We start from the raw sequence: 70,913 nt of genomic DNA, 5'->3' as shown, positions 1-70,913 counted from the left end.
CCAACTGAAGGAGCCGGTTCTTTAGTCTCCTCTAAATTGCTGACAGCACAGCTAAAGGAACAGAAGCTTCACACTAGTATTCCTGAGAATAACAGCAGGAAATCTATTGAACAACACTGGCTCGGCATTTGGTAAGCTACATGTTACAGTTCCCTTTTTATTGCTGCAAGCAAGATCCTTTGTATGGCCATATGTTGGTTTTGGATGATGAACATAGCCTTTAGTACACTAGTAGAAAACATGACTTTCGTTCGGGCCAAATAAGCCCATTAGTCCCGGTTCAGTCACGAACCGGGACTAATGTGAGCATTGGTCCCGGTTCGCGCGGCTAAGGGCATTAGTCCTGGTTCAAATGAGCCCTTTAGTCCCGATTTGAGACACGAACCGGGTTCGTATCTCAAACCAGGACTAAAGATTAATGCCCTTTAGTCCCAGTTCGTGATAAAAACTTCAAAAAATAAAATCCTTCGATATGTAGTTATATTACTACATCTACTAGTTAGGAAAACTAAAAAACTTAAATTTGGACATGTTTTGCAAAAAAGTGTCATAAAAAGTAAAACAGCTATAACTTTTGCATACGATGTTGAAGAAAACCGTATAATATATCAAAATGTTGAGTACGAAAATCCGCATCCGAATTTGACGGCCTATGGCCTATTTGCAAATTTTTAGAATCCTCAAATTCTAAAAGGAAAAAAGTTATGCTCAAATTTCAGTTTTTTTTTAATTTTGGTTAAATCTGGTCAAACTATGGTTCAAGAAGTATTAGTGTTACTAAATAATCTTTCAAGAATATTAGTGTTACTAAATAATAATTACAGTTTTTAGAATTTTGGTCAAATCTGGTCAAACTATTTATTCAAGAAATATTAGTGTTACTACATAATTATTCAAGAATATTAGTGTTACTAAATAATTATTTCAATTTTTTGAATTTTGGTCAAATCTGGTCAAACCATGGTCAAACAATGGTCAAACTACTTATTTAAGAAATATTAGTGTTACTAAATAATTATTATTTTTGGATAATAGTTTCAAACTCAAACAGTGGAACGTGTGACTTCATGCTCAAGCTAAACTCCCGGGGGTTAATAGGATTGACATCTTACAATTGTTAGGAAAACAACAAATGCAGACTTGGAAACAAGGAGGAATAGAACCTGGAAGTTAAGCGTGCTCAGGCTGGAGTAGTGAGAGGATGGGTGACCGGCTGGGAAGTTAGATGATTTGGAATGATGAGGGGAGATTAGAGGTTAAATTGAGCAGTGATGAGGGGTGATTAGAGATTAAATTGGAAAATAATTTAGAAATTTGAAAATTGAATTTAAAAAAAAAATTGATGACAGATTTTTTGTAAATTTAACTTTAGTCCCGGTTGGTGTTACCAACCAGGACTAAAGGTGGAGCTCCAGACAGCGGCCACGTGGACGGCCATTAGTCCCGGTTCGTGTAAGAACCGGGACTAAAGGAGGGAGGCTTTAGTAACGACCCTTGGAACCGGGACTAAAGGCCCTCTAGAACCAGGACAAATGGCCCTTTTTCTACTAGTGGTAATAGCATTTGATACTTTCTGTAAACTTGGCACCAAAAAAGTTAGTGACCCAAACTGGATCTCACTTTTAGTACTACTTATATCAGGCTGCCCCTGGAACAACTTAGTCTGATCCTCTGTGAAGAACCCAAACAACTGACTAGCTGAATTACAGAAGAAATTACGATGAGAACAAATGACTAGCGGCAAAAAGAGCTGCAAGAGGACAATTCTAGCATGCATACCCTACCAGTACTTGAAACTTGTTGGGGAATTGACATTCATGGCAGAGATGTGTACACTCACATCATTTTTGTTTCTTTCCAAAGTGAGGTGGTTGCTGCTAGGGATCGTCGTCATGTAAAAACTATTAAGCAGGTTGGCGATGTCCAAACCATGAGCATTGCTAACCTTAGCGGCAGGATAAGAGTAGTCTGCTACAACACTAGTACGAAGGCTGCACAATGTACTTGCCGAATGTTTGAATCATTGGGCATCATGTGCTCTCACATCATTGTTGTTTTAAAAAATGATCGGTGTAATGAAATTCTTAGCCAATATGTGTTGCATAGGTGGTCTAAAATGGCTGCATGACATCTTTCTTGTGATGCTAATGGACATGAGCTAGAGGGGTCATCTACATCTCTTTCACCTACCATCAAGAAACTGTACTCAGAAACATGCTCGATGTTCAGCTCGGCATTGCATACAGCTAAACATTGTGAGGACAAGATGTAATACTTTCACAAAATTATTTCTGATACTCTTGCGCACTTGAGGCAGACGGTGCCACTTCACGAGCAGAATAAAGTTCAAGAGTTTGAATCCTTCATTGGAACGACATTGCCGAGCATCATCAAAATTCATCCACCGGAGGATGCAAACACAAAGGGCAGTGGTAAGAGATTGAAGAGGGGTTTGGAGGAGGTCATGAACAAAATTAAAGGAAAAGGTAAATTAGATTGTAAGTAATATATATTTTATTAGGTTTTCGTAGATTGCATCCATTGTTGAGGAAATCGTTAACTGGTAGCTGCTCGGTTGGCTGGCAAGTAGGGGATTAATAGGCTAATCGACAAGTTAATCAGCCATTTAATCAACTAATCGGACAATTTATCGGTTTATTGGCTACTCGGTGACCCTATGAGTAGGGATTAATCGGCAAGTAAACTGGTTAATCGGATGAATTCTTGAACAGGGATTGCAGCTAAGGGTTTTTCCTTCTTTGCAGAGGAAGCAGTGTCCAGAAAGGTCCAAGATCTGTAGATTGTTCTATTAATCAGGTTGGCCATGGCAGCTAAATGGTTTTTTATATCTTGCTCCCTTTTGAATAAAGCATGTTGATTGTTTTTGCAAATATTTGATTAGAATTTGTTTCATATTTTGCAGCACACCCAGCCCATGGGAGCGGATATTAACATTTGGCGCTAAATCATGAATGAGAAATGCCTTTCGTTCATGTGCTATCCAATGCTGGAGACTTCTGCTACAACTTAAACACAGAGTTGAATATGTTGGTGCAATATGTATACCTGCTACCTTGGGCTATAAATTACATCTGAGTTGCAACTCTAGTTATGCCCTTCATAGTAGATTTTATGTGTATTGTCATGAGTGCTGTTGAGAAAGCATTCATGATATTTTGTATAAAAAGGTGTGTAAGAGCATAATATTGTTGTACTGTTAGCTTTTAAATGCCAAGATAGATTTGAAAGTGGTGGAATGCATTGCCAATGGATAGTGGTTTATGTGTTCCCTTCTGATTTGAGAAAGGTGTCTACTACACTTGACGTTGGCTTCACAATTCTAGTGCAAAATTCACCAGTTCAAATTATTGTTCATGAACTTGTTTATTCTTCATTTCTTTTAAAGTAGCTTTACCTTGTTAAATCACGTTACTAAATGTTCATGTTCTGGACCTCTAAGGGAATATTTGTTCATTCTTCTAGCTATATTATATCTTGGAAAATCCATGATACTGCTACCTGTAGCATATATTAGCTCATATCGAATTTATATAATACTGATGAAGCTGAAAGCGTCAGCATGAAACAATCATGTACGGGGGTACAAGATGTGTGTGTTCTTTCTGTTCCAAATCTGGGCCAGCACATCTTTTTGAAGCTAGGTGATGAAAACTTTAAATTAATACTATCATTACATGGGGTGTTCTTTGCAAAATTGGAAGGATGAGGCATCCTACTTTAATCATGTACCTACAAACTTCATCCAACGGATGTGCTCTGCAAGGTGCAGCAGGAGTACTCCATCCATTGGAGTACCTGATACGCTCTCTCCACCGCACAAGGCACTTGCCGCCAGGGGCATTAGACTTCTTTGCCCGAAGGAATCACCTGTCGAATTTTATCAACCTTCTTGGAAAATCAGACGGGGAAGGGACCACCATTAATTGTAACAAGATCATAGCTGAGAAGACGGACCACACCAATTCGATGCGCCCCGCAGGGCGATATCCTTGGTCTATCAGACTACCCACAATGGGAGTAACATAGATAGTAACATCACACATATCTAGATAAAGTAGATGATGTGGCAAGCAATAAATAAAGAAAAAGAGGACAATAGTAACATAGCTAGTTACTAGTAGTATGAGTAACATCACACATATCAAGGCAAGATGTGTCTATAGCCTAATGAATGAACTGTTACATGTTACCACACATATGTTACTCCTGACTATAGAGGTAGTAACATGCTTCTCCAGCTTGTCAAAAGCATGCTGGTATTCATTGCGGCAGAGTCTATGTCGGATAAAGGCATGCCAAGGTAACTGACTGGAAATTGCCTAATGGGGCATGTCATGTCAGCGTTGCTTGCAGCAAGATATTCGGCGGTATAGCCAATTAGAGTGGTGGCACTCTTCGTCCAGGTGACGTGCAAGCCCACAACCTTCTCAAAAACCTTCAGAAGCAGCATTATGTTGTAGAGCTCAGAGAAGCTAGAGCTGATGAAGATGATGACATCGATAGCGAAAAGTGATACCTGGAAAGGCATACAAAGGTTTCCAATGGGCAAGAACACCCCCTCGCCTACAGCCCCGTAAATGATGGTTGCCAGAGTGTGCATAGCGATGCCAAGCAGGAGGGGCGACAGAGGGTCGCCATGCCTCAGGGCCCTGCAATGTGTGATGGTGTCGGAGAGGTCGTCATTCACCAAGATCCTGGTGGTAGCTAAGCCGAGGAGGCCAGGCACCCAGTTCATCTAGTGGCGGCCAAAGCCACGCCAGCGTAGCAATTGCAGTAAGAATTCCAACAACAAGTCATCGAAAGCTTTCGCAATATCCATCTTCATCAGGGTTGCAGGGCACTTGCGGGATTTGGGAGTTTTCATCCATGCTTGCGCATAAGCAAAGTCGTCTAGGATGGATCTTTTCTTAATGAAGGCATTTTGACACGGCGAGACCAGCTTCTCCATCTTGGGTTGCAATCTCTTGGCCATGATCTTGGCAATCAGCTTCGCGAAGGCATGAATTAGGCTTATATGTCAAAAAGCATCAGTTCAGAGGCCCCTTCCCTCTTCGGGGTGAGCACTAAGGTTGCAGTGTTTAAGGCATGGATGTTAGAAAAATATTCGAGCTTCAAACTTCTTGATTGCCACCATAACCTCAAGCTTGATTATGTTCCAACAGCACCAAAAAAATAGCACCTTAAATCCATGAAGCCTGGTGCCTTATCATCATCCATCTCATTAAGTGCAGCGAGAACCTCCACTTTGCTAATTGGCCTCTCAAGGCCAGTCAGGAAGTCAGATAGATTATTGTATCCAAGGCCATCAAAGTTGAGACTAGACGTCTGCTAGGTCATTTCGCCAAGGAGTTTATGGTAGAAATCCAAAACTAGCTCCAGTTTGTTTTCTTGTCCTCTGAAGAGCTAGCCCTCGTGATCAATTGCTTGAATATAAGAAAATCATATGCGCGAAGCGGCCTTGGTATGGAAGAATCTCATGCTGGAGGCGCCGTCTTTAATCCTCACCCTTTTTAATCCATTGCACTCGCGCTGGATAGTGCCAAATTGCACAACCCAGTGCCCCAATACGCAAGCTTCTAACTTTCGGGAAATTGCGGAAGCAATGCTCGTCATTAGATAACTGCCTGGAGTCCCATGCCAGATCAATTATGTACTATTAGCATAGTGATGACACCCATTGCAGATTTGATACTGCTACATGTGATGGAGTGCTAGGCCCTCAGTGCTTTCCTGGTCATGGTCAGACGCACCAGGCAGAATTACAAAGGGATCTGTCGAAGTGATATGCGTTTTTCCAGGCCGAGCTCAATATATCATGAAAACCATCCACCTTCATCTAGTGATTCTCAAATCTAAATCCACTTGATGGCAGCACAACAACAATGGGCAGTGATCGCTGACAACCATAGAGATACCTTGAAGCATACACACGGTGATCGCCAACAATAGCGATGCCTCATTGAAAGGGTTTTAAGGGTTTCGGCTCGCCTGTGAGTCTGTGATCTATCTCTCCTCCCTCCCATTTCTAGGGTTTTAAGGGTTTAAGCAATGAGGATGATGGGTAATCAGGCTAGGTCGTTTCCGTCCTACATTTAGATGGAGCGCAGTAGTGATTCGGGTGGCGGCGGAGGGGTGGCCGTGTCTGCTGCCGGGGGTCGATTCTCATCGTGCTTCCATCTTCATTGCTGCCATGGACTTTGGTTGTGCTGGTGGTGGCCACTGCCGTGGGCACGAGGTACTGCCCCCTGATACGAGCTTCCCTCGTGCTTCATTTGTCGGCCAATTGGTGCTTGAGGTGCCCAGATTGGGGCCCGGGTTTGTGGGTGTTGCACGCGGTTCAACTTATTTGTGCGGCTTGGGTCGTGATTCCGCATTTGGGGGGTTAGTTTCATGGTTGTCTTATTAATTTGTCTTCCTTAGGGGTTGCTTAATTTAAACTCTACTCCATGTGGCTTTGGAATCTCTATTTCAGAATGTAGCAGATTGCTTCCATATCGTACAATTGGACTTAATCACGCAAGTTTTTGTAACTGTTTTTGGTGAACACGCCAGGTCGTTTTCGTCCCACACCGGTATGCAGGGGTGGTGGGTGGTTGTGTAAATTAGAAGGAATTTTTAAACATATTGGTCAAATGACATGGACACGTGCATATGTATGCATGGAGTGCCATGGCATTTAAATTCCGAAAAATTAAAAAATAATCAGAAAACATGAAATCTTGCTTGATGTAATGTTATACCACCAAAATGATGTGGTAAAAAAATTGGCATGTTTGATGAAAGTTTGGACACACACCTCTCACAAATCGGAGCAACTCACTAGAAGGCTCGTGGTTCCGAGAGGAAACAATGCATGTTTGATGATGAATAGGAGATAGCTTCCTCCGACGGCCTTCAAATTTTTTCTACGATTAACGTGCACTACTACAACTGTAATGTGAAAATTAGAAAATGCTAGGGGTCATTTGACCTTTTAAATACATTTAAGTGATTTTCTAGCCATTTAATGACCGCAATTCAAATTCGAACTATATCTACATGCAACGGGTCACCATAACGGTTTGAAAAATCATATTTTTGTATAATTGTGTGTGAGTTAAAAATTCATTAGATGATGTAAATATCTGGTGTTCAAAATAGAAAATTTAAAGATCTGGCAAGACAACCGGCCCCCACACGATTGACACTCTATCTCACGGCTCGAGGTTTGGTAGGTGAGTGGCGGGGATCAATAATCAGACACGGTTCTGTATTGAAAATCGTCAGCTATTATGTTCACACACAGATTTTGCTACAGGAATTGTGTGTAATTCAAACTACTGTACTCGTAAATTCCGCGACCGGCGCGTGTACTGTTCCCATCGATCTAGATTCCGGCGCCAATAAATATTACCTTGCTCACGCCGTCCCACCTGCATTCTCATCTACATCCCCCCCTCGCTTGCCCTCCCTCTCTCTCTCAAATTTCTGGCATGGCGCCGCCGGTCTGCCCACGCGCTAACGAGGAGTCGCCGCCCCCCAAGGATGCTCACTCGAGTAGCAGTGGCGAGGACCCCTACGCGCCGCCGGACTAGATTGCGCCGGACCCCCCAACTTTGGATTGGTTTTGGGGCCAGTATAATCTTTGTCTGTGGAAGTCGCTGCCGCCGGCTGAGAAAGTCAGGCAAGTGGCGTTCAAGAAGGAGATGGCGGAGGAGGAAGCCAGGTATTAAGCGGCCTATGAAGCCCATGATGCCGCCTGGAAAAAGGAGGCTGCGGAGCTTTGGGGGCGGGCGCGTCATCGTGCGGAGGAGGTGTACAAAGATGGGTACTTCGCGAGGAAGGTCAAAGGCGCTGGGCACCTCATCGATGCGTGGGGGTGGGCCGATAAGCTCTAGCGTGCCACCAACGAGAAGCACCGGTGGGCGTGCCAACTACTATCGGAGCTGCTGGCGAGGGGCTGCCGGAATACTTGCCACAAGAGGGATTAATAGTTTTAATATTATTCTTTTTCAATTTTATGCATTGTACATAGTAGTTAAGTATCATCACGTATATGTGATGATATTATATATATATTCTATGATGAACTAATGAACTAATGAACACTTAATATTTATATATATATATTATGAATTCCATTTTTATCTGTTTTTTATACTAATTTGAATCTAACTGTTATCATCCACCTATACATAATGGAACGCGTATATACACACATTGAAACAGAACATATAAGAACGGAAAATAAAGTACACACATTGAAACAGAGCAATAAACAGAGCAATACTATGATTGCTGTGAATACACAGCTATCCACGTCGAAACGACTCAACAAAATAAAACGCGTCCATGAGACCATGACCAGTAGCCCTTGCCTACGGTAGCTCTTGGCTCTGCCTGAACTCGTGCAGGCGTTCGTCCAAGCGGTCGACATGCTCGCGGTACATCTGGAGCACGATCTCGAGCTCCAAGTTGGCTATTTCATCGGAGATCACCAGCTTGAGGATGCGACGGCCATGTTCCTCTACTGCGCCCAGGTGGACACTTGGGCCAAGGAGGCGGTCGAGCCTACCGACCAGCGCGCTGGCATCGAGCAGGAAGCGGACAAGGCGAACGGCGCGACCCATGTGAACGACGCGGCGGGCGTCCGGTGCAAGTACGGCGCGGCCGGCCTCTGGTGCAAGTACGGTGCAGAGGGCCTCTGCCCACTCCTGGCAAGGTATGGGGGTACTGACGGGACATGTACCCAGCTGCAACGCCGTGTCAACAGCAGGTAAGCATCGATGGATCCACTCTTGCTGTGTGGCGCACCGCGTCTCTCGCTCTGCGGCGCTGCAACGGTCTCGTCGTGCGGCGAGCCGCAGCCTATCGGCGCGGACGCGCCTAGCTTGCTCTGCGGCGCGCCATCGATCATATTGTGCGGCGAGCTGCAGACTGTCGGCGCTAACATGCCTATCTTGATCCGCGGCGCTCAAGCGCCATGCGCCAAAGGTCTACTCAACCCTGGCGATGACGCGCATCACGGCATCGTCCATCGTGTTGCCGGGGAGCACCTCGGCCTCGATGATCCGTGGCGCCTGCTCGTTTTCTTCGTCGACGAGGTTGATGGCAGAGGCGGCGCTTTGGTAGGTTGGCATGCTTGGAAAAGGTGGATGTGCTACAGGCTGCGCTTGTCGCCTCCGTGCGTCGCGCGCCGCCTAGGTTTATGCGCAATATCGCTGGGTGGTGGGAAATAGGTGAGGAAATGGCGGGAAATGGTGGCGTATTCATAAAACGCCATCAATTAATGGAAACTTAGCATAGAAGGAACATTGAGCTAGCACAAGAAGTAGATGATGATCACATGAACACGGACCACACTAGAGAACCCGTCGTTGATGAATTCATCAATCACAAACGGTGGGATACTAGCAAGCGTGTGCCCACAACACACACGGCTTATTTCATCACAAACAGGTCGGATGGATCAACTGTATGACACGTATCGCACATTGTCAAAAAGTAATGCAGTAGACCTTCTTTAACTGTAACACCCACGATGCGGCTATATCTCCCACGTGTCAGAGCACGACTTAGAGGCATAACCGCATAGTAGGCATGTCGCAAGAAGGGTAATCTTTACACATCCCATGTACTGAATAAAAAAGGAATAAAGAGTTGGCTTACAATCGCCACTTCACACAATATATAAATATAGCATACATCAACCAGAATACAATCAAGGTCCGACTAGGGAACCAAAATAAATAAAGACAACCCCAAATGCTAGATCCCTAATCGCCCCAACTGGGCTCCTCTACTGATCGTCCGAAAAGGAAACATAGTAACATCCCGAATCCTCGTCAAACTCCCACTTGAGTTCTGTAGCGTCCCCTGCACTGGCATCATCGGCACCTGCATCTGTTTTTGGAAGTAATCTGTGAGTCACAGAGACTCAGCAATCTCACACCCTCGCGATCAAGACTATTTAAGCTTATGGATAGGAAAAGGTAGTGAGGTGAAGCTGCAGCAAGCACTAGCATATATGGTGGCTACTTACGCAAATGAGAGCGAGAAGAGAAGCAAAGCACGGTTGAGAAGCTGTAAGATCAAGAAGTGATCCTGAAGCTACTTATGTTCAAGCATAACACGAGATCGTGTTCTCTTCCCGGACTCCGCCGAAAAGAGACCATCACGGTTACACACGCGGTTGATTCATTTTAACTAAGTTAAGTGTCAAGTTTTCTACAACCAGATATTAACAAATTCCCATCTGCCCAAAACCGCGGGCACGGTTTTTAAAAGTTCAAAACCCTGCAGGGGTGTCCCAACTTAGCCCATCACAAGCTCTCACGGTCAATGAAGGATATTCCTTCTCCCAGGACGACCCGATCAGACTCGGAATCCCGATTACAAGATATTTTGACAATGGAAAAACAAGACCAGCAAAGCCGCCCGAATGTGCCGACAAATCCCGATAGGAGCTGCACATATCTCGTTCTCAGGGCACACCGGATGAGCCAGACGTCGGGTTGGCATAGACCCTGGTTGCCCACGGGGCGCCGGACATCGCTCAGGTTGGACCAACACTTAGACAAGCACTGGCCGGGGGTTTAAAATAAAGATGACCCTTGAGCCCGCGAAACCTAAGGGAAAAAGGCTTAGGTGGCAAATGGTAAAACCAAGGTTGGGCCTTGCTGGAGGAGTTTTATTCAAGGTGAACTGTCAAGGGGTTCCCATAACACCCAACCGCGTAAGGAACGCAAAATCAAGGAACATAACACCGGTATGACGAAAACTAGGGCGGCAAGAATGGAACAAAACACCAGGCATAAGGCCGAGCCTTTCACCCTTTACCAAGTATATAGGTGCATTAAAGTAAACAAGATATAATAATGATATCCCAACAATAATCATGTTCCAACAAGGAACAAACTCCATCTTCACCTGCAACTAGCAACTCTATAAGAGGGCTGAGCAAAGCGGTAACATAGCCAAACAAAGGTTTGCTAGGAAAAGGTGGGTTAGAGGCTTGTCATGGAAATATGGGAGGCATGTTAAAGCAAGTGGTAGGTATCGCGGCATAGCAAAAGAGTGAACAACTAGCAAGCAAAGATTGAAGTGATTTCGAGGGTATGGTCATCTTGCCTGCAAAGTTCTTCGAGTTGACGAAAGCTTGAACCTCGTAAGCGTGCTCAACGGGTTCCTCGATCACGTAATCGTCTCCTAGCTCTACCCAAAGAAAGAATACAAGCAAAGGAAACAACAATCAACCATGGTGCAATGTGCAAGCAACATGATGCAAAACATGTCATGATATGCGGGATGTGATATGCAATGCATATGCGAGCTCTGGAAGGAAAATATTTAACCAGGCCTCAACTTGGCAAACCAAGTGTGCCGCTGTAAAGATGAGTTGATTTCGGTCGAAATCGATATAAAGATCACCGGAATCGGATGCACGGTTTGCAAATGGCAAGCAAAACAATAATGGCACAATTCTGCGATTAACAGCTAAATGCCATCTAGAATGCAACAAGGAACTAAGCTATTGCACTCCAACATAACAACAAAGCACATGGCAGTGATCTACTCAAGATGCTTGACAAAAGATGAACACTGAGATACAGGTAAATCACACAAGAGCAGGTTCAAACAAGCATGGCAAAAGTGCAAAAGATATCAGCATGGCAAAAGTGCAAAAGATATCAGTGAAAATAATAACATGTCAGGAATTAACATCAGGAAGCAATGTTTAGAGCAAGATAACAACATGCTACAGGATCAGATCATAGCAATACAAGGCATGGCATGAATCTACTCAAAGCATAGAACAAAAGTCCCTTACTGACCATAAGCAAAAAAGGATCAGAAGATATGATGGCACCCATGTAAACGACCGAGACATCTCTCCGGCCAATAACCAACAGCAGGCTCTGGATACTCATGTTGGTTCTCACATGTTCCACGACGATCTCATCGGATGAACCACGATGTCGGGGATTCAATCAATCCCGTATACAATTCCCTTTGTCCATCGGTATGTTACTTGGCCGAGATTCGATCGTCGGTATCCCCATACCTCGTTCAATCTCGTTACCGGCAAGTCTTTTTACTCGTTCCATAACGCATGATCCCGTGACCAACTCCTTAGTCACATTGAGCTCGTTATGATGATGCATTACCGAGTGGGCCCAGAGATACCTCTCTGCCATACGGAGTGACAAATCCCAGTCTCGATTCGTGCCAACCCAACAGATACTTTCGGAGATACCTGTAGTGCACCTTTATACCCACCCAGTTACGTTGTGACGTTTGGTACACCTAAAGCATTCCTACGTTATCCGGGAGTTGCACAATCTCATGGTCTAAGAAAATGATACTTGACATTAGAAAAGCTTTTAGCAAACGAACTACACGATCTTGTGCTATGCTTAGGATTGGGTCTTGTCCATCACATCATTCTCCTAATGATGTGATCCCGTTATCAACAACATCCAATGTCCATGGTCAGGAAACCATGACCATCTATGGATCAACGAGCTAGTCAACTAGAGGCTTACTAGGGACATATTACGATCTATGTATTCACACATGTATTACGGTTTCCGATCAATACAATTATAGCGTGAACAATAGACAGTTACCATGAACAAGGAAATATAATAATAACCACTTTATTATTGCTTCTAGGGCATATTTCCAACAAATCCGACACGGTTCACGGAGAGAAAATATGTGCAAGCATGCACACAGTTACCGTTTGCAAAGCGTGTGTGATGTCAAACAATATTACAAACGTGCGGGCAAACTAAATGTTTGTGATAGTTGCCTTATCGTACAAGATTCGCAACCATGAACTGTTTCTGATGAAGTATGCATCGTAAACATTGCACCACGGAATAGCGTGTGCGATAGTTATCGTGTACAATGATGTTACGACGGTCCGATGTTTCGTAATCCTGTCCGACACTCGTACGACGATTAGCTAATCTTCTTAATTAGTTATCGCATACGCTCTGGAAAAAGCGAATGTGTGTGATTATCTGCTTATCATACACGTTCTATAATAGTGAACCATTTGTGATGGGCTGCGCATCGTAAACATAGCACCACAGATTACCGACTGTGATGGCAATGCAAGCACAAACGAGTAGGAGTACTGTATATGCATATTGGATCCCTATCCCGACGGTTTCTAGGTCGTGTTAAAAGGACCCCCCTATCGCCCACACTCACTTGGTGATGGTTCCAAATGCCGTCGCGGAAAGGGGTTAAAAATCGTTTGTATAGTACCTCATTGTACCAGTGATGCATTGTTCCCTCTCGGAACCACGAGCCTTCTAGTGAGTTGCTCTGGTTTGTGCGGGGTGTGTGTCCAAACTTTTGTCAAGCATGCCAATTTTTTTACCACATCATCTTGGTGGCATGACATTACATCAAGCAAGGTTTCATGTGTTTCTGATCTTTTTTTTGGAATTTAAATGCCATGGCACTCCATGCATGTGTCCATGCCATGAGACCAATATGTTTGAAATTTCATTCTAATTTGCTGCACATGGAATTGACTTGCACACAAGTACACAAATATGATTTTTCAAACCATTATGGTTAGCCGTTGCATGTAGATGTAGTTCAAATTTGGATTATGGTCAAATGACCCTTGAAATTTTCCAAATTTTGACATGACAATTGTATTATTGCACGTTAAATGTAGAAAAAAAATTAAGGCCGTAAGAGGAAGCTATCACCCGTTCGTCATCGAACATGCATTATTCCCTATCGAAACCATGAGCCTTCTAGTGAGTTGCTTCGGTTTGTGAGGGGTGTGTATCCAAACTTTCGTCAAACATGCCAAATTTTTTACCACATCATCTTGGTGGCATGACATTACATCAAGCAAGGTTTCATGTGTTTCTGATCTTTTTTAATTTTTTTGGAATTTAAATGCCATGGCACTCCATGCATGTGTCCAGGGCGTGAGACCAATATGTTTAAAATTTCCTTCCAATTTACTGCACATGAAATTAACTCGTACACAAGTAAACAAATATGATTTTTCCAAACCGTTATGGTTAGTTGTTGCATGTAGATGTAGCCCAAGTTTGGATTACAGTCATTAAATGGCTAGAAAATCACTTAAATGTCTTAAAAAGGTCAAATGACCCCTGAAATTTTCCAAATTTTGACACAACGGTTGTATTAGTACACATTAACTGTAGAAATTTTTTGAAGCCCGTAAGAGGAAGTTATCGCCCATTTGTCATCAAACATGCATTGTTCTCTCTCGGAACCACGAGCTTTCTAGTGAGTTGCTTCAGTTTGTGAGGGGTGTATATCCAAACTTTCGTTAAACATACCAAAAAATTTACCACATCGTCTTGGTGGCATGACATTACATCAAGCAAGGTTTCATGTGTTTCTGATCTTTTTTATTATTTTTTTGGAATTTAAATGCCATGGCACTCCATGCTTAATTATGTCATAGCCGTGAGACCAATATGTTTGAATATTCCTTCCAATTTACTGCATATGGAATTAGCACACACACAAGTACACAAAATATGACTTTTCAAACCGTTATGGTTAGCTGTTGCATGTACATGAAGTTCAAATTTGAATTACAGTCATTAAATGGCTAGAAAATCACTTAAATGTCTTAAAAGGTCAAATGACCCATGAAATTTTCTAAAATTTGACATGACAGTTGTATTAGTACTACAAATTTTCTCGTACATTTAAAACACCATCTGTTGCCACTTTACTCCAAATTCGTCTTTCACAGCTAATAAAAAATATCAACAATATCACACACAGTTTTTTGTAGGAACCGTTTGCGATGAAAATTCCTAGGTCTATTTAGGTCTTCCTCCTTAAGCTTCCCCGACTCATCTGCTCCAGTGCCGGCAACCCCCGAATCCAGGAATCCTGATCCCCATTCCCGCAACCCCCTTGATACGGCTCCAATGTATCTATAATTTTTTTTATTGTTCCATGCTATTATATTATTGGCTTTGATGTTTTATATGCATTAATATGCTATTTTATATTATTTTTGGGACTAACCTATTAACCTAGAGCCCAGTGCCAGTTCCTGTTTTTTCCTTGTTTTAGAGTTTCGCGGAAAAGAAATACCAAACGGAATAAGACTTTCGCGATGATTTTTCTTGGACCAGAAGACATCCAGAGGACTTGGAGTGCAAGTCAGAGAAACCACGAGGCGGCCGCAAGGAGGCCACAAGGACGGAGGGCGTACCATCAACCCTTGTGGGCCCCTCATGACTCCACCGACCTAGTTTCTTCGCCTATATATTCTCATATATCCCAAAACCACAAAGAGAGCCACGAAAATATTTTGCACCGCCGCAACTTCTGTACCCGTGAGATCCCATCTAGGGGCTTTTTCGGCGTCCTGCCAGAGGGGGATTCGATCACAGAGGTCTTCTACATCAACACCATTGCCCTTCTGATGAAGCGTGAGTAGTTTACCACTGACCTACGGGTCCATAGCTAATAGCTAGATGGCTTCTTCTCTCTCTTTGATTCTCAATACCATATTCTCCTCGATGTTCTTCGAGATCTATTCGATGTAATACTTTTTTTGCGGTGTGTTTGTTGAGATCCGATGAATTGTTGGATTTATGATCAGCTTATCTATGAGTATTATTTGAATCTTCTCTGAATTCTTATATACATTATTTTATCTTTGCAAGTCTCTTCGAACCATCGATTTGGTTTAGCCAACTAGATTGGTTTTTCTTACAATGGGAGAAATGCTTAGCTTTGGGTTCAATCTTGTGGTGTCCTTTCCCAGTGACAGTAGGGGCAGCAAGGCACGTATTGTATTGTTGGCATCGAGGATAAAAAGATGGGGTTTTCATCATATTGCTTGAGTTAATTCCTCTACATCATGTCATCTTGTTTAATGAGTTACTCTATTCTATATGAACTTAATACTCTAGATGCATGCTAGATAGCGGTCGATGTGTAGAGTAACAGTAGTAGTATATGCAGAATCGTTTCGGTCTACTTGACACAGACGTGATGCCTATATTCATAACTTTGCCTTAGATATCGTCATAACTTTGCGCTTTTCTATCAATTTCTCGGTAGTAATTTGTTCACCCACCGCAATATTTTCTATCTTGAGAGAAGCCTCTAGTGAAACTTATGGCCCCCAGATCTATTTTCCATCATATAAGTTTCCGATCTATAATTTTAGTTTCCGTTTTACTTCCTTTGCAATCTTTTATTTTCCGATCTATAAACCAAAAATACCAAAAATATTTACTTTACCTTTTATTTGTCTCTATCAGATCTCACTTTTGCAAGTAACCATGAAGGGATTGAGAATCCCTTTATCGCGTTGGGTGCAAGTTGTTTGATTGTTTGTGCAGGTATTCAGTGACTTGTGAGTTGTCTCCTACTAGATTGATACCTTGGTTCTCAAACTGAGGGAAATACTTATTCTACTTTGCTACATCACTCTTTTCTCTTCAAGGGAAAAACCAACGCAAGCTCAAGAAGTAGCAGGAAGAATTTCTGGCGTCGTTGCCGGGGAGATCTACAACAAGTCAAGACATACCAAATACCCATCATATACTCTCATCTCTTGCATTACATTGTCCGTCATTCGCCTTTCGTTTTCCTCTCCCTCACTTCTAAAACGATTTTTGAAAATATGTGTCTTTTCTTCGCCCCTCTTTCGTTCATCTTCTTCGCTTGCTTTTTGCTAATGGGCACGACTCGTGCAATTTTAAGAGATGATAAAGTTACTTTCAATATGAGAATTGATTTGTGTGGAGAAGTCTAGATAACGAAGGCTTTGGCTTTAAGATTTGAATTATCTCTCGTGCAAAGGGCCGGATGCAATCGACTATTTATCAACTTGGATAAATTCAAGGGCATTAACATCATAACGAATGAAGAGGTATATGTGGGAGTGGCGGCAACTGTTTTTGATAATTATTATTGTATGACTCATGACTTCCCTCTCACTAGTTTCGAACATTGTAACGAGGAAGCAAATGTGGTCACTCATGAGTTCGCGATGGTAACTAGATTTTATATGCAACTCATGATTGGTTTGAGAAAGCTCTGAAAGACATCGTGCCCCTCCTCATAAATGATGTTACCGTGCCCAATGTCCAATAAAGTTCTTTTTTCGTCAAAAGAAAAACGGTTTTGCTATTTTTCAGTCGAGTGATTTTCAATTGGCTGTCATTCAAATTTGTGGCTGTCTGATCGTGCTTTGTGATTCGCGCTAAGATATGTGGTTTTCTGGCTGGTTTCCTTTGTCTCGGGTTTGGTTTTATTTTGCCGGACACGGGTTTTTGGGTCTGCCCGTTACTGACTTACCGGACGCCCGTGTTTCTTTTCCTTTGCCCCCCTTTTGAATTCTTCTCCATTATCATTTGGGCAGAACTTTTTCGAAAGGGCAGAGAGGCAGCAACAGGTGGCGCTCGAGCGGCGGAGGCGGCGAGGCGATTTGTGTTCTCTTCGATTAGTGCTTCCCTGGTTAGTTCCCGTTGTCGCTCCCTCTTTCCCCCATGCGATTTGCTTCGATTTTGGTCCTGTAGCTTCCAGATCTAGGTCTCGCGGTCGATTTGTTGTTCTTGTTGTGGATCATGTTACTTCTTGATGATTATTAGCGGTTGGTTAGTGTAGTTTGTTGTTAACCGATGCTCATCTATGGAGTTCGCCACGGATTCCCTCTGTTGGCGTCAGTTCCCCCCTGAAATTCCCCTCGGTCGGTGTTAGTTCGCCGTGGAATACCCTCTGCTCGCGTCAGATTGTCGCGGGTCCCCTGTACTCGCTTTAGTTCGCCACAGATCCCTTTTTCTCCGGTATTAGGTTTATGTTTCAGGTCTCGTTGGCGCTGTTAGGTGTACTTGTCTGGTTTTGTAGCTTAGGGTTATTGTTGATTGCTTGGTCCACTTTTTGCGGTATTGTATTGTCGTGCCCCATGTATTATCACTGTAATTTTTTTCTTTCTCACTGTAATTTTTTTCTTTCTGAATTTCTATTTGATGTATCCCTGATTTAGACTGTATTTCCCCTAGTTTCAGTTTTGTTCTTTATGCCCGATGAATACTGTAATGTATCTCTGAAGTTCACTATAGTATGTTTGACTTACATTTGTATGGCTGATTTATTGTATTTGTGGTAGGGCTTACACTGTAATTTATCCTAGTTTTGCACTGTAATTCTCTAGAGTTTTATAATGTACTTAGCATGGTTGAGTAGTTCACTTGCAATGTAACTCACCGTAGTTTTTACAGTGTATTTCCCTAGAGTTTTATACTGTAATTAACCTAATTTGAGGACTGTAATTGTGGTAGGGCTTACACTGTAAATCTCCAGAGTTTTACAGTGTATTTCCCTATAGTTTTATACTGTAACCATAGGGCTTGCACTGAAAATCTCCAGAGTTTTACAGTGTATTTCCATATAGTTTTACATTGTAGTTTGTATGGTTACAATGTAATTCCCTAGAGTTTTTCACAGTAAGTTGTATGGTTGGAGGACTGTAATTTCTGTATGACTTACAATGTAATTCATCAGAGTGTTACACTCTATTTCCCTAGAGTTTTTCACTGTAAGTTGTATGGTTGGAGGACTGTAATTTCAGTATGACTTACAGTGTAATTCATCAGAATTTTACACTGTATTTTCCCTAGAATTAAATGTTGCTAACTGTAATAAGTATGACTTACAATGTAATTCACCAGACTTTTACACTGTATTTTCCCTAGATTACTGTAATTTGTGTGCTTGAGGACTGTAATTAAAGTATGACTTACAATGTAATTCACCAGACTTTTACACTGTATTTTCCCTAGAATTTACACTGTAATTTGTGTGCTTGAGGACTGTAATTAAAGAATGACTTACAATGTAATTCACCAGACTTTTACACTGTATTTTCCCTAGAGTATTACACTGTAATTTGTGTGCTTGAGGACTGTAATTACAGTATGACTTACAATGTATTTCTCTAGAGTTTTATAGTGTATTTTCCTCGAGTATTTCACTGTAATTTTTGTGGTTGAAGACTGTAATTAAAGTATGACATGCAGGGCTTGCAGTCTCAAGTTTTGTACATGCATTTAATATTCAGCTATCTGGTTGGTTTTGTAGCTTCTAGATCTAGGTTTGGGGATTGTTGTTTGTAGTGTTTGTGTTGGTTCTGCTTCATTTGCCTTTTTTGAGAGTGCAGATTCTCTGAATGATCCGTTTGTGCCTAACGATTTTGCGATGATGGTTCTAATCCTATGTCTTTGGTATTTATTTCTTTTTCTTCCCTAGTTTTAATTAATTTGAACTATTTCTTTTCATTTTTAAATTTATGTGTATGTTCGCTTTAACTTTATTTCAGGAAGTCTCTAGGAGGGCTTGACAAATCTCTATTTGACTTCTATATGGATCATGTATGTGTTTTTGTTTTTGTTGGTTTAACTTTAAGTGTTTTTTTTCTGATGGCTTATAAATTGTTGTCATCCTAATTTTTTCAGAAAGTGAAATGTTTGAAGAGGAAGTTATCATGTGCTGGAAGAAGAAACATGGTTAGTCCTTTTTTGATATTGATCTCTCTCTACACTTTATTTTGTTATCTTCTCTATTGGTTGCCAAATTTTCTCCAATGCACTATTACAGTCCTGTATTTGTAATGCATTTCTCTTTTTGTTTTTTGTAGAAACTGAAGCTGTGTACTGATTTCCCGTTTATTCTATTTCCCTGCTTCAATGGCCACTTAATTTTGGTCTTCACTCAATTTTCTGATGTGAAACCTCGGATTCTTGCGTGGAGAGGTAACAAAGTTAAACAGTTTTCAGAGCTTGACAGAAACAATAGCCGCTCTTATGGAAAGAGGCCATTGAAGAGAGCTTGTACTTCATTTAGTTTTCAGATTAGTTAGTTTTGCTTGTTTTTTTTTCTTTGTGCTGTGTGGTTCAGTTTTATATTTCTCATGTACCACTCTATTGTTTCAGGGTTCTGTTCAAAAATCTTCAGCGAGTAAGAGTATGGATTTTGATGCATCTGATGTTCCATTTGCTACAAGAGTTGAGTCAAATTTTGGTGATCATTTTGGCTCTGAGGTAATTGCTCTTCCTAGTTATTGTTTGTTGCTGTAGTAGTCCTACTGTAATTCCTACTATTTTTATTCGTACTGATTATATGTTATTTAGTGGTATTCTAACTCCTTTTATTCTTTCTTTCTTTTTTACAGTTTGCTCATGAACTTGTGGATCTTGTTCAGGCCAGACATCAAGAGAAGCCTAAGATTTTTGTTGAATGTTCAGAGTCTCTCATTGTTGATGTATTGAATTGTGTGTTGCAATCTTCTTTTCTTGCAAACATTCATGCTTCCGTGGAAGTTTTTGGCAGTGAGAATCATTCACTGAGCAAGTTCTCATTTGGTTAGTTTCATCTTTTTTACTTTCGCTTTCATTTTATTTCCCTGTTTATTTTTTTCTTTTGGTTTGTTCATAATTCAATTGACTGCTAGTTTTTTCTGTGATTTTGCATGCAATAAGAGTGTTTCTATTCAATCTGCTATCCCCAATACAAAGTCTGCGAGATTTGATGATATTCCAGGGAAGTGATATCCGTTTTGTTTATTGGGCAAATACAGATGTCAACAGAACATTGCTCAGAAAATTTGAATGATATCCAATTGGAAAACAGTCAAATGTTAAATAGATAGTCCCAAGAAAAAAGGCTTAGTCAACAGCAATTTTAAGGAGCGAACGTTCTCCCTACAATCATCCAGCGCGATGGAGTAATAGCCGTTGGATTTGTGTGCGCGGCCGTGCGCTCGCTTGACACCAGGTGCCGCGCCGTAGTGGATAAGTGGAGTCCGTTTTGGTTTTGGACTAAACTGGAATTTTAACAAGTTTTGACGGGTCTTAAGGGTTCCCCGTCCTCGACCGGCGATTCCCGCCGACGCCTACACCTCCCGCCGAGTCGCCTCTGTACCTGAAGTAACACCGCCACCATCACCAACCTTTCCCCGGATTCCACCAATCCCGTGTTCGGCGGGCAACCTGATTCCCCGCCAAATTTGTTGCCCTAGAGCCTGTTGCGTCCGACCTCGGTATCAAGATCCATGGCGCTCCCCGCTCTTTCCTTCCAGCCCTCCACCCTGATGGGCTCAAAAGCCGCCGACTCCGCCTCCGGATTTCCCGACTGGGTCTTCCTCTGCGAGGAGCCGCGTTTCTTGGAACGCCGGAACGAGACCACCGCCAAGTGCCGGACCAGCGAGGGCCAAGCCGTGGAGGTGTCCTTCTGGCTCGTCGACCCGCCGGGCGTCTCCTACTTCACCTTCAACTGCCCCGGTCTCGACCCCTCCGTCTTCCACGAGAAGGAGCCGCCCTCCCTCGTCTGCGCCGCGGCCGCCTTCGTCGTCTTCTGCCTCTCATTCAGGGGCTCCATCGACCACTTCGTCTACAGAGCCGCCCCCGCAGGGAAGCAGTCGCTGCAGCTGCTCCCGGACCGGGACCCCAGCTCCACGGTCTTCAGGAGAACGGGGTTCGGCCTCTTGCCCTGCGCCGACGGCCAGCACTACGCCGTCGCCTACATCGACCGCCAGTGTCTTGGCAAAGATTCTGATTGGTGGTTTCATGCGCACGTCTTCTCGTCTGAAACTCGGGCGTGGAGCAGCCACAGGGTGTCGTTGCGGCACTTAACCAAGTCTGAGAGGCTCATGTGTTGTCGACATGGCATGTCACAGCAGATCTCTGTTGCAGGCTCACTGGGCTGGGTTGAGCTCATGCGTGGCATTGTCCTTCTTTGCAACCTGTTGGACGGGAATCCTGTCATCAAATTTATCCCGTTCCCCGAATCAAGGGTTAGCTTTCTCGACGAGGATGGCCACCCTGAGCTCGCCCCTCAGTATTATTGCAATGTTGCCTGCTCCGGCGATCTCATCAAATTCATCGAGGTAGAATTTGATGACCCTGTTGTCAGGACCAGCGGTATAGGTTGGAGAGCCACTGTGTGGGAGAGGAAGATCTCCTGGGACAAGTGGGAGATCCGCTCCACGGTCGATGTTGCTAACATCTCAGTTGACCAAAGTTTTTCTGCTGTATTGCCTGGGCTGTGGTGTGATGAGACCCAAAAACTGGACTTGAAGAAACTTATTTTCTATACCCCGCTGCCGAGCAGGCGTGATGACGATCTTTTTTACATGGTGGCTAAGGTGAATGCTGACGACGAGACTGCCTGGGCCATCGCAGTTGACATGGAAAGGGCAGGTGTGGAAGCAATGGTCCAGTTCTCTCTTGGACGGTACACGTACCACATTGCAATGTACTCTTCATGCGACTTCCCCAAGTACCTCAACATGACCCCAGGTGCTTCTTCTACCTTTATGCCCATGTAATAATTTAACTCGCAGTCTTATCTTTTGAATTCTTTGTTGTCTGTTGGTTATATGTGCTTAGGACAATGTTTCAGTATTGACACTATGGACATTGGACTGTTCGTGGTCATTAACTTTTAGCTGGTTTCATTAATGTTAAAATCTAGCTATGATTCATACATGTTGATGCGTTAGAAACACGCATGAAGCTGCAGCCCATACTTACTAAATGTGCTACCAGCATGGACCCTGTGTATGGACTATGGAGACCTCACTTATACAGGCAGGCAACACGGGGTTCATGAACACACATCATATATTCTGTAACCTCAAGTTTCATATTGTGCAAGTATGCAAGATGAAATAGCTGTTGACATTGTCAAAGATAGTCCAGGTGTATCATGAGGCCATTTTTTGTTTTTTGTGGGATGATCCCATACCTAGTTAACTTGTTCGGCACTTAGTGCTTATGATAACTGAGGCTGTGCATGATGAACTGACTCATCCATTCCTCCAACCAACCAGGAAAAACAATGATTTGTTGCTGCTAATTCAAATCTGTTCCATGAACCGAATTAAAGCATCAATGGATATAGACAACCTCAAGTGGCTTATGCAGCATGAAATACCACAACTATCATGAAATCCACTAATAACAGCAATCTGCTAGGGCCAGTGTCTTTCCATCTCATGTTGCTTGTCCTTTCGGCCATGTGTGCTTGACCAACCTGCGCACATCCTCAGACACCATATTACCACTGCAGGATGGTCTTGCTATGCATGCTGTTTATGGCACACTGGTATAATTCGTTAGAAGAAATGAGAGCAATCCAATGATGTAATGATGTATCCTCCAATTTTTTTGATCCATTATCTGCTGACGGGGCAATAAAATTACTCAATTGATAAGGTATACATTTTTCTTTTGCCGTCCTTTTTATCTAACTGTTTCGTTGTCTCAAACTATTGCAGGGGCAGGCATGGATAATCCAGCGGACAAGTGCTCTAAGCGGTAATTCACACATCGCTAATTTTAGCTGTTCCAGTATTTGATTTTTTGCATGATATCTATTTCGTTTATGCTGCTGCTTCTGTAGGATGTCTGTTGCCAGGTTGAGTGCAAAGCAGTGTGTGGTGCAAGTGCTGCGGACTCTAGACTGGCTTCAAGAACTTGGTAACTAATAAGCCTGACTTCTTGATATATGATCTTTATTTGTCTTGGTTATGACATACTAGATGTGCAGCCAACATTCACCAAGTGCATGTTTAGACCGTTGATCTGTAATTAATTTCTTAGCATCATCTGTTAATATCTTCTGAATTTAATCTGCAGTATTACTCTAAATGCTTGCCCATGTCAAGTATAATATGCTTGTAAATTTTATGTGCTTTCACTCTTCACATGTATGTCTGTAACTTTCTTGGTGAACATCTTAAGCAAGCGCAGCCCATGTGATAGCATCATTAGCTCTGCAGATATATGTTCTTGCAAATTGGCTGTCATGACCAGGACATTCACATCTGTATGGTCAATTGCAGATCAATGCTTGGAAATTGAGAGGTCAACTGACAACACATACAGATTATTACTTCAGTTTTCTCCAGTATCATCTCTGCGTTCCAGTATCAGACCAGTAAGTTCTGTTATTGTATCCCACAGATATAGTCCAGGGCTTCATGTTACGAGTGTATCCTTATCTCTTTGATATAAACCCTTTGTGGTCAAGTTTCTATTTCTGTTTCTTTGGACCACGCACACAACTTCTCTTTGACAAGCTTCAGATTCTTCATTTATTTGTCCAAACTATTTAGGCAGCCGTGCTAGCGTGTTTATAAAGCAATTGCTTGATTTCAAATTATGAACCGTCAGCATTCTTGGGCAATTATTTAAATTGATGTTATGAATTCCCATTGTGACTGAATCCTAATAAAATCGTGATGCAGATGGTAAAATATGCTAATGATCAAGGTGAAGCTGCATCGAAGGCTGTGGATTTTTGCCGAAGGTATATAGATGAGGAAACCAGGCATATGTTTGTGAAATAAACTTACCTTTATATCTGATCATAATGTCTGTTGTTTCCTAGAGCTTTGGAAGATTTCGACTTGGCTCTACACGGATCACCGAGTGATCCTTCAGCATCCGTTGAAGCCATGCGTAGCAAAATCAGTGATGTCATTCAAGCTTTGGACAAGTACAAGAAAATGAGTGGCCTCTCTTCTTTATTATTAAACGGAGCCCTTAGTGATTTTAATTTTGTACCTGGTTCAATTGTTTCAGCATCATGCAAATTGTGCCATCAACACTGATACCGAAAGAAAAGATGCTTGGAGATGCCAGCGACCAAAAAAGATCAAAGGCAACATCTGAAACTCGTGAGAAGCCATTCGAGGCAAAGAATACAGTTTATGGGTGTGGCTGCTACTGAGATTGATGTCCTTTCATTGGGACTGGTATCAAGTTCACAGGAGATGGATGAGAGCTACCCGTGAACAACGACGGGCCGTGGTCGATACAAAGGATAAACGTGGCAAGTGGCAGCAACGGAAATTCAAGCCCAGTAATTCTGGCAGCAACGGACCTGATATCGATGCCTGTGGTTGTGTCATCTTCCCACCGTGATGTAAAGGAGTCGGTATCTTACTGATATGGAATGTCTGTAGAAACATATAAGCTTATGGTAGATTGAGTGTTGAGTTATGGTTTCGGCCGTGGTTATGGGCATGATGCTAGCTTATGTGAAGGTGCTGGTTGCTGCTACCTAGTAGACACCTAACTGTAGTAGTACTACATATGTTGTTGCTACTACTTGCTAGTACCTTCTTCCTGCTTGCGTGCATGAAGAAACTGGTGGCGGGTTGTGCTCTTCTAAGTAAACTCCAATTAGAACCCCAGATCTCAATCCTGGTTGTACCTAGTAGTAGGTAAATGAAGTATCGGTTGTTTTACTCAATTGTTTCTTGTATCATAAGATTGTATCTGCCATGCGAGCAACTGAAGGCGCCAGAGTCCATCATGTCGGTGGTACCAGGCTGATGATGTTCACGCGGTGGTGTCTATGAGAGACAAGGTAGCGTCTGTGGATGCCGAGGTTGATGAGGTAGGGGCTTTGGCACCTCAATCTGAGGCGCTGAAGTCCATCCGATCGTCCGACTTTGACCGGGAAGATATGTTGGCATGTATTGACGAGGCGGTGTTCAAGAGAAAGCTTTGTGGCTTGCTCGCCTCCCTGGAGGCAGCTAGCCCTGTGTCTGGCAAGGCAATTGCTTGCCTTCTAGCGGAGGAGTCTTCTACGGGCAAAATCAAGAAGGTAAAGAAGGCTCTTCTACGGTCAAAATCAAGAAGGTGAAGAAGGCTCTTAGGAGCATAGGCAAAAAAAGTGACGCCCTTGATAAGGCGTCTGTGGCTGCTTAATAGATAATTCTCAGCCTCTTTGACCGCCATCTCAGAGTGGCTCGTCTCCGTGGATTTGGTGGTGTCTGTTGTCTTTAACCTTGGTTTTGTTGGGGGTTTCTCTGCGACATAGAAGTGCGAGGGTTGTGGTTGCTGCGTTGTCAGGTTGATCATGGGGTCATGGAGTTTCTTTCTTAGAGAGTAGTCCACACGTGGTCTATATGTATCGGTTTTCGGCTGATGTTTTGTTAATTAACTAAGCAATTCTATTTTTAATTAATCGATGAGGCAAATCTTTTGCCTTCGTTTTGAAAAAAATATTGTATCATGAGATGAGCTCGAGTCATGTGTTGCTGGAGGCTGTAAAATCAAGCTGAGGGATAAGTATCTACACGGCGTCCGTGTAAGTTCATTCACTTATCGGTCCAAAAGTTAAAAAGGTGTTTTCCTCAAAAAAAACCACTATCGGTCTAACAATTAAAGAAAGGTTTTTTTTCACAAGAATAAACATCGAGCTAACTAAACGGGCCTTGCGGAGCCGTTTATTGTGTCATTCACATCCCTAGGTATTGAGATTGAGTTATAAGTAAAACTCTAGTGTATTATGGTCGATGTAGACCCTGCTTGCTATTTGTCATGTGAGGCGAAGCGGAGATGGGCTGAAGAGCCAGACCGAAAAGAGGTTTGGTGGGTGGGTGCATGTCAGTGATTTTGTTGATGCCTCGCATGCCATGTAGGATTGGATGTCGAAAAAAATAGGTTCGGATGGGGAAGCGGGATTTTCTGCAGAAGGTGGATGCTTGAAGAGAAAGTGTGGTTCGGTGTAAAAAGCTAAAAAAGTTAGAGTGAAGAGTAGAGATACATGTGTATTGAGTCTTTATTTTCTATTTCTTGATAAGACCCACTAATGGTAGCTTACATTGGAGAAAGAAAATCAGCGTAGACACCTCAAACTACCTTTTCTCATGAGACATATATATCCATATGCCACCCTAACTCATGGCCTAAGAGGGCAGGTCCTAGAGGGATTGCCAGGGCAATGACGAACCATTGCTTAGGCCAGCTTCAACGCATACATTCATTTTTCATCTGGTTTGGTCCGTTTGGGTCCTTGAGGCCAAAAACACGGCCTAACGTGTGGAAGTAAATGCAAATTTTGTCTGCTTGGTGCCCGTCTAAACGCATTTTTGTTTTAAATTCAGGTTCAATTTGTGTCCACATGAACACGATACGTATGCGCTATGCGTCCACGGTGTCCACCTTAGACCCGCGTGTCGGCCACCCAACCACCACCCTCTCGCCATTTTTAAGCCCACACTTGTGTTGGGGCCCGCACATCAGCCATAGAAACTCGTCTGGCACATTCTTTTTAATGCCACACATGTGGTGGGGGCTCGGCCAGTCCACTTGCTCCCCTTTGACCAGCCCTCTTCCTCTTCCTGCCCCAGGCCAGTCGAGATGTAGCCCTAGCCGCCACCCCACCGCTCTACGACCCATTGACACAACAATCCCATGGAAGTGGATCCTGGCAAGTCAGGGAAGCACAACCAGGAGGCTTGGGTCCTCATCAGGGTTAGGAGCTAGCGGGAGGAGGCCCAACAACAGGCGGCCGCACAGCTGGATGCGGCGCAAGCGGTGTGGCGATGTGGTAGCAGGCCTTTCCCATGAGCGGCGTCGTAGTTCATCGACATGACCCAAGATGATGAGGACAAGGACAAGTAGATTAGGCTTATTTGACGTTTTTAGGTTTTATTAATGTTAGACTGGACTTCTGGGTTGTTTATTTCTTTAATTAAAAAAATCTGGATGTCAAATGTTAAATACGTCCTCTGGGTTGGGCGCACTTACGGCCGGTGGACGAAACCATATTTGGGTGTTTAGCTGGCCAACCTAAACAGACAAAAAAAGCAAAATCCACGTTTGTTTCAGCATCTGTGTTGGAGTTGGCCTTAGACATTTTCTAGGGGAGTTTCAGCCGTCAATATTTTTTATGTGTCTTTGTTATCGAAACAATCATAATAGGCACTCCCTTGGCCCTTGGGTAACAATTTATATCTTAATATGAACTATATACGAAGTGAAAGAAATGAACAAATACACTAAAACATATCAATACTCTATATACACCTAACACATGATTCAGACCAAAGTTAGAACCCCCCCGCAAAAAAAAAGAAAGACAAAAGTTAGAACATCTTATATTTGTGAATGGAGGGAGTATCTAAACTACAACTCCCTCTGCTCACAAATATAATATATTTTATAATATAGATTACATATATATTGAATTGAATGAACAATCACGTCAAAATTCGTCTACATACATCTCAATCGGAAAGGAGAAAGAACATCTTACAATAGTGAATGGAGATGCATATTTTGGTGATACTTTACAGATGCTAGCACTGGAAATTATAGTTGCCGCCGCTCTTCGGTCTTCGCCCAAAATTGAAAAGAAAATTTCCTCAAAAAGAAAAATTTGAAAAGAAAAGCGTTTGCCACACACTGAACTTATAGAAGGAAAAAAAACAAGTGAGAAAGCCAATCCAATTCCCCGCGGCCGTGCCCTAGCTCGCCGCGCCGCCGTCAACCCTGGAGAGATCCATGGCGTGGATCACCACCGCTTCCTTCAACCCCTCTGTGACGACCCGATGAAGATCAGATCGCACGGAAGGGAAAGGGGATGAGATGCAGGAAGAAGGAGGACAGCTTTACTTGCAGGAGAGGAAAGATTCAGAGTACAGGTGAGAGAGCAGAGTGACCACACACCATACGCATGCCTCACGTGCCCACGCAGGGGCTGGCATATAACCACTCGACGGCTAGGCCCACTGATGATCTGGTCTAGCGATGACTTGTCCCTCCTTTCCCTATTGGCTGATTCAGGTCCACCGTGGCACTTGCAGGTGCAGGTGTGACATTTCCCCCTTCTTCAGAAGGAGCGTCACCTGGCGCTCCGGCCGCCCCTTGCCAGATCACTGTTGTCGGAAAACGAAGCTTGAGTGTGTCGTAGTCTTCCCAAGTCGTTGCCGAAGGCGAAGAAGAGTTCCAGCGTACTTGACGTTGCACCAGCGCCGCATTGCCGCGCTTGCCCATGCGTCTGTCGAGGATCTTCACGGGCGCCATCTTGACCGTGGACAAATCCGGCGGCTTGGGAAGCTCCGTGAAGACGGGCGCGTAGTTCGGTGTGTACGGCTTCAGCTGGGAGACGTGGAAGACGTTGTGGATGCGATTGTCCGGCGGCAGAATCAGCCTGTAGGCGAGTGTCCCGATCTTGGCCTCCACCTCGAATGGCCCGAAGAACTTGTAAGCTAGCTTGGCGCGGGGTCGATTGACGACGGAGGACTGCGCGTACGGCTGTAGTTTGAGCAGCACGTCCTCGCCGACCTGGAAGCTTCGCTCCGTGCGATGGCGGTCCGCCTTCTTCTTGAAACGGCATTGAGCTCGCAGCAACTGTGCGCGGAGGCGGGCTGTGTGCACGCCCCAGTCCCACTGCTCGTTGTCGATGACTGGCGCCGTCTTGTCGTCCCAGAGCACCGTTGCCCCCAAATTGGGCTCGGTGCCATACAGTGCTTTGAACGGGGTGCAGTTAATGGATGCATGGAAGGAGGAGTTGTACCAGAACTCGGCAGTCGGAAGCCACCGGCACCAGTGATGGGGTCGTCGTGGATCGCGCAACGCAGGTACATCTCCATGCATTGGTTGATCCGCTCGCTCTATCCGCCCGTCTGGGGGGTGGTAGGCCGTAGAGTACAACAGCTTGGTGCCCGCGGCCGCGAACAGTTCGCGCCAGAGCGCGCTGGTGAAGACGCGATCGCGGTCGGAGACGTCGCGCTTCTGTCCAGGCCAGAGGAAGAGCTTCTTGACACGCTGGTAAGTGGTGGTGATGCCCGAGTGGCCACCCACCACGCTGTCGTGGAAAGCGCTGATGAGTTTGGTTCGGAGCGCCGTGTTGCTGCCGATCCAGAGCCGGTCGCCGCGGCGAATCAACCCTTTGTGCAGCTCAAACCCCTCCTCGTCTGGACTGTGAATGGCGAGGCGGGAGAGCATCTCTTGCGCGGTGGCGTCAGTCGCGTAAGAATTGGCGACCTCCTGCACCCAGGCCGGTTGGCAGAGGGAGAGCGCGGCCACGCTCAGCGCAGCACCCACCCGAGACAGAGCATCGGCCGCGCCGTTCTCTACTCCGTGCTTGTACTGAAACGTGAACTGCAGTCCTACCAGTTTGGACATCGCCTTGCGTTGCAGGTCCGTCTCCAGTTGTTGATCCCCCAAATTGGATAAGCTCTTATGATCTGTAAGGATGGTGAACGGTCCGCGCTGCAGATAGGCACACCATTTCTCGACGGCCATCATCACTGCCATAAATTCTTTCTCGTACGCCGACAACTTCTGATTGCGGGTACCCAACGCCTTGCTGAAGTATGCCACCGGATGGCCCTCCTGGACGAGCACCGCGCCGATGCCAGTGTCGCACGCGTCTGTCTCGACGACGAACGGCTTGTCGAAGTCGGGCAGAGTGAGAACGGGTATGCTTGCCATGGCGCACTTGAGTAAGTCGAAAGCAGCCTGCGCTTGTTCAGACCACTCGAAACCTTTCTTGGTCAGTAAGTTAGTGAGCGGCTTGGCAATGATGCCATAGCGCGCGACAAACTTCTTGTAGTAGCCGGTGAGGCCGCGGAGAGCTCGGTGGCTGTCGTCGGTGTAGGCCATCGTAGCATTGCCTGCGTCTTGTCCGCGTCCGTGGCTACGCCCTCCTTGGAGATGATGTGGCCCGGGTATTCGATGATGTCTTGCGCAAAGGAACACTTCGAGGCTTTGACGAACAGCTCGTGCTGGCGAAGAAGCTCGAACACTTGCCGCAGGTGCTCGACGTGCTCTTCCAAGGTGCTGCTAAAGACCAATATGTCATCGAGGAAGATGATGACGAACTTGCGCGCGTGCTTGCCGAAGATTGTGTTCATCAGACACTGGAAGGTCGCCGGCGCGTTCGTCAGACCGAACGGCATGACGCGGAACTGAAAGTGCCCGTGGTGGGTTTTAAACGCCATCTTGTGCCCGTCCTCCTCGCGCATACGAATTTGGTGGTAGCCGGCGCGGAGGTCGAGTTTGGAGAAGTAGGCCGCGCCTGCGAGTTCGTCGAGTAGCTCGTCCACGATCGGCAGGGGAAACCGATTCTTGATGGTGATGTCGTTGAGCCGCCTGTAGTCGATGCAGAACCGCCAGGTACCGTCCTTCTTCTTGACGGGGAGTACTGGCGCCGCGAAGGGGCTCACACTGTGGGTGATGACACCGGATTGCAGCATCTCTTCGACTTGGCGTTCGATCTCGTCCTTCTGCAGCGGCGAGTACCGATACGGGCGCCCGTTCGCCGGCGGTGCGCCGTCCACTAGAGTGACCGCATGGTCGTACTGCCGATGTGGTGGCAGCTTCTTGGATTCGCCAAACACGTCGGCGAAGTCGTCAAGGCCCACTTGCACTGCTGGCGGAGGGGGCTTGTCCTTGTTCATGCTCGGCGCGCGCCAGTCCACGACCGCCATGTACCAGATGTCGTTCCTGGCGTGCCACTTGGCGAACTGGTCCGACTCGATGCAGTCGATATTGGTAGTGGTGCCCTTGGGACGAACGCCTTGCAGTGTCACGGTCTCGCCCTGGTGCGCGAAGGAGATGGTCTTCTCCAACCAGTGACAGTTCATGGGACTGTTTTTCTCGAGCCAGTCCATGCCCAGCACGCCGTCGTACGCCCCGAGCGCAAGCTGGCGCATGTCCGTTCTGAAAGTGTGTCCGTGGCACCACCACTGGACAGCTGGAATCATGTTGTCGCAGACCAGGCGCTCCCCATTGGCGACACGCACCTCCACGGGTGGCAGGGGCGTGCTTGTTGCCTTGATCCGCTCCGCGAACGCCTGAGATATGAAGCTGTGTGTACTGCCCGAGTCCACGAGCAGCAACATCACTTGATTCCCCACCATAGCTCGAAGGCGGATGGTGCGCGGCGAGTCCCCGCCAGAGACCGCGTGTGTGGAGATGAGGCAGCACTCTGGTGCGGGTTGCTCCGGCACAGGCGCGTCCAGAAGGTCGAGTGCGTGCACCGCATCGTCAGTGAGCAGCTCGCCGTAGTCGCCCACTTGAATGGTGAGTAACTGCGTCTGTTGTTTGCAACGGTGCTCGCGGGAGTATCGGTCGCCGCACTTGAAACAGAGCCTGTTGGCGCGTCGGAAGTCGCGGAGTTGCCGCTCGCGGGCGAAGTCGTCGTTCGCCGGCCGAGCCGCTGCTGCCGCTGCTGGTGGCCGCAGGGGGATCGCGGCGGGCAGTGGCGGGGGACGCCCGGCAGGGATCAGTCGAGGGCGCGGGCGACAAGCGTCGTTTTCTTCCTCCTGGATACGGGCCAGCACCGAGGCACGCGTGATGCTGGTCGGAGCCTGAAGATGTACCGTAGCGCGTAGGTCGTCCCGCAGCCCGAGGAGGAACTGGGTGACGAAGAAGCGCGGGCTCAGCGAGGTGTCGAGGGTGAGTAGATGGTACATGTGAGCTTCGAACGCCGCTCGATACTCCGCCACCGTGGTGGTTTGCCGAAGTTGCAGGAGTTGATGCATCTCCAGTTCAAACTCGTCCGCCCCAAATTCTTCACGGATTGCCGCACAGAAGGCGTCCCACCTGAGCGCGCGATGAGCTTGACGGTACGCCTGAAGCTAGTGAGCTGCCTGTCCCTCGATGTACAGCGTCACCGTGGTCACCCAATTGTGTGGCGGGACGCGGTACAGCTCGAAGTAGGCGACACAACGATCGATCCACAGGTACGGGGCTGAGCCGTCGAACCATGGGAAATCGTGCTTGGGCGGCTTGGTGAAATACTCCTCGTGCCGCAGCATCTCCGGATCGTGGTGGCCTTGAGCGGGGTCGCCGTGGTGTGGACCGTCGACGGGGCCTCCTCCGTGCCGAAGTTGAAGAAGAGGCGGTCCGTTGTTGACGAGGCGAGGTTGATGTGCGTGCGGATCCACCGGTGATGCGGAGGAACCGGTTAGGAGGCCGCCCCGTGGCGTACTTGGAGGGCGGCCGCGCGGCGAGGTCGCGGGCGGTGGTGGTGCGGTCTCGCGCTGCTGGCGCACCTCGTCGACGTCGGCCTGCGTCAGATCCACTTGCCGGCGCAGGTGGGCGAGATCGGCGGAGACCTGCTTGTTGAAGGCGATCTGCGCCTCCGCTTGCTTGTCACCGGCGAGTTTGCTCTCGTCGAAGCGGGTGAGCAGGGACGAGAGCATGGACTTGAGTTGCTCCTATGATTCCGTCATGGCGAGGAGGATATGCTTGGTCTGTGCAGAGGGCTTGGACGATGGCGCCGTACCTGCTCGATTGATTTAACCCCGCTTGGGATTTCGCGTCGATTTGCCGAAGCAATTCAACACCCAGAGCAGTGGATGTTACAGATCAATCGGCGAAAGCGGTGGAAAAAAAATCGGCCGGAATCAAATGGCTCTGATAACCAGTTGTGACGACCCGATGAAGATCAGATCGCACGGAAGGGAAAGGGGATGAGATGCAGGAAGAAGGAGGGCAGCTTTACTTGCAGGAGAGGAAAGATTCAGAGTACAGGTGAGAGAGCAGAGTGACCACACACCATACGCATGCCTCACGCACCAACGCAGGGGCTGGCATATAACCACTCGACGGCTAGGCCCACTGATGATCTGGCCTAGCGATGACTTGTCCCTCCTTTCCCTATTGGCTGATCAGGTCCACCGTGGCACTTGCAGGTGCAGGTGTGACACCCTCCTCCCTGACCGGGCCATACGTCGCCGGCGGCGCCGCCGCCGCCTCCCCACGCTCCTCCGCCTATCCCGACTGGGTCCTACTCCGCAAGACGGCGCGCATCTCGGCGTTCCGGAACGTGACCACCGCCGAGGGCCGCACGGCCGAGGGCCGAGCCGTCGAGGCGTCCTTCTGGCTCGTCGACCCGCCGGGCGTCTCCTACTTCTCCGTCCACTGCCCCAGCCTCCAGGAGGGCGACTTCTCCGGCGAGCCCCAGGTCGTCTGCGCCGAGGCCGCCTTCGTCCTCTTCCGCGTCAGATTCAGCTTCCCCAGCGAGAGGCGGATCTCCACCCACCACTTCGTCTACACGGCCCGCGGCGCTGCGGGGCCGCCCTCACTGCAACTCCTCCCGGTGCCCCCCCGGCGTTGAGGACGTCAAATCCCATCAGCTTGGCCTCTTGCCGCGCGGCGGCGAGCACTACGCCGTCGCCTTCCTCGATCGCAATTGGACCGCCCAAGGTGACGCCTGGCAGTGGCAGTTCGACGCCCACGTCTTCTCGTCAGAGACATGTTCCTCGCTGGGCTTATCGGAGGCCTCGCTGGGCTTATGCGACCTCCAAGCAGATCGTGGTCGGAGCAAGCACACTGGGCTGGGTTGATATCTCACGCGGCATTACTCTCCTCTGCGACCTGTTCGACGAGTGTCCTGTCGTGAAATACGTCCCCTTCCCGGCGACAGGGGTTTGCGTCGCACCCTACTACCGTCTCACTCGTCACTCGGCGCAATGCTTCCACGATGTCGCCTGCTATGAGGATCTGATCAAATTCGTCGAGATAGGCTTCGATGAACCTGACTGCATGATAAAGGGTAAAGGCTGGAGAGCCACCACATGGATCAGAAACATCTCTTGGGGAAGTTGGCGCAAGCACACCAGAGTTGATGTCGCTAACATCTCGGTTGACCAAAGATATTCTGCTCTGTTGCCTGAGCTGTGGAACCATGAGACCCATAAGCTAGAGCTGAAGAAACTGGTTTTCTTACTACCCAGTACCCACCCTGAGCGTGCGCAACGATGATCTTCTCTACATCATGGCCAAGGTGGGTGGGGAACATGACAAGGCCTGGGTCATCGCCGTTGGCATGAAAAGTGCGGTTGTGGAGGGACTAGCCCCTGTTTCGACCGGACGGTACTGCCCCAGTACAATGTTCTCCCCATGTGCCTTCCCGTTACCTCAACTACATGACCCAAGGTCTGGTTATTCTGCCTTCTTTCCCCTTATACCTCATGTCATATGATTTACTCAGCATTATATCTTTTGAACTCTTGGTTGGTTAAGTGTTTACTCAGGACAACTATGTTCTAGTTTTGACATTATTGACATTAGACTGTTTGTGTTCATTATATTTAGCTGTTCATCAAACTTGAAAATCAACAGCTAGTTCAGTAACCTTCATGAGTTTATGTTTCATGCTGCGGTTAGTTGCAAGTATGCAAGGTGAAACAGCTGCCGATACTGTCAATGGAGAGAGTCAAGATGACTCAGGATCTTTGCGAGATGATTGGTACATTACTTCTTTTATTGGCATAGTGCTTATGTGATGTGAGGTGGTGATGAGCCAACTCGTTCTGTTCCTCAAATCAACCAGGGGAAAATTTGCATTTTACTCCGAATTGCATATTTCGGAGACTGTCAGTTTGGTTCTTTTTTTGGCAATTATTAGGAAACAAGTTGGAATATAACCATTCATGGCAGAGACTGTCGGTTTGGCATAGAGTCAATATGACTCCTGATTTCTGTGGAACGATTACTTTGATAAGTCCACTCCTCGAAATACTAGTTTTTTATGGGATTGATTTGGTTGTAATATACCACATCTTCAGGTGCAGATATGCATGCTTAAAGTTTTGATTCATGTCAGAGAATGTCAGTTTGGCATAGAGTCAAGATGACTCGTGATTTCTGTGGAATGATTGGGACATGACTTCAATAATTAGTGTCATGCTTATGGGGTTCGAAGCTGTTATGTGCCAACTTGTTCCATTTCTCTAATCAATCAGGAAAAACACATTTTAATTTGCATTTTCTCCCAGTTGCATTTGTTGGCAGACTGTCACTGTCATTTTTTTTCAATTAGGAAACAAGTCTGAAGAACCACTCGTTGGATGTGATGGAGGAATCTTGGAAGAACAGGAAATTCAAGCCGAGCACAGGATAAGAGGCAAGTTGCATTTCTTGTTCATGTTGATCTGCGTCTATGTTACGTATTTACTTCATTATCTATGTTATGCACTGTTTTCTTGGTACCGTTTGAATGATATGCTATCTCGTGCCTACCATGACATATTTATTATGTAAAAGATATCCAGAGAACAAGTACTTTGAGATTCCCCCTCATAAAAAAAATGCCCCCTTGAGAAGTTGTATCATCTCTTTCCACATTTTTTTGTATGTAACTCTTCCTTTATCAAATAAATTGCAGGGCCTGAGATGGGCAATCCAGTGGACAAATACTTTAAGAGGTAACTCGTGCATTGCTATCTTTACCTGTATTTGAATTTTCATTTGCATGACATCGTGTTGATATCTGCTGCTGCTGTTGGCTGCCTGTTGCCAGGATGAATGCTTCACAGTGTGCTCTGCAAGTGCTGTTGACTCAACGCTGGTTCAGGGAACTTGGTAATTGATAAGTCCACTCCTTGAAATACTACTTTTTTATGGGATTGATTTGGTTGTAATATACCACATCTTCAGGTGCAGATGTTCATGCTGAGAGTTTTGATTCTGAATTAATCTCCTTACTACCTCTGCAAATGTCTTCTCAGTTTAATCTGCAGCATTACTGTAAATTCTTGTTCAAGTCAATAATACTATTATTGGAGATTTTGTTGAGCAAGCATATCCGCTAAATTGTTACAGAACAATTGTTTGCTTCTGCGTATATTGTGAATTGACCGTGATGACCAAAATATTCACATCTATTTGGTGTTGGTCCTTTGCAGATGAATGGTTGGATTCTCAGGGATCAGCTTGCGATGCATACTGCAAATCACTACCTTACTGGTGTCCAGCATCAGCTCTGTGTTTTGATATTAAGGCAGTAAGTTCTGTTTTGGTGACTTGCAGGCTTAGTTAGTCCTGGTTTTCATATTCCGAGTCCATCATCGTGTTCTTTTTGCTAAATCATTGTGTCCTCAACTTCGTCTCGTTTTCTATCTTCAAACTGTGCACACATCTTCCCTTCCAGAGCTTCAAATTCTTTTTTGAAGTTTCTTGAAATACGACACAGCCATCACTAGCGTATTTGTATTCCAAAATATGAACTGTCTAGTTACCTAGATCCTTAAAAAAATTGGTGCAGGTGGTAAACTATGCTTCCTATAATGGTGATGGAGAAGGTGCTTCCATGGCTGTAGATTCCTGCTTACGGTATGTATGTGTTTGTGTATATACGAGGAAACTTTATGAACTGCACTTTGTTTGTGTGACTATATAACGCCTCTTGTTTCCCTAGAGCTTTGGACGATTTCTATAAACTACTGAAGCAGTCACCTCTGAGTGATCCATCAACAACTGAAGCCATGAAGCGTCAAATCATGGTTGCCCTTGGCGCTCTAGACAGGCACTAGCACTTGAAATGAAAAAAAAAATCCGTATCTACTTCAAAATCGGAAGAACCATTTACTGACCTATTCTTTTCTGCACGTTTTCCATCTTTTCAGCATCTTGGAATTTGTACCGCTAAACTGTATGCCAAGGAGCATACAGAAGGTGCTTGTAGATGTCTGCCTGGAACAAAAAGAAAAAACACTAGTATGTGAACACTGCGAGAAGCCAGGCCTTACAGAGGATGAATCTGACGAATGGCGGCAATGGGGATCAGACTCGGGGGACGAATCGGATGAATGGCAGCAAGGGTCATCCGACTCGGAGGATGAATCTGATGAATGGCAGCGAGTGGGACCTGACTCGGATGACTCCCTAGAGACCCGCGGGGAGAAGCAGGCACAGGTTCTGGATCGCCGGTCGGGGCACTCGTATTGGCTGTATTTTGTTTCCTGCGTATATTGGTAGTGGTGGCCGCAAGAGCGTTGAGCCATCCCACTTTAATGTCATAGAGCCAGTATCTTGTTATTCTCTCTCTTCTAGGAGCTCCTATGCCGTGCATGTAAAAAGGTAGTGTTCTGGAAACTAGTGTTAAATGAGGTTAATATCGGTGGTGGTTAATGTATTAGCATTATCCCTGTAGCTAAGTTCATGTGCTGCTGCTTTTGTTCCTGTTCCTTTTCCTGAATCAGATAGATTTGGTCTTGAACCTGAAGGACATGTGTGGCTATATGTTGTATCTGCTGCTTCTGGGCTCTCACAGGTTCAGATGGCACTGACAAGGTGTTGTGGTCACTTTAAGCTGCTCAGCAAGTTAGGGAAGGGAAAAACAATGGTTGGGAGTATTTGCAAATAACCACTAGGTTGTGCTAATATAACTGTCCACTATGAGGAAACCGTACTATTTGACCCTTTCTTTAGTTATTAAGATATACAATTATATACCCACAATACTTTACATGAAAACGAAAGAATAAAATTGAAAATGAAATCTTAAAACTAGTGAAAACAACCCCGAATGGTTTATAGAAATTGGGAAAAGCTCGCAGAAATGTTTTTTTCTTCTAAATTTGAGAAAATTTCATCGATTTGAAAAAAGTTCATTAATTTTGAAAAAAAGTATATGAACTTCGGAAAAAGTTCACTAAATTTTGGAGTAAGTTGGTGATTTGAAAAAAAGTTCACGAGTTATGCATTTGAGAAAAGTTGAACGATTTTGAAAAAAAAGTCCATCGGTTTTGAAGAAAATTTCATGAATTTGAAAAACAAATTCATGAATTTTGAGAAATACTTCATCAATTTTGAAGAAAAGTTCACAAATTTGGAAAAAGTTCACGGCTTTAAAGAAAGTTCATTGATTTTGATAAAAAAAGTTCACCAATTTTAAAACAGTTCATGTATTTTTTAAACTACAAGTTCTAAAAAATTATCAATTTTTAAAAGTGCGCGAATTCAGAAAAAGGTCACCAGATTTTGAAAAAAAAGACACAGATTTGAGAAAAGTTCGTTGATTTTGATAAAAGTTTCAAATTTGGAAAAGTTCACTATGTTAAAGAAAAGAAAAGAAAAGTGAACAAAGAAAGAAAAATAACTGGAGTAAAAACCAGGAAAAACCCGTAAAAGAACAGATTCATGAAGGTACCGAATAAGAAGTAGACAAAAGGGTTGGTGAGCACAGCACCCGTAGTTTTGGTTACCTTGTTTTGAAAGTAAACAGTATAGTTGACATTTCGAATTACAGCACCCGTAGTAGTTTTTGAAGGTAATAATAATAATAATAATGAAAATGGGCCAAGCCTAGGAACCAGCGTGGGTGTGAGCCGATTTGTTTCTTTGCCTTTAACCAGCGCCATGCTTCCTGGTACTTACGTTGGCTCTTCGGCGTTGGTCTTTCACGGACTCACGGACCCGACAACATTAGAAGCTCTTGCTTGCCGGGAAGCCACTGCTCTGGTCAAGGACTTGAGGATTACTAATATTTGTGTGGCCTCGGATTGCCTCTCTGTTGTCAATGATATTCATACTGGAACTCTTGGGATTACTGCGCCAGTTGTGAAGGAGATCAACAATATAGCTATATATTTCCTCTCTTGCTCCTTTATTCATGAAGGACGTCTCTCCAATAAGGAGGCTCATAGTCTAGCTAGGCATACTTTACATCTAGATGAAGGTCGTCATGTGTGGTTTTTTAACCCTTTTGATACTGCTATTATCTCTGTAATTCGTACCATTGATCAATAAAGTAAAGCATGTTAGCCCTCAAAAAAGAAAACGGCGCCATGCATCCTCTTCTTTCTCCGGTCTCACTAGTAGTTTGGCTGGCCCATATTCTGCTTGCTATTTTTTCTTCATTTTGTTCGACTGTCTTTGCAGTCGCTAATTTTTCTGCGTGTAGCTTGACTGTAGTTAAATCATGATCAAAGAAAAGAACAAAAAAAGGAATTATTCACGAACAAAAACAAAATAAACTTCTCTTAAAACTTCCAAAACATAAATGAATTACTCGTGAATTCAAAGAGTGTCCATGAATTAGAAAACATGTTCGCTAATGCAGAAAATGTTCATGAATTCAGAAAATGTTTGTAATTTCGAAAAATGTTTGTGAATTCAAATACACCCTCAAATTTATGAAAATTTTCATGAAATCAAAAAAACATTTGTGACTTCAAAAATACTTCAAGAATTTATAAAATTGTTCTAGAATTCAAAATAAATAAATAAACTCGATTACAAAAAATGTTAGTGAATTTGCAAAATATTTCCGATTTCAAAGAAGTTCACGAGTTCAGTAAAATGTACATGAATTTGACAGGTTTATACCTTGAGGGTATGCCCAAGTCATACGGCCCATCCAAAGGCTCAAGCCAATCAGAGATATGGTCCATAAGACAATGAGCTAATGGGGTAACATGCTAGGGCAATTGAAGTTGCAACCCAAGGGGTCAGAAACCAGGGGGATCCTTACCACCAGTCGATGTTGCCAACCACAGTCACAGTCACCACCAGCCTCATGGGCACCGCGGCAACCTCACCACTACTCCAACATGCCGGGAGCCGTCGTCGAGCCTCCACTCATCCTCCACGCCACCCATGGGAGGGCCCAGTCACCATCCCCACTGCTAGACACCACTAGCCCCCCCCCCCTCCCCCAGCCAGACACCACTAGCTCCCAATGCTAGAGACCACACGGATATGATACGTACGCGCTATACGTCCGCTCGGTGTCCGTCTCGAGCCCGCGTGTCGGCCACCCAACCACCACCGCTGGTCATTTTTAAGCCCATGCTTGTGTTTGGGCCTGCACGTTAGCCATAGAAACTCGTCATGCGTGTACTTTTTAATGCCACACGTGTCATGGGGACCCGACCAGTCCACTTCCTCCCCTTTGACCAGCCATCTTTCTCTTGCCCCCGGTTAGTCGAGGTCTAGCCCTAGCCGCCGCCCCACAGCTCCACCATCCGTCGATGCAACAATCCCGTGGAAGTGGATCCTGGCAAGCCAGGGAAGCACGGCCACGAGGCTGGGTCTTTATCAAGGTCGGGGCCAGCGGGAGGAGGCCCAACGACAGGCGGTGCCACAGTCGGATGCGGCGCAGGCGGCATTGGCGACGTGGCAGCATGCCTTTCCATGAGCGGCGTCAGAATTCATTGACCTAACCCAAGATGACGACGACGGCAAGTTGATTGGGCTTATTTTATGTTTTTAGTAATGTTAACTGGACTTTTGGGTCGTTTTTTAATTCAAAAAGTCGGACCTCAAATGTTAAACGCGTCCTCTACGTTGGGCGCACCTATGGGCTGGTAAAAAAATGGACAAACTCCGCATCCATTTTGGATCTTCGTGTTGGAGTTGGCCTTAGACTTTTTTACGGGGGAGGGGAGGGGTTCGGCCGTATTCTTTTTTTGGGTGTCTTAGTTTCGAATCAATCATAATAAGCACTTCCTTGGGCCACAATTATAAAAGTTTCTAAATATTTTAGTATAAACTACATACAAAATGAAATGAATGAACAAATACACTAAAATGTGCCTATCCTCTATATACACTCGATTCAGGAAAAAATTAGAACGTCTTATATTTGTGAATTGAGAGAGTATCTAAACTTCTACTCCCTCCGCTCACAAATGTAACATGTTTTAGATATTTTAATATAGATTACATATATATTGAATTGATTGAACAAACACACTAAAATTCGTCTATATACATCTCAATCAAAAAGGACATCTTACAATATGAGAAAGAACATCTTACAACAGTGAATGGAGATGCATATTTTGGTGATACTTACGGATGCCAGCACTGGAGCGTATCCACTCTTCGGTAAAAAGTAGTTTGATAGCAAGATAACTTGTAACGAACAAGTAACGATAACAGTAACAAAAGTGCAACAAGGTAGTCCAATCCTTTTTGTAGTAAACGACAGGCCGAAATGGTATCTTATAATAAGCAAAGCGTTCTTGAGGGCACACGACAATCTTAGTCACTTTCATCATGTTGGGTTGATTCATGTTCGCTACTTGGCTAATTTGATATGTGGGTGGACCGGTACTTGGGTGCTATTCTTACTTGAACAAGCCTCACACTTATAATTAACCCGCTCGTAAGCATCTGCAACAATGATAAAAGTATTAAGATAAAATCTAACCATAACAAGAAACATATGGATCCAAATCAGTCCCTTACGGAATAGCGCATAAACTTGGGTTTAACCTTCTGTCACTCTAGCAACCCATCATCTAATAACTACTCCACAATGCATTCCCTTACGCTCAAAGATGGTGAAGTGTCATGTAGTCGACGTTCACATAACATCACTAAGGGAATTACAACGTACATACCATCAAAATATCAAACGAATATCAAATTCACACGATTACTTGCAACATGACTTCTCCCGTGGCCTAAAGTAACTACTCACGAATAATATTCATGCTCAAGATTAGAGGGGTATTAATTAGCATAATGAATCTAAACATATGATCTTGCACCAAATAAACCGCTAGCATCAACTACAAAATGTAATCAACACTACTAGTTACCCGGCCCACAGGTACCAATCTGAGGTTTCGGTACAAAGATTGAACAAAAGAGATGAACTAGGGTTTGAGATGAGATGGTGTTATTGAAGATTGGCCTCCCAAATATGAGAGAGTTGTTGGTGATGACGATGGCTTCGATTTTCTCCTCCAGAAGGAAAGTTCCCCTAGCGGAATCGCTCCGTCGGAGGGCAAAAGTCCTTCTGCCCAAGTTTCGCCTTGAGACGGTGGCGCTCCGTCCCGAAAGTCCCCTTTATTTGTCTTGGTAACTAGATGTGCAGCCAACATTCAGCAAGTTCATGTTTAGACCGTTGATCTTCAATTGATTTCTTAGCATCATCTATGAATATCAGCTGAATTTAATCTGTAGCATTACCCTAAATGCTTGCCCATGTCAAGTATAATATGCTTGTAAATTTTATGTGCTTTCACTCTTCATTTATATGTATGTAACTTTCTTGGTGAAAATCTTAAGCAAGTGCAGCCCATGTGATAGCATTATTAGCTTTGCAGATATATGTATTTGGGGAAGACACATGAGAAGCAGAGTGTAGTGAGGACCAATTTGAAGGAAATATGCCCTAGAGGCAATAATAAAGTTGTTATTTATATTTCCTTATATCATGATAAATGTTTATTATTCATGCTAGAATTGTATTAACCGGAAACTTAGTACATGTGTGAATACATAGACAAACAAAGTGTCACTAGTATGCCTCTACTTGACTAGCTCGTTGATGATGAGGAACATAGTAATTTCAAAAAAATTCATACGCACACGCAAGATCATGGTGATGCATAGCAACGAGAGGAGAGAGTGTCGTCTACGTACCCTCGTAGACCGTAAGCGGAAGCGTTATAACAATGCGGTTGATGTAGTCGTACGTCTTCACGATCGACCGATCCTCAGTACCAAACGTACGACACATCCGAGTTCAGCACACGTTCAGCTCGGTGACGTTCCGCGAACTCATGATCCAGTAGAGCTTCCAGGAAGAGCTTCGTCAGCACGACGGCGTGGTGACGGTGTTGATGAAGCTACCGACGCAGGGCTTCGCCTAAGCACCGCTACGATATGACCGAGGTGGATTATGGTGGAGGGGGGCACCGCACACGGCTAAAAGATCAATGATCAATTGTTGTGTCTCCAAGGGGTGCCCCCTCCCCGTATATAAAGGAGTGGAGGAGGGGGAGGGGCCGGCCTCCTATGGCGCGCCCCATGAGGAGTCCTACTCCCACCGGGAGTAGGACCCCCCCTTTCCAAGTAGGAGTAGGAGTAGGAGAGGAAGGGAGGGAAGAAGAGAAGGAAAGGGGGGCGCCGCCCCCCTCCTTGTCCAATTCGGACTAAAGGGGGAGGGGGCGCGCGGCTGGCCTGGCCGCCCCTCCTCTTCTCCCACTAAGGCCCATTAGGCCCAATATACTCCCCGGGGGGATCCGGTAACCCCCCGGTACTCCGATATATGTCTGGAACCTCCTGAAACACTTCCGGTGTACGAACATAGTCGTCCAATATATCAATCTTTACGTCTCGACCATTTCGAGACTCCTCGTCATGTCCGTAATCATATCCGGGACTCCGAACTACCTTAGGTACATCAAAACACAAAAACTGATAATACCGATCGTCACAAAACTTTAAGCGGGCGGACCCTACGGGTTTGAGAACTATGTAGACATGACCGAGACACGTCTCTGGTAAACAACCAATAGCGGAACCTGGATGCTCATATTGGTTCCTACATATTCTACGAAGATCTTTATCGGTCAAACCGCATAACAATATACGTTGTTCCCTTTGTCATCGGTATGTTACTTGCCCGAGATTCGATCGTCGGTATCTCAATACCTAGTTCAATCTCATTACCGGCAAGTCTCTTTACTCGTTTCATAATGTATCATCCCGTAACTAACTCATTAGTCACATTGCTTGCAAGGCTTATAGTGATGTGCATTACCGAGAGGGCCCAGAGATACCTCTGCGACAATCGGAGTGACAAATCTTATTCTCGATCTATGCCAACTCAACGAACACCATCGGGGACACCTGTAGAGCACCTTTATAATCACCCAGTTATGTTGTGACATTTGGTAGCACACAAAGTGTTCTTCCGGTAATCGCGAGTTGCATAATCTCATAGTCATAGGAATATGTATACACTACTAGGGAAAAGCCTATACACAGAATTTTACCAGTAGCGCTGTACAAAATCAAGCGCTGCTGCTACTTAGTAGCAGCGCGCGTAAATAAACCGCGCTACTGCTATGACTTTAGCAGTAGCGCGTACCAGCGAAAAGCGCTGCTGCTACGTTTGAACTGGGCGCACATGGCTAGGCCAACCTAGCAGTAGCGCGTATAATGGCCCAGCACTACTACTAATCTCCTTAGCTGCAGCGCGCTTACGTGTAAAGCGCTGCTGCTAACGGAAATAAAATAAAGGGAAAAATGGGAAAAAGGAGAAAGTAATAGCAGTAGTGGGTTTCAGTAAACGCGCTATAGCTAACTTAGCTATAGCGCGTTTCCGGAAACGCGCTACCGTTACGTTTCACTTAAACAGTGGTTTCCCCCCACCCCGCCCCCCGGCCACCAATTCTTCCCCAAATCGTCCCTCGCCCTCGCCGCCGTCTCCTCACCGCCGCCACCCGAGGCCGCCCTCAGCCTCACCGCCGCCGCCCGAGGCCGCCCTCAGCCTCACCGCCGCCGCCCGAGGCCGCCCTCAGCCTCACAGCCGCCGCCCAAGGCCGCCCTCCACGTCACCGTCGGCGCCCTCCACCTCATCGCCGCCCGAGCCCATCCAGGACCGCCCTTGCCCGTGCCCGAGCCCGCCCTCTCCGCCCCTGCCTCCGTCACCGAGCACCTCCCCGCCACCGTCTCTCCCCTCTCTGTAAGTCCCCCACCCCTCCCCCTCACTCATCTCTCTCTGTATTTTAGAGAAAAAATTAGATGTTAATTAGATGTTTTTCAGTTAGGGCACTAGAGTTTTGCTAGCTTAATTAGGTTAGTAGTGCTGCTAGTAGTATTGCTACAGTAGGTTAATTAGGTGATGTTAAATGAATAACCTAAATGAATGAAATTAGTAGTTAACTGAAAAAAATTTCCTTTCATCATTATAGAGCACTAAAGTTAACTGAATTTTGTTCTATTAGTAGTTAAATGAATTTTCTTCTACACTTTGTTTTTGAATTAGCTTACGAAATTTGGACATGTGGTTGCTCATGTATATTTGGACACTGTTTGCAGGGAATGATGCTTAGTGGCCTATGTTTTGCCGGAATGTTGATTCATTTCTTTTCCGGCAAATTTCAGGTTCTCGATTTGTCCAATTTTTAGCAAAGCTCATGCCGAAATTTTCCGTGAATTTCAGCATGACTTGTGCTACAAACTAGGACATATCGAGTGCCCGTGATTTGCCGCACCAGGAAGGAGTCAACATTCCTGCAAAACAATAGGCCTTTTTATGTCATTATTCATTTTATTAGGTCTAGAATTAATTGACTAGATTTAATCATAGGAAACATGGCTAGCAACGATGAAGGACAGGGTTATGGTGATTGCGACGACGCCTACCGGATGGCAGACGAATTTTTTAGCCTTACCGATGATCAACCGATGTTATTGCTGGGCCCACCGGTGGCATCGGGGACTGAGACCGACACGCAGACCGGTGCTGAGACTGAGATCGACGCTCAGACTCAGACCAGCATCGAGACCGGCGCTGAGACTGAGACCGGCGCTGCCTCGGGGAGCGGAGCCTGTGTAGAACCGAAAGCAAAGAGGCAACGGGTTCCTAACAAACTCAGGACTACTAGAGTGGTGGTCACGGAGGTGGACGACGGCAATTTTGAGCCAATGGCGCCCGAGCCGATCCCCCCGAACGTCTTCAAGGTTTTCGTGGCCAGTGTCAAACCGGGCCACGAGAATTTGCCTCCTCCAGTACTACTGGGGGATGACGACGAGACACCGGGGCGGCTTGGTGATTGTTGCAATGCTGGGTGGTTCCTGTTGTAGCCAAAGAGTCTGCTTCGTCTGGAGGCGGCCGGGAGCACACCCACGAGCACGCAGCCTCAGCAAGGTATGAACATCAACACCCCACCTACCCAATTATCGTCGGGTGTCGGGTTGGGTGATAGCAGACGGGGTAAGGAGGAGGCTCCATTAGTCGCTGATGACGTCGCCATGGATGAGGATGAGGACGACGATGGCGCTGCTGAACAGTATGTCTATACTGGCGCCTCCTCAGGGTTTGAGCGTCATGAGTCGGTGCCTGAATTGCCGTCTCAACATATTATGGACGACCTTCCGGTAGTAAAGAAGTTTAGGAAGAGAGCGAGGAAAGGCAAAAAAGCTGTTTCTATGATCCAGCCGCCACAGCAGCCTTGGCTTCAGGACCGTATAGATATCCCCGGTGCGGATAAATGGCATATCCCCGGTCAACCAATCCTACCTGCAACAGCGCTACGGGTCAGATTCGGTGATCTAAAGAGACTTCATGACGATGTGCTGCGGGTAGAGAAAGACCTCATCGCCTCGAAAGATCCAGGATACCCACTCTACGTGGTTAACGTTCTGCGGAAAATGTCGTACGTCGACAGCTTCCCCGCGGATAAGTTCTTCCTCCGATTCGATTACATATTCGACATGTTTCACGTGAAGAAGCTGGATTTTACGTTTGTCCGCCTTTATGCCTTGCACATGAACTACATCATCGGGGTTGAGCAGATATCTCATATCTGTGTCGCTGACCCGTACTACATGCACGAGGGCTTCTTGGGAGTCTGCGCAAATCACCGTGAATACGCGAGGGATTACATCGTCAGTTTCATGCTCACCAATAAGGACAAGGGGGCGATTCTCGTGCCTTATCATCCCGTGTAAGTCATCCGCGCTGCTATCCTTCCTTCGATTTCAATCATTCATTTGCACGGTGGAGGCTAATTAATTTGAGGACTTATTTTGCGCAGCGGCGGGCGCGCCGTCCTCATCATCCTCTACCCCCGATTCTCCCACGCTCTTTACTTGGACACGTCGAAGAACATTCACAAAAAGGATTACACCCACATCAAGGATGTTCTCGATAGTGCTATGTATCACTACCCCAATCACTGGGTGGAGAGGTCAGGGACAAGAAGATGAGGGGCGGCAGGGTCGCCTTCGGCCATAAGACCAACTTCTGCTGCATCCAGCAACCGGACGATTCTCTTAATGATGGATTCTATGTCCTACACCACATGCTGGAGTACAGACGGGATCACTAGAACCTTCGCATGGCACCTTCTTCCGGCGATGCCCATATTCTGCAATGGGCAAAGGACATAGGAGATATCGAGGATCATCGACTTCGAGCTGAGTTCTATAACATCCAGCGCGAACTTGCCCAAAGCATCATGAAGGAGGTCGTCGGAAAAACAGGGATGTTCTACGGAGAAGGACAAATGTCGCGGAAAGACGTCCGAACATGGATAGCCTCTCAGCGTCTCGACCTGAAGCCTTTCACTAGGCTCGGGGACTATCTCCCTGACTTGGATGGATGGAACGACATGTTGGAGTGATTGTCGATATATGACAATGTGTCCGTTTAGTCCATACTTTCTGTATGACAAAACTTTGAGTTATGCACGGCGAAACTTTATTTGTGATGTAATTAAACCGTCCTCCTCCTCGACTAGCGAAAATCACTCTAGTTAGGGCATTTTGGGGTACGATGAACTTTGTTATTTATGCTTATGATATGTTGTTTTTATTTTTGCCATGTCTGTCTCTTTCTGTTGCTCAACTATATATGTTGCATATCATTGACTCATGTGATGATGCAGGTGCATAGATCATAGATGGCGAAGAAGTGCTATGCCAGGAGTATATATACGACAAGTGGCCGGAGTGTCAGGCCCTTCCGGTTTCCAAGCGACAGGCAGTAGTTAGTTTAGAGGTTCACGCTAATGCGAAAGAGGGATACGAACTCATGTTCTCAAAGTGATACTTCTTCTCGCGTATATCATTGTTTAGATGGATGACGATGTATTTGCATATCATTCGAGACTTGTATCGCTATTTTCGAGATGATGACAAGAGACCACTTTGTGTTGGATGATGATTATGATGATGACATGATTTGATGAGACTAATTGTATGTATATGCTATGATTACATTTGTATGTGTATGATATGCTAAAGATTATTGTATAAAGCCTATTCAAATACAAAACAAATACAAAACAAATATGCAGGAAAAAAACTAATAAATAAACTAGTAGTAGCGAGGGGGGAAATTTAGCAGTAGCGCCGCATTGTCAGTAGCGCGTCCCAGCAAACAGCGCTGCAGATAATATCAGTAGCGCCCTTTCCCAAAGAGCGCTACAGCTATTCATGTATAGCAGTAGCGTGGGACAACCGGCGCTACTGCTATACGTTAGCTGTAGCGCCTTATTAGTAGCGTCGGTGCTCGCGCTACTGAGAGGCCCAAAACCCTCGCTGCTGGTAGGCTTTTCCCTAGTAGTGATAAGTCATGAAGAAAGCAATAGCAGTAAACTAAACGATCAAGTGCTAAGCTAACAGAATGAGTCATGTCAATCACATCATTCTCCTAATGATGTGATCCCGTTTATCAAATGACAAATCATGTCGATGGCTAGGAAACTCAACCATCTTTGATCAACAAGCTAGTCAAGTAGAGGCATACTGGTGACACTATGTTTGTCTATGTATTCACACATGTATTATGTTTCCGGTTAATACAATTCTAGCATGAATAATAAACATTTATCGTGATATGAGGAAATAAATAGTAACTTTATTATTGCCTCTAGGGCATATTTCCTTCAGCCTCCCACTTGCACTAGAGTCAATAATCTAGATTACACAATAATGATTCTAACACGGGCAATCTCTTTCGGAGTATCAGTGTTTCGGACAATCTCTTTAGGAGTATCAGGGTTTCGGACGAGAACTCATCTGTTACACGAGCACTTCAATGTTTTTAAAACTTATTTGAACTCCAGACTTTTTTGCATTTAGTATGCAACATTCAAAGTGACATCATCAATTTCCAACACGTTTTGACATCATTTGTTGTTTTTCAGTCATTTACCGATTTGTTTAGAGAGCTAAATTACCGTGATATTAAAAATCACTACAAAATGAACTCTGAAAATGTTGAAACTTGGCATGGTATCATCATTTCACCCGCATAGCATGTGCGAAAGAGTAGAGAGGGTCACGGCAAAAACTCGACGCACTTCATGTACAAACTGGACAATCTCTTTCGGAGTATCAGGGTTTCGGACGAGAACTCATCGGTTACACGGGCACTTCAATGTTTTTTAAACTTCTTTGAACTCTAGACTTTTTTGTGTTCAGTATGCAGCATTCAAAGCGACGTCATCAATTTCCAACACGTTCTGACATCATTTGCTGTTTTCAGACATTTACTGATTTGTTTAGAGAGCTAAATGACCATGAAATTGAAAATCACTACAAAATGAACTCTGAAAATGTTGAAATTTGCCATGGTATCATCATTTCACCCGCATAGCATGTGCGAAAGTGTAGAGAGGGTCACGGAAAAAACTCAACGCACTTCGTGTACAAACTGGACAATCTATTTCGGAGTATCAGGGTTTCGGACGAGAACTCATCTGTTAGACGGACACTTTAATGTTTTTTAAACTTATTTGAACATCAGACTATTTTGCGTTCAGTATGCAGCATTCAAAGCGACGCCGTCAATTTCCAACATGTTCTGATATCATTTGATGTTTTTCAGTTATTTACCGATTTGTTTAGAAAGCTAAATGACCGTGAAATTGAAAATCACTACAAAATGAACTCTGAAAATGTTGAAACTTGGCACGATATCATCATTTCACCCGCATAGCATGTGAGAAAGAGTAGAGAGGGTCATGGCAAAAACTCGACGTACTTCGTGTACAATCTGGACAATCTCTTTTGGAGTATCAGGGTTTCGGACGAGAACTCATCTGTTATACGGGCACTTCAATGTTTTTTAAACTTATTTGAACTCTAGCCTTTTTTGCGTTCAGTATGCAGCATTCAAAGCGACGTCATCAATTTCCAACACGTTCTGACATCATTTGCTGTTTTCAGTCATTTACCGATTTGTTTAGAGAGCTAAATGACCGTGAAATTAAAAATCACTATAAAATTAACTCTGAAAATATTGAAACTTGGCATGGTATCATCATTTCACCCGCATAGCATGTGCGAAAAGACAAAAACTATATAAAAAATTTACTCAAAAATAAATAGAAGAAAATAAATAATGCAGAAGAGAAAAAAACTATATAAAAAAATTGTTATATTCACAAAGAAACTAAATACAGCAAAAAAACTACTCAAAAATAAATAGAATAAAATAAATAAAACAGAAAAGACAAAACTATATAAAAAATTTACTCAAAAATAAATAGAAGAAAAATAAATAATGCAGAAAAGAAAAAATTATATAAAAAATTGTTATATTCACAAAGAAACTAAATACAGCAAAAAAACTACTCAGAAATAAATAGAAGAAAATAAATAAAACAGAAAAGACAAAAACTATATAAAAAATTTACTCAAAAATAAATAGAACAAAATAAATAATACAGAAAAGAAAAAAACTATATAAAAAATTGTTATATTCACAAAGAAACTAAATACAGCAAAAAAACTACTCAGAAAAAAATAGAAGAAAATAAATAAAACAGAAAAGACAAAAACTATATAAAAAATTTACTCAAAAATAAATAGAATAAAATAAATAATGCAGAAAAGAAAAACTATATAAAAAATTGTTGGGGCACTGCCCAATGGGCCTGCTAGACCTAGGGTTTGCAAATACAGGCCCAGAAGGGCCAGCAAGCTCACAGGGCAGCGCGCCGAAGTTAGGCCCAGAAGCCTGCTATATAGAGAAGTTCGAAGGAGCAGCCCTGGCTGGGTTTATAAACCAGTGCGGCTGCCCTTCGCTCGGCGAGGTGGGATAAACATTGTGCACTGCCGGTGGCAGCGCACAACCATTAGTACCGGTTGCTGGCCCCAACCGGTACTAATGTGTGGGTCTTTAGTACCGGTTCAAGCCACGAACCGGTACTAAAGGGGGCCGTTTCCCGTCGCTTGACCTGGCGAAAATTGGCCTTTAGTACCGGTTGGTGGCTCCAACCGGTACTAAAGGCCCCTCATATATATATGGCACTTACGAAATAATCAGTTTCATCGATCCACTTCTTCTCCAACTTCTTCGCGCGACATCGCCGCCGCCGCCGCCGCGCCGTCGCCCATCGCGCGCCACCCTCGCCGGCCCCGCCGCCCTCGCCGCCCCCGCCACGCGCCGTCGCCCCCACCGCCCGTCGTCGCCGTCACCGCCGTCGCCCCCGCCACCCGTCGCTGCCACCCCGTACTACGTCGCCGTCTCGATCGTGCCGTCGCCCCCGGCCCGCCGCCCGTCGTCGCGCTGTCCTCGTCGCATCGCCGTCTCGCACCGCCGCCCGTATGTTGCCGCCCCCCGCTCGTACACACACATATTTTTTTTTACTTATTTTCTGTTTTTTGTTGGTTTAGATTAATGTTAGATGAATTGCATAGATAAGAATGTTAATGTTAGATGAATTTTGTGGAAAACATGTTAAATATTAATGTCAATTTTAGATGAATTATCTAGATATTAATTATGTATATATATGAGATTTGAACTAGTTGAATTAATATAACTAGTTTATTTTTAGTATGAAAATTAATAGAACAAGTTTAGTTTTAGTAAGAAAATTTAGGTATATGAGATTATTTGAACTAGTTGAATTAATATAACTAGTTTATTTTTAGTAAATGATTAGTTGAACTACTTGAATTAGTAGAACTAGTTTATTTTTAGTAAGAAAATTTAGGTATATGAGATTTGATGATCTAATTAAAATATTATTATATATAGCTACTTTATATACTTCAGTAAGAAAATTAATAGAACTAGTTTATTTTTAGTAAATTCTTAGTTGAATTAGTTGAATTAATAGAACTAGTTTATTTTTAGTAAGAAAATTTAGATATCTGAGATTTGAGGATCTAATTAAAATATTACTATATAGAACTAGCTACTTTATTTTAGTAAGAAAATTAATAGAACAAGTTTATTTTTATTAAATGCTTAGTTGAATTAGATGAATTAATAGAACTAGTTGAACTAATGGAAGTAGTTGAATTAGTTGAATTAATAGAACTAGTAAGTGTTTAATGTTTCACCTATATGAACATAGGAAATGTCGTCTGACGACGAAAAAGATTTCATTAAGTGCGAATACTGTGAAGACGAGCGCGGCCTGTGCGACAGAAATTTCCTTGTTGATGATAAGCGCTTCAGCATCAAGCTGGATGAGACCTTCGAAGTGGATACAGTAATTCACAACGACAAGTCTTTTTTCGTAATTAAGCATGACTTATATATGCTTCATTTGCTTCAACTTTTAATTTTAATTTTTCACTATTCTACTAACGTATCCCCTGCCATGCAAGAATTTTTATCTTGGATAAGATAGGTTTCAGTCTTAACAAAACTATGGAGGTAAAAAAAGTTTACTTGAAGACCGAGCATGGTTATACCTTCAACGTCAAACTATATAATGCAGACACATACACCTATTTGGAATGCAAAACTTGGCAAGCACTATGCAAGGCTTATGCATTTGAGCCTGATATGGTTATCACCTTTGATATTCGTCCGGAAGATGATATTGAAGGTAATAGAGACATCTGGGTCGATGTGCAGACGCCTCCAGTTCTACCATTATGTGAGTTTATCAACCATATTTATGTCTTCGATATTGTTTATTTAAAAATAGTTGACAAGTAATTTTTATTGACAGCTTATTTCCAATCAAGCAAACATGTCCGACGCTTGGTAGACAGGACCGTCCACTGTCCCGGGGCTGAACTAAACTGCGAGGAGACAAATCATTATGTTTCATGACTTGAGGATCTTGATGCTGTCAAGACAATTTTTTTCCTGCACTTAGAAATGTTAGTACTCAAAACGTGCGACCAATAGTGTTCGTACTGAACTACGGTCACATATATTTAGGAAAGATGGTAAGATTTCTACTATTTCTCCTCAGTGCATCTTTTGCATACATTATTTTTTTAAGCTAAACTTCTTTGCTAAGTATGTTACTATATGATGTTCTTCAACAGGACTCCCGATGAATGTTGTGCTTGATTGGATCGAGACTAAAGGTACCATGAATATTGTTAGCTTAAGGCCAAGATATCCTACAATGCACTTTAGTGCATTCAGGATTTCTAATAGCGAGGAATGCTTAATAGTAAAAGGGTGGAGCAAAATTGTGAACGATCGCAGAGAAGTACTAGGAGGCAGCAATCATAAACGCAACCCACGTTTAGGAGATAGGTTCATCTTCATGCTCCAATATGATGAATCAGGAAAGCTATGCATGTTCTATGCTATTTTACCTGAGAGAGAGCAGCAGGAGTGATTAGCTAGTTCATGCTCTTAGTACTTGTCCTCTCATGTCCGTGTTCTTCGTCCTGAACTTAATCTCAAAGAGTGATTTTCTTTTGTGGTGTTATGAACGCTTATAATATCATTACCATGTTGAACTCGATGATATCTTTGCTTCTGGTACAAGTGAATGTTTCTTCTTTAAGCTAGTGTTGGTGGTGATTAGATAGCGGTAATGACTATATGATGATTAAATAGTGGTAATGAGATGACTATAATGACTAGTATATACCGTTGTTGGTGATGATATATGTGATGCAAGAGTTTTTATATTAATATGATGATGATGATGATGATGATGAGTTATTTTGAGTTATTATATCATTTATGAAAGAAACCGCAGATTAGTTTCAACTGGATGGATCCTAGATAAGTGATCAAGTATATGTCATATTCATATTACCTCGATCACTTAATTAGGTGATCAAGTATAATATGGATATGGCATATACTTGATCACTTAGCTAGGATCCACATGCATCTAGTCGAAACTAATCTGCGATACTTTCACCTAATGATTTAACAACTCATTATAATGTAAAACAATAACTAAATTAAATTGAAAACACAAAATTAAAGTAAAAATAAAAAATAAAACCAAAACACCCCCAACCATTTAGTACCGGTTGGTGTTACCAACCGGTACTAATGTCCTACGCGCACCCGGGCCTGGCTCGTGCCACATGGTGGCACTTTAGTGCCGGTTCGTGATGAACCGGTACTAAAGGGGGGGACCTTTAGTCCCCACTCTATAGTGCCGGTTGTGGAACCGGCACTAAAGGCCCTTACGAACCGGCGCTAAACCCTGGTTCTGCACTAGTGCATCTAGATCACCGTTGGCACCAGGCGGAGGTCGCCGCGGCGCTCCGGGCACGGCGGGAGCTCGGGGGAACGTAGCTGCCGTCGCTCGACTCCGGAGACTCACTAGGCTTAGGAGAGTCGTTGGACTCCCAGGAGTCGTCGCTGCTGCTGGAGGAGCCATCGGCAGGACGCACGGCAGGCACTGCGCCCGTCGCCTCTCCATGCTGACGGTCTCCTCCGGGGCAGCACTCTAGACGGCGGCCTTCCTCGTCGAAGACCTTGAATAACAGTGTGGAGGCGCCGTCATACTCGAAATGGATGGCGAGGGCCCCCTCTGTGCGGCAGGCGCGGGCGACCGCGCCCCGTCCGCGAGTCATGAAGATCTTGCCGGGGGAGACGACCTCAACCTCCGCTCCCATGGCTAGACCGTAGCACCCAGCGTACTGCAGCCACATCTCAAGCGGCCCCCTCGGCGGCATCTCTTCGGCGAAGAACTGCGGGAACCGGATCCACATGCGCGGAGGCATCGCCACCCACATCACGAACTCACGCGAGGAGGCCTCGGCATGGGTTCGCAAGACAGACGGCCGAGCAGCCCCAGCTTGGTCCCCGCGGCTCACACGGCGTGGGACGCTGCCATCTTCTTCCGAGCCTGGCGCTCGGGCGTACAGAGGAAGTGGGAAGCCAGGGGGTGGTCGCTCGTACCAGGGCCGCATCACCTCCTACCTTGCCCCGGCGTCGTGAGGGCGTCGGGACCTCTTCTTTGGTGGAAGCAGCTCGGGCTCCATGAGGGGGGGTTCCCTTTTCTGCTGCAGAAAACCTCCTGATCGGCGCCATGGATGTTTTGGCAAGATAGCAGGATGGAGGGACCAAGAGGAAGAAGAAAGAAGGGACTGCGGGAAGACAAAGATGAGCAAGGGGGGCTCCGTCCCTCCCCTCATTTATAGCCAGGAGGAGGCGAACCGCCGGCCTCCATTATCGCACGTAATGATGATTTTCCTCTGCATGCAGCGGAGTCTCGTCAAGTCGGACGGTTGCCGAGGCAGCGTGGTGAAGCGAAGACGCCCACGTCCCATCAATCGCCATGCGTCGACCAAGGCCGCAGGCGGATGGGGCCCGTAGCGCTCCGCACTTGCCCTTTGGCTTCGCCTCGAAGCCAAGCTCGAGCGCGCCTTGGGCCCGGAGGCTACTGTCGGCGTCCTGGGAATGGGGGTACCCAGACTCGCCTGCCTGCGGCCCATGGCGTGGCCCCATCAGCGGCCTGGTAAGGCCCAGTTCTAGCAACGACGGCTCAAGACCCTCGCGAGGGGCCAAGCCTCGTGAGGCGGACGACACCAAGACCCCCCTGGGGGCGGCCTCACTAGGCTGCCTCCTGAGGAGCAGAGATATCAAGGCAAGGAGCACCTTGCGAGGTTCACATGACGTGAGCCATGACAACCAAGGCCGGGCGGGCCAGTTGGCGCAGCGTACCAGTTTCCCCTTTGGTGCCAAGGGAGCAAGGGCAGGCGCCGAGCCCCGATGAATCAAGCAAAGGTTTCCATATTGGTGCAACAAGACCAAGACCACCAGGACGACAGGACGGAGGTCATCGCGGAGCCCACTACAGTGTCACCACCAGAGCCTTGCAGGCGAAGACTACTTTTGTCAGGATAACTTGTACTAGTTGTCTCCCTTTGAATTTGGCCGTTGTGGGATCCCTTCCTGCCTACATTTGGAAAGAGGACCAAGGCCACTATAAATAGGACTTAGCCACCACCGTAGCAAGGGATGGACCTATCTAGCTAGGAGAGGGATCGGATCGAGAACACCTGACCTTTTGAGGCTGTTCTTCCACTTTACTAGTTCATCATCAGCCCCCCGAGGCAATCCACCATGAAGCTGGAGTAGGGTATTACATCGCAAGGTGACCCGAACCAGGATAAACTGCTATGTCTCTTGTCCCTTGGGTTCGTCGAGCTAGGCTATGGAATCGTTGGGCCGGCAGGTCGGGGAGAAGGAGTTCTTCGTAGGCACCCCATTGTTCGAACCTCTCAAGGGTCTGTGGAGCCCCGAATCCGACAAAAATAATTGTCAAATACTCATCTATCTGTTATTGAGTTGAGAACAATTTTTTTTGTTAAATATGTTATAGATGAATGTAAAACTGTGAATAACTTGTTTACTATTTGATCTGCCCGTTGGATACCCAATGGGTATGGGAACCCGTCGGGTATGGGTACGGGTAAAGTTTCATACCCGTGGATATGGGTATGGATAGAATTTCATACCCATTGACTACACGGGTATTGTATTGCTCCACCCGCCTCATACCCTAACATTGCCATCCTTAATTGTGTACGAAACACCTAATTGCGCATAATTATGCCTAATCGCGCCTAAGCTAAAAAAGCATAAGTAAGTGGCAAAACGCATAATTAACGTCTAGCGTTTTTTTGAACTTTGATATATTCATCTCCAACCCCTCCCATCATACAACTACGCCCATAGCTCAGGCTGGACGTACCGAGCGGGCTTTTAGGCCCGCTCATGAACCGCTTTGGACAGGACCGATCGATCCTGACCCGTTGGAAAAATAGGCCGGTCCGAGCTGGGAATTTCGGCTTGAAAATCGGCCGGTCCGGTCCGGTCTTGTCCCGGTTAACTCGATTGGACCGATTGGACCGAAACAACACGGCTGTTTCTTATGCACCAGTAAACTCACGCGAGGAGCGATTGACGGTTATCTTCACGATTTATTCGAGGTGGTTATTTCTTCACGATTTTCTCTCTCACGATGCGTAAGATTTATGGGGCAGAAACAGAAAGAACGAGGAATATGGGCTAGATCTGATCGTTTGGATCCCCTGCCATCTCACGACTAGCGAAATTGACGCCTCTTCTCCGTCCACTACGCCCACGATTTAGATAAAAGTACTTCGTATCGTAAGTACTATTCCTTTTATTCAATCTAGTAGATACAGAAAGAGCGAGAAATATGGGCTCAGATCCGATTCTCATCCCACGACTAATGAAATGGGCGGTAGTAGGCGTCGGCGCGCCGGCCCAAAGTTTGGGCCGGTCGTGCACTAGCCGTCGGATTGGCCCCCTCTGAGCCGCTTGATTCTTATCCCTTCGGGTCATCTTCTTCTTTCCCGCTGCGCTCCTCTTTCTCATCCTCCTCCTCCTGCGTGTGTGCGTGCCCCTCACACCGCAGCGAGAGCCGGCTGCGCGAGTGCCCATCAATCTCCGCTGTAATTTGCAGCCCTGCCGCCGGTCGCCGCCATTTCGCCGCCGGTCGCCGCCCTCGCCGGTGGTCAACGCCTCCCATACGTTTCTCGTCGGTCGCCAACCGGGTCGCCGCCCTCGCTACCGTGTTGCGTCAAATCTCCTCCTTCCCCCTCCCACCGACCGCCGTTCGAGCAACCCCGGCGACCTTGCAGCGCGCCTCGCTGCGGTGGCCGTCGCAGTTCACCGCGGTGACCTGTCACGGCTCGAAAAAAAGCTTCAGTTGTTGCAGCTTTGGAATTGCTAGTTCCAGCAAAATTAGATACTGGTTGAAGCAAATTTTCTCCCCGGTTGTATCAAAAATTGCTTTGCATCTTTGAAAAACATAGGCTCCAGCAAAAATTCCAAAGGTTTCAGCAAAAAAAGGTGCTGGTTGAAGCAAAACTGCTCGCCGATTGTATCAAAAATTGCTTGCCGATCTCATCGAAGAAGAAAGCCATTGCCGCCGTGAACAAACACCGCCATGGGTGGATGTAGCAAAATTTATCTTCGATTCCAACAAAATCATAACATGGTTGCAGCAAAAAATCGACTGAAAAAAACAGGTGATATCATGGAGATAGATGTAGCACAAATTCGCAAAACATCAGTAGTAACAAAAACCAAAAACAGTTGTAGCAAAATGGTTCGCCGGTTCCAACAAAATTAACGTGGTAGCAGGATTTTGATGGGTGGGTGGTAGCAAATACATGAGCTGGTTCCAGCAAAAAAAACATGCTTGTAGCAAAATCCTGCTGCGACGGCCATGCTGCCGTTCGCAGCAAAAACAACGTGGTTGTAGCAAAAAAAAAATATTGACGTCGGCCCGCCGCTGCGTATAGTGGTAGCAAATCATGTCGCCGGTGGTAGCAACAAACTGCGTGGTTTGCAGCACAAAAAACATTGCCCCCCATCGTCGAGGTTGCATCATCTTCGCGAATGATGTAACAAAAAAATGGTGGAAGCTTTTTGCGATGCCGGTTGAAGCTTTTGTGACACCCTGTCGAAGCATTTTCCTGTTGGCAGCAGCCAGCCCTAGCATCGTTGTTCCCTGGTTGAAGCTTTTTACAACGCCGATTGAAGCTTTTTGTGACGCCGGATGTAGCTTTTTGTTGTGGCCATGACCGGTTCCAGCATCTGTCATTCTTGGTTGAAGCTTTTTGCCTCATCGGTTGTAGCTTTTCAGAACGCCGGTTGCAACATCACGGGGATGTCCTTTGGTATGTGCCCCCATAGCAGCTCGTGGCCATCCCTCATCGTCATCCGCCTGGAGCTCGTAAGCCTTGGCCCCTGGTCTGTGAGCTCATAGGCCATGGCCTCCTGTCGTAGTACCGCCGGTGCTCACCTCCGTCGCATGCGGCCATGGCGAAGGGTGCAGCCACGGCGATGCTATGATCTCGTAGGAGAGAGAAAAAAGTAACTAGAGGAAGAAGAGAATCGGTTGCAAGAGAAAAAAAAAAGGAAACGGTTGGTCATGGGCCCAGAAGATTAGTCAACTACTCGAGGTGCGCTGGGCCGAGGATCTACGTGGATCGAACGCGTGCTATGGAACCGGCGGAAGGTTCGGCCGGCGTGCCGTTCCCAAACATTTACCTAATGAAATTGACGCGTCTTGTACGCCCACTACTAGCACGAATAGGACACCGCTCCACGTCAATCTTGATCCACTAATCACGGAAGGCTAGCACACAAAAAATTATTGGCTCATGCACGTGTTATCATATTTGCATGCGACTAAAAAATCGCTGAGGCAAAACAACAAAAGGGCTGGTTGTGGGCTTCTGCCTCCCGGAAGATCCTGGCGCGCGCGTTCTTGATAGAGCACGAGAACTTCGCCGGCACGCTGGACGACCACGGCACACGCGTTGCTGCTGCCTCCGGTGTGTCGTTCGTGGCCGCGACGGCTCGCTCTGGTGCCTCACTGCGTCCATGGTCACCACGCAGAAGCTCAAGACCACCTCCTCCTCGTCCTGGAGCTGCCACCATGGTCACCACATCTCCATTTGCCGGTCCTCTCGGTCCGGCCCGGGCTTTCCGGCCGCCGGTCCGGTCCCTGAAAACAGGACCGTCAGGCTGCTCGGTCCGGACCGCCGGCGGCCGGTCCAAACGACGGCTCGGTCAGGGACCGGACCGGCCTGGACCATGTCCACCCTGATCCACAGCTCTAATCAATGCTAATTCTTCTTCAGTAGCCAGTGCCATCCGCTAGATCTTACTATTATATATGATCATTGTAATAGAGAGTAAGCAGGAGGCTAGCTCATGAAAATGGCTAGGATAACTAGATCTTAGTTATGTATGATCATGTAATAGCCCTAAGTTAGCATCTCCTGCAATATCATTTCCCGCAAGATCTTCCATACCATCCAGATACCATCCAGCAAAGTGACAACATACCAACAGACATCAGCATGCAGCCGCCCAAGTACCGCCAACAGTTCAAAGCCACATCCCGCCCAAAGTTATTGCGCTTGAAAATATGTTGCTGCTGCTTGTGAGTCCTTTTCTTAGCATGGTTTCGCTTCTTGCTGTGGCGAACCTTCACAGCATTAGAGCCAAGCGACTGGTCGCCCTTCTTCGTATAGCCTGACTTCTCATACTGTTCAAATATTCCTACTACTTGGTACCTTTCTTCAGGAATCACTGTTGGTAGCATACTCTGCAAAAGACTGCAAAGAGGGGAAGGTATAGAAATATCAACAAATAATTATTTTTGGTGATAAAGAAGACACATGTGTATGGTTTTCACTTACTTGTCTAAAATTGGAAGGGCCACAATGATTTTGCTCCTCAGGGTCTCATCACTTGCTTGCTCATTAAATGACTCGGTTAGCAGCATGTCAAAACCGTCAAATGCTCTACGAAACATAGACATTATAGTCGGAAATAACGCTAACTTAATTCCAGTAAACAAGTGCATGAACAGGTTTCTACGTTTATATACCGTAAGAGATGTTGCATGTTATTGAAGGCTTCATCAGTGCATGTAGCATATTTCAGTAGCTGCATCAAAATGTTATAGGATTCAGGAAAAATTAAGATATCATAATTTGAAACCAAGAGCATATTAGAGGAATATAAATTTGATAGCAATTGCATGCGTAGTTCAAAGAGATGATAAATAATTTGAAGCTTGTGGGAACAAACATAAATATACGTTTAAGGAGTACATCTATGAGTCACCAGAACAGAACTTACCGCATGAATATGTACACACAAAGAGGATACTGGGCAACACTCGGTAAGCAGTGCTTTGGATTCCTTGTAAGTTGGCAAGTCACAAGCTAAGAATAGATCTGCAAAGCACCACACAGACGTGAATCTTCTAGTCATGACAGTCACAACTTTGTAAGAACGTATATGTGCAGCAGCAGGAAATAATGCTTCAAGGGCAGTACTTGCTTAACATTTCTATCGGACACAAATGAAGGGGGAAATCAAAAGATATTCAAAGATATTATACTTGACCCGATCATAGTGATATTGCATATTAAACTAACACATTTGCATATTGCCACAAGGAAAATCATTTAAGATCAAGGCCCTAAATATCCACTTGGTTGAAGTTGGCAAACATTCACTTGCACATGTGATATATTAGAACAGAAGTCAGTATAAAAGGCTAAATATATCAAGAGCGGACTAATACCAAGTTCCCTGAACCATTCTCGAGTCTGCTGCACTTGCATAACAAACTGCGCCAAACTCATCCTGGCAACAGTCATGCAACATCAGCATCAGCGTTCAACAAGATGTCGTGCAAATAAAAATAGAGAACTGGAACAAGTGATGGTAGCATAGCAATACATGAATTACCTCTTAAAGTGCATTTCCATGGGATCATACATTTCTGTCCCTGAAAAATTGGACAAATAAATAGTTACATACACAAGATCGGGGAGAACTGCAATTAACTTCTCAAGGGTGCAATTTTAATGGAAGAAGGCATCAACCTTAGTGCCCCCAGAACCATAGGATCGTAATCTAATCATGAAGACAACATGAACGCTTTTGAGATAAAGCCCTGGGGCTACAGAAGTTGCTAGCATAGCCACAGTCACAGCAGTGAGCTATGCATTGGTACCAGAGAGCGACACAGCCCAACAGTCAAGGCCATCCACAGTGGTAAAATGGGGTTTGGGATGTGCAGAAGTTGGTCGACCAGAATGGGCATGAAGGACCGACAACGTAATGATGAAAGGACACTGGATCTAGCCGACTGCTGTAACACACGAGGCTTGGATGACAACATGGTGGCATTTTCATGATAGATGTGGCACTGTGCAGTTTGCACAAGAGCTACTTGTGCTTCGGTATTGTGTAGTGCAAACGACACTTGAGGATAAACTTGTCTCTCATTTGATACTTTAATTAATTTTATTCCAGGAATGGATTTGAATTGGCATCAACAATTCCTTTCTGTTTATAGAAGGAATGGAATGAGCCGGTTCATTACAGCCTCAATTAACATAACATTATGCTAGTAGAACAAGTTAATTAGCCTGCTGACGACAGCAGCTATATCACCTTGCATACTTTTAACATGCAGTAGGTCTACCTATATGACTGAGGTCTTTATAGATAAAGGATCCATACTGGCAGAACATTTTGTGTGTGCCGTCTGCTGCCTCATGCCAGTTTCTATCGCGTAAACATGTATGATGAAGGTTAACAAACAGCTAAAAAGTTCAATGGCAACAGCGTCAATACTCGGTACTTAAACGTACATTCCGAACAAACAGAAAATCAAGAATCCAAGTGATATCATAGTATGAATCAATGCATGGGAAACCCTAGTCTATTTCTAATGTTAACGAACAGCTAAACTAATTAATCTGAAGAGCCCAAATAGTGTCAAAACTGAGACGTTCTCATGAGCACTTACACGTTACGTATATGACTAGCATACTAGCATACAGACCAAGAATTCAAAGATAGCATTGCTGGTTAAATGACATGGAGAGAAAGAAGGAAGAAGCACCTGGGGGAATGTTGAGGTACTTGGGGAAGACGCATGAGAAGCAGAGTGTAGTGAGGAGTTGTTGCTTCGGTTTGACAGAAAACTTTGCCAGTTCCTTGAGAGCTGCATGTTTCATGTCAATAGTGATGGCCCAGGCTCTGTCGTCTTCATCATTCACCTTGGCCATCATGTAAAGCAAATCGTCATTGAGCATGCTCAGAATCGGGCCTTGGAACATCAGGTTCTTCAACTGCATTTGTTGAGTCTCACCATCCCACAGCTGAGGCAATTTAGCAGAAAAGCTTTTGTCAACCGAGATTTTGGCAACATCAACTGTGTAGCGCTCGCACCAATTTCCCTCGGAGACCTTAATATTCCACATTGTGGCTTTCCAACCTGAACCTCTGGTCATAGCATCAGGGTCATCGTATTTGATGTGGACGAATTTAATGAGATCATCGCAGCAGGCAACATTGTAAAAGTACTCAGGGGCACAGTAATTGTCCTCCGGTTTGGTTGGCTCGGGCAAGCCAACGGTTGTCACGGGTAATGGGATTATCTTCATGACAGGATGCCTGCCAAACAGGTCGTCCAGAAGGAGAATGCCATAGCGGGTATCAACCCAGCCCAGCGCGCTTGCTCCAACCTTGATCTGCTCGAACAAGGCATGTCGACAACACAATGGCTTGTCGGCAGGGTCTGATAAGCGGGCCTTCCTGGTCGTCCATGCCTGCGTTTCAGACGAGAAGACATAGGCATCAAACTGGCAAACATCGTTTTGGATATTCCACTTGACGTTGAGGAAGGCCACGGCAAAGTGCTCGCCGTCGGCGTCGCCACGCGGCAAGAGGCCAAACTGCTGCCCGCCGAAGTAGGCATGGTTGGGGTTTGGGAGCAGCCGCAGGGACTGCTTCCCGGCCGTGTAGACGAAGAAGCGGGCGGTGCCCCAGAACTTGAGGCTGAAGAGGACCAAGGCGTCCTCGGCGCAGATAAGCCAGGCGTGGTACTCGTGCTTGATGCCGGGGCAGTTGACGGAGAAGTAGGAGATGCCCGGCGGGTCGACCAGCCAGAAGGACACCTCCACGGCCTGGCCGTCCTCGGTGCGGCACTCGGCGGTGGTCGCGTTCCGGTCCGCCGACACACGCGCCACCTTGCAGAGGATGGCCGAGTCGGGGAACCCAGGGCCCAACGGGGTGGAGGGGTTGAAGGGCAAGGTGGGGAGTGCCATGGATCTGGAGGTGTTGTGCTCGCCGCAACAGGCTAGGGCAGGATTCGGGGATTAGATTGCCTTGCCTTTTGAACACGGGATCGGTCGAGTCGGGGAAGAGGAGGATGGTGGTGGCGCGACCGACTCGGACTACGGGTAATTTGCTTCCCCCCGGCAGGTGATCCGTCTCGTCTCACACAGATTTTATTTTCTTTTTCTTTTGTGGCTAAACACGCTCCGTTCTACTCCTGCTATAAATCAAAATCAATCAATAACACACACAGTTAATCGGAATACAAATTCATTTTTTGAGGGATTAGGATCAATCGGAATACAATTGAGATCACGGGCAGCGATGCCGGTTCACTTTGCAATTTTGCAATATCATTCGTTCAGGCGTTTGGTAGCCTGCATATACCTCAGTTAGATTCCCTGAATGTTGTTTTAGGTTGTTTGGATGTTTGGCATGCATGGACGGGTGAGGCGGTGGCGGTGGCGCCGACTCCAAAGAGCTCGCCGGCAAGCCGGCCTGTATCCGGCTAGCTCGTCGAGCCACTCAGTCGGCTGCAATGTCAGAGAGATTCTTCTTCTGCTCGCTGGAGAGGTCGTCCCACAGGGCTTTTGAGTCTGATGCCATGGCTGATGTGGTGCAAGGAGAAGATGGACTGCGAACTTCCATGCAAAAATCTAAATAAAAAACTACATTTAGTGTGATGTATGTATGCACATGGCAAATCATCTCTTCATCTGGATTGCACAAGATATATTGTTGCTTCCATTAAAGTTTTTTTTAGAAAAGGAGAATATACCCTCGGCCTGTGTATCTGGACGATACATGCAACCATATTATTAATTATTCACAAAGACCATATAAGGTGATACATCAATAAGTCTGAAGCCACCATCTTGGCAACACCGTTGCTACTCCTATCCCTTTGATGAAGGCGTGCCAAATATCCGGGCCTAATACCAAACAGACATCGCACCAAAGCCTAACATCTAAAGTTGGGTGTCCCATCCAAGCCACTACCTGGATTGGGTCCCACACCGATCTGGCACACTCCCAGTGAGCATTGCATGCTGCAAGGGCCGTCACCTCCATCATCCCTCGGTCCATCCTCAGAGCACAGCTGAAGCACCGACCTTGCCAAGCCTCTCTGCCATCAACGCCACCATGACGCCATACAACTTCCTCCTCCTGCGCGAGTCCATCTCCGCGCATCAAACGCCGAATCTCCACAGCGCCACGCCGCCGAGATCCGCCACCATTGATGTGTAAGATGAAGCACTGCTCCACCAAAGACGCTGTCCTCTGGTCCCTCGAGCCCGTGTGCACCTTCAAAAATGACGCCCCCAAGGGGGAAACGACACCAGAGAGCAGCCGTCTTCCGATCTACTGATCTAGGGTTTCCCCCGGAGGTAGGAGAGAGTGGTCTTGAACTTCTCCTCGGCGATGACTTCAGGAAGGGAACGACGCGGACAGCGTCGCCATCATCGGCCTTGGCAATAGCCAATAGCAGGTTTTTCACCCAGATCTGATCGAAGACCTCCATCTCTCGTGCACGGGCTGCCGCCATCCTTGCCAGGATCTGAATGATCCAGGCCACCGCTGCCAGATCTCAGCAAGGAGAAGTCCCCCCACCGAGACCCGCCGGCCGAGTAGGGAAGGCCGAGACCGCGCCCGCAGGACCAGATCCACGATGGATCCGTGACCACGCCGCCGCCTCGAAGCCAACCCCTCGCGCAGCCACCACGGCCTGGCCACTCGCTCGCGCCGCCGTCTGGCCGCCGCGCCGCACGACACTCCCTCGCCGCATCAGGCAAGACTCCGCCGCGCCGCTGCATCTCGCGCTACAGCCGCATGCCGGGAGGAGAAGAAGGGCCCCACCGCCGCCGATGCGCACCGGGCTTCGCCCGGCGGCGCCTTCTGGCGGCGGCGAGGGGAAGGGATGGTGTAGGAGGCGGGCGCGGGGTGGGGGCTAGGGTTCCCCCGCCGCCTCCCGCGAGAGCGATGCGAGGGACGAGGGTTGGGGCTGCTTCCATTAAAGTTGTGCAACCAATCTTTTCAAATCTTAGTGCACCTACTTTTACTGACAAATTCATTAATAAAGTTATATTCAAACCCATGTATACCACGCTAGTAAACAAATACATAAATTGGAGCTCTCCTACCATACTCCTGCAATTTGTGGCTATATATAGTCCACACATAAAACTCACAAGTTAGCTATGAAAGCAACAGAATGAAAGAGAAACATAATTTAAATAAGTATACAACCATTCATACTTTTTTTTAGAAAAGGAGGATGACCCCCGGCCTCTGCATCTGGGAGATGCATACGGCCACTTTATTGATTATTCTCGAGGACCTTACAAAGTATTACAACAATATGCCTGAATCCACCATCTTGGCAACATATAACGCTACTCCTATCCAAAATGATAAGGGGTGCTAGCTGGGCCACTACCCAAACCACTCACCTAAGCCTAACATAAAAAGCCGGAAGCCGAAACTCATTCGGATGCCCCAGCCGAGCCACATACCGGGTCTGGGGCACAATCCGGTCAGACGCACTCGTGTGTCGTCGCCGCCATCTTCCACAGGTCTTCAGATCATATTGAGGCTTCTACCTTGTCTGGCCACTCAACCATCGACGTCACCATGACGCCAGACAGCAACCTCCTCCTGCGCGAGCCCATCTCCGCACATCGGACGCCGAGTCTCCACAGCTCCATGCCATCGATCTCCGCCGCCATCAAAGTGTGAGATGAAACACCGCTCCACCATCCCTCCAGCCAGCAATTGCTCCAAGACGATGCCCCCAGAAGGGTAAGCGATAGAACACCATCATCATCCGATCCAGAGGACCCAGATCTGGGGTTTCCCCCTGTGACGCCCGGATAATTAAGCTACAGTAAACCTCTGCTAATGATGCCACGTCACCTAGGTTACTGTTGGTAAACTCGTGTTAGTTCAAAACGATTCAAATTCAAATTTAAAATATAGGCAAACAACAAAAGTTTTCAAATAATAAAACTAAAATGTTCTGGTTGTGCCAAATAATGCGTAGGTAATTATGGTGGAGAAACCACACTTGTATAAAATATGTAAATACTCAAAATGAATAAAATAGTAGCAAAAAGAATTAGTTAAATGATTATGAAATAATAAACAATTACAAATGATTTTATATTAGGTGCCAAGTTAATTGCGGTAGCGGCATAAGTGTTAAAAATATTTAGGTGCAACTTGGGTTTTTCATAAACACCGAAATTTAATAAAATAGAAAAGAAGAAAAGAAATAAAATAGAAAAAAAGCAAGCTAACAGAAAACTAAACTAAAACAAAAGAGACCCCCCCCCACTGGACCCCTTGGCCCAACTGGGCCATGGCCCAGCCGGCCGCCCCCTGGCCTATAGGCCACCCCACACCCCAGAAACCCTAATCCCCTCCCTCACAATCCCCCGATCCAGTCCCCTCCCCCTCTCCCCGATCTGGGCGCCCCTCGCCCCGAGCACCATCGCAGCTTGCCGCCCGGTGGCTTCACCGGCCGAGGCCACCTCGCCGCCGCCCGTCATCGTCCCCCTGCTCCCACCTCCGTCGCCACTCCCGCGCCAGAACCCTCCCCCACCGACGCCTCGCCAAGCCCGATGCCTCCCGTCGTCATCACCGGCGCCAGCCGCCGCCTCGCGTGCGCTGCCCCGCCGCCGAGCTCCGTCGCTGGATCCGCACCAGCTCGCCGCCCGTCCCCATCCTCCTCCTCGCCGGACTACCTCAAGCCTCGCTGCCCGATCCCCTGCTCCGAACGTGAGCACCTTCTCTTCAACCTCTCTCTTTCCCGTCGCCGGATCAGCCACGCTCGCGCTCTCCCACTCGCGCGCGGCCCTCCCCCTCGCCTTGCGGTCCCCGCACCACCGCGCCCGCTTGTCGCCGGCCCCGCAGTTGACCCGTCGTGCCATGCTGCCTCCACCCGAGTGCTGCTCCCCCTGCTGCGGCCCCGTGCGCCTCCGCCGCGCCGGAGCCCCGACCGTGGCGCTAGCCACGCGCGGGCCATGACCTCGCCGGCTCTGCCTTCGCTCCCCTGGTAGCCCCGCCACCACCGGAGCCCCGCACCTCTGCCCACTTCTGCTGCTGCGACCCCCCCCCCCCCCCCCCCCCCCCGCATCGCTCCATCAGGCCGTCGTCGCCTGCTACTGCTGCTACTGTTGCAGTAGCTGCTGCCATTGCCTGGCGCCGCCCCGACCGCCGTTGGCGCCGCGTGCCCGCACGAGTCCAGCCGGTCCACTGTTGGATTAGTGGGGATAACCCCCGGATTAGATTAAGTGCTAATGCCCCTTGTGAGTATGACTAGTGGGGCCCGCCCCCTGTTAAAAAAAGAATTTCAAAATAACTAAATATATTTAATAATTAATTAATTAATTTAATAGTTAATTAACTTAATTAATATTGCTTAGTTAACTAATTAACTACCTCACTAGTTCAATGAGTCAATGACAAGGAGGCCCCACCCTCCTGTTGACCAGTCAAAGTTTGACTGGTCAACTGGGTCCACTGGCCCACATGTCAGCCTTTGTGTACATTCTGTGTACACAGGGCTGGGTACCCATAGCATTTTGTCTATTAATTTTGAAATACAAATAATTTGGGAAATTGATTAAATCTTTAAATATTAATATAAAATAATCCGTAGCTCGGATGAAAAAGTTTTATACATGAAAGTTGCTCAGAACGACGAGACGAATCCGGATACGCGGTCCGTTCGTCCTCCACACATCCCTAGCATAGAGAACCTGCAGCTTTGCCCCTCCGTTTCATCTGTCCGAAAAATGCAAACATCGGGAAATCTTTCCCGGATGTTTCCCCCTTCCACGGTACCGCGTTAGAACACGTCTAGCTCTGCATGTTGTCCTGTTATGCACTTGCTTACTATGTATTTACTGTTTCTTCCCCCTCTTCTCTCCGGTAGACCCCGTGACGATGCTGATGTCCCTGTGGTCGACTACGTCACCGACGACCCCTCCTTGTCTGAGAAACCAGGCAAGCCCCCCCCCCTTGATCACCAGATATCGCCTACTCTTCTCTATACTGCTTGCATTAGAGTAGTGTACTATGTTACTGCTTTCCGTTATTCCTATCCTGATGCATAGCCTATCCTTGCTACTACTGTTGATACCATTACCTGCTATCCTACTGCTTAGTATAGGATGCTAGTGTTCCATCAGTGGCCTTACACTCTTGTCCGTCTGCCATGCTATACTACTGGGCCGTGATCACTTCGGGCGGTGATCACGGGCATATACTATATACTTTACACAGTTACCTTACCTGTGATACTGTTCGGAGATGGGGGCTGAAGGGGCAGGTGGCTCCATCCCGGTAGAGGTGGGCCTGGGTTCCCGACGGCCCCCGACTGTTACTTCGAGGCGGAGCGACAGGGCAGGTTGAGACCACCTAGGGGAGAGGTGGGCCTGGTCCTGGTCGGCGTTCGCGGATACTTAACACGCTTAACGAGATCTAGGTATTTGATCTGAGTTTGGCCATTTGGTCTATACGCACTAACCATCTACGCGGGAGTAGTTATGGGTATCCCGGCGTCGTGGTATCAGCCGAAGCCTTCGTGACGTCAGCGACTGAGTGGCGCGCGCCGGATTGGAACGTAAGCCTGCTCTTGTATTAAGGGGGCTAGTTCTGCTTCCGGCCGCGTTCGCAACGTGCAGGTGTGCTAAGGGCGATGGGCCCAGACCCCTGTGCGCTTAGGTTTAGACCGGCGTGCTGACCTCTCTGTTGTGCCTAGGTGGGGCTGCGACGTGTTGATCTTCCGAGGCCGGGCATGACCCAGGAAAGTGTGTCCGGCCAAATGGGATCGAGCGTGTTGGGGTATGTGGTGCACCCCTGCAGGGAAGTTAATCTATTCGAATAGCCGTGATCTTCGGTAACAGGACGACTTGGAGTTGTACCTTGACCTTATGACAACTAGAACCAGATACTTAATAAAACACACCCTTCCAAGTGCCAGATACAACCGGTGATCGCTCTCTCACAGGGCGACGAGGGGAGGATCATCGGTTAGGATTATGCTATACGATGCTACTTGGAGGACTTCAGTCTACTCTCTTCTACATGTTGCAAGACGGAGGCTGCCAGAAGCGTAGTCTTCGAAAGGATTAGTTATCCCCCTCTTATTCTGGCATTCTGCAGTTCAGTCCACATATGATACCCTTACTCCATTTGATACCCATGCATATGTAGTGTAGCTCCTTGCTTGCGAGTACTTTGGATGAGTACTCACGGTTGCTTTCTCCCCCCTTTCCCCCTTTTCCTTTCATTCTGGTTGTCGCAACCAGATGCTGGAGTCCAGGAGCCAGACGTCACCGTCGATGATGACTCCTACTGCACCGGAGGTGCCTACTACTACGTACTGTCCGCTGACGACGACCAGGAGTAGTTAGGAGGATCCCAGGCAGGAGGCCTGCGCCTCTTTCGATCTGTATCCCAGTTTATGCTAGCCTTCTTAAGGCAAACTTGTTTAACTTATGTCTGTACTCAGATATTGTTGCTTCCGCTGACTCGTCTATGATCGAGCTCTTGTATTCGAGCCCTCGAGGCCCCTGGCTTGTAATATGATGCTTGTATGACTTATTTTATTTGTAGAGTTGTGTTGTGATATCTTCCCGTGAGTCCCTGATCTTGATCGTACACGTTTGCGTGTATGATTAGTGTACGGTCAAATCGGGGGCGTCACACCCCCTGAGCACCCCGAACCTGATGGCGTAGACTCCCGACGATGCCTCGGCCATCGGCAGTAGCTCCACCAGACGAGCGTCGCCTACGTCGCCGCAGCCTCCAAGATGAAGCTGACCAGAATGCATGTGTCGACACCGAACCGCCGCCACTTCTACCGCCACTTGAGCAGCCCCCGAGCAACGCCTTCAGGAAGGAGCACGGCACCGTGGTGTCGTCGTCGCTTGGAACAGGGGGTTCTGAGGTTTTCACCTGAGCTCCTGGGAGGGGTGGAAGGAAGGAGGTCCTCTCCGAAGCCTCCAACGAGGGAAGCAACACCCAAAGGCACTACCATC

At 46.2% G+C, this 70,913-nt stretch overlaps 4 protein-coding genes and 1 long non-coding RNA gene across 7 annotated transcripts in view; 4 read left to right on the top strand and 1 right to left on the bottom strand.

Moving 5' to 3' along the window:
• LOC125547783 overlaps positions 1-3,248 on the top strand; it is a 3,625-nt gene extending 377 nt beyond the window's left edge. Inside the window, exons 1-4 of one of the 2 annotated variants that reach the window (XR_007300770.1) lie at positions 1-131; positions 1,642-2,486; positions 2,733-2,817; positions 2,924-3,248. The exon at positions 1-131 is cut by the window's left edge and continues 377 nt beyond it. This is a non-coding gene — a long non-coding RNA (uncharacterized LOC125547783). The remainder of the gene's footprint in view (positions 132-1,641; positions 2,487-2,732; positions 2,818-2,923) is intronic. The other variant, XR_007300771.1, reaches the window with a different exon arrangement.
• A 15,947-nt stretch (positions 3,249-19,195) lies between these two features.
• On the top strand, positions 19,196-20,608 carry LOC125542528. Of its 2 annotated transcripts, none has more exons than XR_007297940.1 (6): positions 19,196-19,265; positions 19,361-19,412; positions 19,497-19,547; positions 19,679-19,793; positions 19,974-20,081; positions 20,213-20,602. XR_007297940.1 is itself a non-coding variant. In XM_048705596.1 (6 exons), the coding sequence occupies exons 1-6, from the start codon at positions 19,240-19,242 to the stop codon at positions 20,567-20,569; spliced, it is 477 nt and encodes a 158-aa protein (XP_048561553.1). In that variant the 5' UTR covers positions 19,196-19,239; the 3' UTR covers positions 20,570-20,608. The 2 variants fall into 2 exon arrangements, 1 of the variants encoding a protein (XP_048561553.1); XM_048705596.1 differs by lacking the exon at positions 19,679-19,793 and having other exon boundaries at positions 20,213-20,402; positions 20,520-20,608.
• On the top strand, positions 20,605-25,175 carry LOC125542527. The gene is made up of 7 exons (XM_048705595.1): positions 20,605-22,337; positions 23,318-23,357; positions 23,443-23,519; positions 23,885-23,979; positions 24,290-24,351; positions 24,433-24,540; positions 24,627-25,175. Exons 1-7 carry the CDS (start codon positions 21,092-21,094, stop codon positions 24,772-24,774), a joined length of 1,776 nt encoding a protein of 591 aa, XP_048561552.1. The 5' UTR covers positions 20,605-21,091; the 3' UTR covers positions 24,775-25,175.
• Positions 25,176-34,549: 9,374 nt separating this feature from the next.
• Positions 34,550-37,595, top strand: LOC125542526. The gene is made up of 8 exons (XM_048705593.1): positions 34,550-34,733; positions 35,620-35,703; positions 35,965-36,004; positions 36,100-36,161; positions 36,485-36,582; positions 36,844-36,911; positions 36,997-37,104; positions 37,205-37,595. The coding sequence occupies exons 1-8, from the start codon at positions 34,724-34,726 to the stop codon at positions 37,554-37,556; spliced, it is 822 nt and encodes a 273-aa protein (XP_048561550.1). The 5' UTR covers positions 34,550-34,723; the 3' UTR covers positions 37,557-37,595.
• Positions 37,596-57,784: 20,189 nt separating this feature from the next.
• Positions 57,785-63,875, bottom strand: LOC125546546. Its single transcript, XM_048710771.1, has 8 exons — positions 62,651-63,875; positions 61,486-61,525; positions 61,319-61,380; positions 60,868-60,965; positions 60,614-60,672; positions 60,423-60,527; positions 60,044-60,338; positions 57,785-57,886 (listed from the first exon to the last, which is right to left on the bottom strand). Exons 1-8 carry the CDS (start codon positions 63,855-63,857, stop codon positions 57,785-57,787), a joined length of 1,968 nt encoding a protein of 655 aa, XP_048566728.1. The 5' UTR covers positions 63,858-63,875.
• Between the last annotated feature and the right edge of the window lie 7,038 nt (positions 63,876-70,913).

The sequence above is a fragment of the Triticum urartu genome, chromosome 3, assembly GCF_003073215.2.
Source record: "Triticum urartu cultivar G1812 chromosome 3, Tu2.1, whole genome shotgun sequence".
NCBI classification, from domain to species: Eukaryota; Viridiplantae; Streptophyta; class Magnoliopsida; order Poales; family Poaceae; genus Triticum; species Triticum urartu.
The sequence above is the reverse complement of the archived record's forward strand: the minus strand, read 5'-3'. Positions and strand labels throughout refer to the sequence as shown.

Coding starts and splice junctions, on each gene's coding strand:
- LOC125542528 (XM_048705596.1), top strand. CDS start 19,240: ATGATGGTTCTAATCCTATGTCTTTG. Junction 19,548..19,973: donor GTGCTGGAAGAAGAAACATG/GTTAGTCCTTTT, acceptor CTATTGTTTCAG/GGTTCTGTTCAAAAATCTTC. Junction 20,082..20,212: donor GTGATCATTTTGGCTCTGAG/GTAATTGCTCTT, acceptor TCTTTTTTACAG/TTTGCTCATGAACTTGTGGA.
- LOC125542527 (XM_048705595.1), top strand. CDS start 21,092: ATGGCGCTCCCCGCTCTTTCCTTCCAGCCCTCCACCCTGATGGGCTCA. Junction 23,520..23,884: donor AGACTGGCTTCAAGAACTTG/GTAACTAATAAG, acceptor GGTCAATTGCAG/ATCAATGCTTGGAAATTGAG. Junction 23,980..24,289: donor TGCGTTCCAGTATCAGACCA/GTAAGTTCTGTT, acceptor ATCGTGATGCAG/ATGGTAAAATATGCTAATGA.
- LOC125542526 (XM_048705593.1), top strand. Junction 36,005..36,099: donor GTGGACAAATACTTTAAGAG/GTAACTCGTGCA, acceptor GCCTGTTGCCAG/GATGAATGCTTCACAGTGTG. Junction 36,583..36,843: donor TGTGTTTTGATATTAAGGCA/GTAAGTTCTGTT, acceptor AAATTGGTGCAG/GTGGTAAACTATGCTTCCTA.
- LOC125546546 (XM_048710771.1), bottom strand. CDS start 63,857: ATGGCACTCCCCACCTTGCCCTTCAACCCCTCCACCCCGTTGGGCCCT. Junction 61,526..62,650: donor GTACCTCAACATTCCCCCAG/GTGCTTCTTCCT, acceptor CCAATTTTTCAG/GGACAGAAATGTATGATCCC. Junction 60,339..60,422: donor GCCCTTCCAATTTTAGACAA/GTAAGTGAAAAC, acceptor CCCTCTTTGCAG/TCTTTTGCAGAGTATGCTAC.